This window comes from Rhinolophus sinicus, chromosome 10 (genome assembly GCF_057876585.1).
Source record: "Rhinolophus sinicus isolate RSI-liver-muscle chromosome 10, RSI-T2T, whole genome shotgun sequence".
In the NCBI taxonomy this organism is placed as follows: Eukaryota; Metazoa; Chordata; class Mammalia; order Chiroptera; family Rhinolophidae; genus Rhinolophus; species Rhinolophus sinicus.
In genome coordinates, this window is record NC_142510.1 from 17,540,108 (window position 1) to 17,607,391 (window position 67,284).

The 67,284-nt window shown below is 51.4% G+C and overlaps 5 protein-coding genes and 1 pseudogene across 15 annotated transcripts; 2 read left to right on the forward strand and 4 right to left on the reverse strand.

Annotated features, from left to right (window-relative positions):
• Window positions 1–3,627: 3,627 nt before the first annotated feature.
• Window positions 3,628–3,837, reverse strand: LOC141569485 (translation machinery-associated protein 7 pseudogene; annotated as a pseudogene).
• A 3,138-nt stretch (window positions 3,838–6,975) lies between these two features.
• SGF29 (SAGA complex associated factor 29) lies at window positions 6,976–38,656 on the forward strand. Of its 4 annotated transcripts, none has more exons than XM_088801422.1 (10): window positions 6,976–7,138; window positions 22,720–22,808; window positions 30,498–30,573; window positions 31,314–31,386; window positions 35,849–35,913; window positions 37,004–37,133; window positions 37,202–37,348; window positions 37,450–37,485; window positions 37,580–37,742; window positions 38,452–38,656. In XM_088801422.1, exons 2-10 carry the CDS (start codon window positions 22,734–22,736, stop codon window positions 38,566–38,568), a joined length of 882 nt encoding a protein of 293 aa, XP_088657548.1. In that variant the 5' UTR covers window positions 6,976–7,138; window positions 22,720–22,733; the 3' UTR covers window positions 38,569–38,656. The 4 variants fall into 4 exon arrangements, with proteins under 4 accessions (XP_088657548.1, XP_088657549.1, XP_088657547.1 ...); XM_088801421.1 differs by lacking the exon at window positions 6,976–7,138 and adding an exon at window positions 7,256–7,368; XM_088801419.1 differs by lacking the exon at window positions 6,976–7,138 and adding an exon at window positions 7,290–7,386.
• Window positions 38,657–38,836: 180 nt separating this feature from the next.
• LOC109459870 (sulfotransferase 1A1-like) lies at window positions 38,837–43,711 on the reverse strand. Of its 4 annotated transcripts, none has more exons than XM_074322910.2 (8): window positions 42,814–43,711; window positions 42,010–42,081; window positions 41,785–41,910; window positions 41,601–41,698; window positions 40,994–41,120; window positions 40,800–40,894; window positions 40,159–40,339; window positions 38,837–40,018 (listed from the first exon to the last, which is right to left on the reverse strand). In XM_074322910.2, exons 3-8 carry the CDS (start codon window positions 41,879–41,881, stop codon window positions 39,906–39,908), a joined length of 711 nt encoding a protein of 236 aa, XP_074179011.1. In that variant the 5' UTR covers window positions 41,882–41,910; window positions 42,010–42,081; window positions 42,814–43,711; the 3' UTR covers window positions 38,837–39,905. The 4 variants fall into 4 exon arrangements, with proteins under 4 accessions (XP_074179011.1, XP_074179010.2, XP_074179008.2 ...); XM_074322909.2 differs by having other exon boundaries at window positions 42,010–42,158; XM_074322907.2 differs by having other exon boundaries at window positions 42,010–42,215.
• A 133-nt stretch (window positions 43,712–43,844) lies between these two features.
• Window positions 43,845–48,517, reverse strand: SLX1A (structure-specific endonuclease subunit SLX1A). 4 transcript variants are annotated; one of them, XM_074322903.2, is made up of 7 exons: window positions 48,330–48,517; window positions 47,828–47,879; window positions 47,385–47,723; window positions 45,374–45,501; window positions 45,117–45,204; window positions 44,956–45,034; window positions 43,845–44,012 (listed from the first exon to the last, which is right to left on the reverse strand). In XM_074322903.2, the coding sequence occupies exons 1-6, from the start codon at window positions 48,515–48,517 to the stop codon at window positions 45,005–45,007; spliced, it is 825 nt and encodes a 274-aa protein (XP_074179004.2). In that variant the 3' UTR covers window positions 43,845–44,012; window positions 44,956–45,004. The 4 variants fall into 4 exon arrangements, with proteins under 4 accessions (XP_074179004.2, XP_019610240.3, XP_019610239.3 ...); XM_019754681.3 differs by having other exon boundaries at window positions 43,845–44,101; XM_019754680.3 differs by lacking the exon at window positions 43,845–44,012 and having other exon boundaries at window positions 44,903–45,034.
• Window positions 48,369–49,629, forward strand: BOLA2B (bolA family member 2B). Of its 2 annotated transcripts, none has more exons than XM_019754687.3 (3): window positions 48,369–49,043; window positions 49,132–49,229; window positions 49,487–49,629. In XM_019754687.3, the coding sequence occupies exons 1-3, from the start codon at window positions 48,981–48,983 to the stop codon at window positions 49,584–49,586; spliced, it is 261 nt and encodes an 86-aa protein (XP_019610246.1). In that variant the 5' UTR covers window positions 48,369–48,980; the 3' UTR covers window positions 49,587–49,629. The 2 variants fall into 2 exon arrangements, with proteins under 2 accessions (XP_019610246.1, XP_088657551.1); XM_088801425.1 differs by having other exon boundaries at window positions 48,895–49,043; window positions 49,170–49,229.
• A 2,122-nt stretch (window positions 49,630–51,751) lies between these two features.
• CORO1A (coronin 1A) lies at window positions 51,752–57,184 on the reverse strand. Its single transcript, XM_019754676.3, has 11 exons — window positions 57,025–57,184; window positions 55,364–55,562; window positions 54,103–54,225; window positions 53,879–54,008; window positions 53,611–53,795; window positions 53,323–53,442; window positions 52,967–53,071; window positions 52,723–52,868; window positions 52,550–52,607; window positions 52,224–52,439; window positions 51,752–51,968 (listed from the first exon to the last, which is right to left on the reverse strand). Exons 2-11 carry the CDS (start codon window positions 55,559–55,561, stop codon window positions 51,864–51,866), a joined length of 1,386 nt encoding a protein of 461 aa, XP_019610235.1. The 5' UTR covers window position 55,562; window positions 57,025–57,184; the 3' UTR covers window positions 51,752–51,863.
• Window positions 57,185–67,284: the final 10,100 nt, after the last annotated feature.

The following is a 67,284-nucleotide window of genomic DNA, read 5'->3' on the forward strand; positions in this document are numbered from 1 at the left end:
AACCAGGGGACTCAAAAAACCTAAATGAGGCGAAGCAAGTCTGTATGACCTTCTAGCCCCAGTCCAGAGCAGCCCACAAACCCCACAGCGGTGCTTGCAATTATTCTTGGCTGTGTGACATCATCACTTTGACTATAAATAGATGCAGTCTTTCAATGGGCGGTTTGGCAATATTGATCAGACTGTCCAATGCACAGAAACCCTGATCATTGTGGTTCTCCGTACAAGCATGTCCTACTGAGGGGGGTGGGGGGTGGGAGATGAGGGTAGGGGAGATCAAATATATGGTGATGGAAGGAGAACTGACTCTGGGTGGTGAACACACAATGGGATTTATAGATGATGTAATACAGAATTGTACACCTGAAATCTATGTAACTTTACTAACAATTGTCACCCCAATAAATTGAAGAAGAAAAAAAAAAGGAATGTCCTACTGAAATGCTCCCAGCCTTGTGGTAGCTGAGAAAGACAGGAAACACCCTAAGTGTCCATCAGTAGGTGACTGATCAGCCTCCTTCTGTGAAATACTCTGTAGCCATTAAAAAAAAATAATGTCTCTAGCTCTGAAGAGAAAGTTGTCCATAATACATCGTTGAATGAAAAAAGCATGTTGAAGAACGTTGCGTACACTATAATCCTAGTTTTTGCATTAAATGTATTGAAATAAGACAGATAACTGTAATACATTGTTTTCAGCATAGTAAGGGTGTCACCCATTTCTCCTGGTTACTAAGGAAGATAGATGATGGCCCGATGAAACAATGCTAGAAGAATCTAGAGTAGTACATTTTATTACTGGAAGTCTCCCCAGAGATCAGCAAATGGACCCCCATTTAACAGATGAGGAAGTAAGGACCAGAGAGGCTAGCATTCTCCACTCTACAGGTGTTCAGGGAACTCACCATAAAGCAGACACTTGCTCGGTGCTGGGTTATAAAAGTAAGCAGAACATGACACGCGTACTCGAGGGGCTCACGACAGGCCATCGGCTGGTGGTGCGTGTTCAATTGCAAGGTGCACCTAACCCAGGCTTGTGAGCAACTCCCAGAGAAGGTCATGTGTGAGCTGACCTGGGAGAGATGAGCAGAAGCCAGATAGACCAGGAGGTCATGAAACAGTGTCCCGGGAAGGCCAAGGAGAGGAAATGCATAGTGCATTTAGTTAATCAAAGGAGTTGGAGTACGGGGAATTCTACTCCTGGATTCAGGAGACCATAGTCTCTTGTCCCCTAATTCAGTGCGACTGAAGCAGGGGCCCAGCGGGGACCCTGCAATAGGAGCCGGCTGTGTCCCTGGCTTCCCTTTTCCTGAGCCTGTGGCTTGAGCTCAGGATGCCTCTGGGATGCCCTGCCCTCATCCGGGCTCGTAATTAATGCCTGTATCCTTGTTAATTGCAAACCCAATTGCTCAGCACTCTTCCCAGGCTACTCCCATCACCATTCCCAGATCGCAGATGCCACCAAAGCGTTACAATGACAGAGAGAGGCACTGCGAAGAACAGACTGTCATGCAGTCTCTGGGAGAAAGCCCTGATTTCCTTTTAAATACCCCCAAGCCGGTCTGAGAACGTTAAGGCAGTTTGGAGGCGTTAACCTGCTGCCTCCTCCGAGTACCGGCGCTCTGAAAATAAACACTTATTCCAAATAGCCCAGTTCCTGTGTCGGGCTATTGGCTGAGCAGCAGGCAGCTTGAACCCTGGACTCGGTTGCCCTCTGGTTTCACTATAATTAAAATACTAGGTACCTGTCTCTCTAGGTCGATAGACCAATATGTGATGACTCAGCACATCTAGCGATATTCTGGCATAGGCAAGAGGAAGCATACGTGGCTTGTGCTTACCCAGGTACAGACATTAAGGTTTTCCAAACCCTGCTGCTTAAAATATCTCTTTAGAGGAATAATCACTTCACAGTATAGATTGCCATTTAAGCTAAAATGTTTATATCAATTGGGTCATGCCCTAGAGGTCTTACATCTGGAAGAGACTTTAAGGGGTCATTTTGTCAGTAGCGGGAGGAGGGCAGGGGGAGCAACCCAACACTCTAACGCAGGCCCCAAAATGGGTCATTTTCTGTAAATTAGCCAAAATCATCTGCTTTTTATTATCATATCAATTCTCAACAATGTCATTAATAAAATATGCCTCCCGCCTTGGCAAACTGCTCCTACAGACCCCTCACCCCTTCGAATCCTAGGGCACTTAGTATACACTTGTACACATGTAAAGAACAGAAAGAAATGGACTTTAAAAATATCTGAAGTATCCATATTAGCCATCTATTCAGCTCATATAACCATACAATCTCCATTCAATTTCCAATGGTAAACATAGCTTCAGTAATCAAAAATACATACATACAAAAAACTCCCAACAGGGGCAGCCGGATGGCTCAGTTGGGTAGAGCACGAGCTCTGAACAACAGGGTGGCCAGTTTGATTCCCACATGGGCCAGTGAGCTGTGCCTTCCACAACCAGAATGAAGACAACAAGCTGCCGCTGAGCTTCCGGAGGGGCGGCCCCATAGCTCAGTTGGTTAGAGTGTGAGTTCTCAACAACAAGGTTGCCGGTTCAATTCCCTCCTGGGATGGTGGGCTGTGCCCCCTGCAACTAAAGATTGGAAACAATGACTGGACTTGGAGCTGAGCTGCACCCTCCTGAACTAGATTGAAGGACAATGACTTGGAGCTGATGGGCCCTGGAGAAGAAACACACTGTTCCCCAATATTCCCCAATAACATTTATATTAAGAAAATAAAAAACCTCAACATTTATCTTCCTAAGAATATAATGTTTTAGGAAGAGTCTCAATGAAGAGTCTCATCTCCTCAAGTCTCAAATCCATTTCCAGCCGGGGCCACTGGCGTCTGATGTCCGATGTTTACAGGGTCACTAGGACCAGTCCTCACTGCCCTTCTCTGCTGGGCAGTCTGGCATGTGCTTGGTGGAAAAAACACCAAGGGGTTGTAAATATCCTGCTGTATGTCAGTATCATACTAAATTTTGATGAAGGTCTCCTGGACAGGTAACAGTCCTTGACTGTATGTATAAATGCCAATCCAGGTTTCATACAATCTGGCTGACTTTCTGTGGAACACACCTGGATGGTGATGTACCTCTGGGGCCCCCTGTGCAGTACCCATCTTCAAAGGTGGCATCCTGGGGAATGACAAGAGAATGCCTGGGGTGCATCAGGGTGAGCTTTAAGCGCTGCTTGGTGCTTTATTCAATCTAAAATATTATTCCATGCTTACAGAGGAAAATCTATTCAAATAATCTCTTGCTGGGGATGGCCAGCTCCTTGCAGGTTGAGCAGGTGGTGGGAGAGTGGGGCACAGCTGGGGGTGAGGGCAATGGGATGTGTACCCAGCTCTCCATAGTGGTTATATCTGGGATGGGGATTGTGGAGAATTTTCACTTTCTCCATTATAGATTCTAGATCTCTGCAATGTTTGACTTATTCACTGTGTATACCTATTTTAGAAGGGGGAGGAACAATTGTTTTTTTCGCAAAAGTTTATTCTTTAATGTATAAAAGGCTCCAAAGCAATACTTCGTTCTAGCCATAGGTGGCAAAAGGTGTTATGGCAGGGAATCCAAATCTTGAAACAAGAGTGGAATTAAGGGTCACCATTGTTCCAGGCACAAGGAACAGCTCACTTTGGGCCAGATTTCTTAATTCCACCTGTGGTCAGAGGGACCTTCCCCAAAGCCTTCACTTCCGGCTCAATGTTCTTCTCCTCTTTTTGTTTCTGCTTGAATGCCTTCTAGTCCTTCCTAGTCCTTCCCCTTGGGCTACTTCAGGGGTTTCTTCTTGCCGCCTTCTCATCCAGACATGGCCCCTGCCACCCCTTCCCCAGACCCTGCCACCAGAAGCCAAAAAGCAATTTTCAAAAGTTAATTTATTTCATCCCATCCTCCATGGGGGTCCATGCATACTATGCCACCTTCTGATAGGGCTTCTTCTGTGTGTTGGGGACAAATACCATTAAATGTGAATGGTTACACTTTTCCCCATCTACCTGCCATGGGAGGCAGATGCTAAGGAAGAGGCTTCTCTAGAGGCTTCTCTGTTTTGCTCAAGTGGATAGTGGATGGGTATGAACAGGAACAAGCAGAGAGATGGGAAGCTGGCTTTATGTAGAGGGTGCCTGAAGCCCCCACGCAAAAAGCCAATTCTGAAGGGAGAGGAGGGAGAGACGTGAGTATTGCCCTCAGCCGTGGAGCTCCGTGAAGGGAGGGACTTGAAAAGGGAATCTTAGGAAGTTGTGCAATGTAACTCCCTCCGTGTGTCCTGGAGAGACCTTTAGTAAAGACCCCTGTGACTTCTCAATGCTCTTTGAAAAAGCATTGCAGATGTGATGATCTGAAGCGATGAGCCTTAATAGACCAGGAAGCCCCAGGTTTCTTTGACAGGCTGTGGCTCGCTCACGGGAAGGGACGCTGCTGCCCCCCCCCCCAAAGAAAGTGTCTAGTCAGCTCCTCACCTCTAACTCTCCCCATGTGACTCGGCAGAGCCCTGGTTTATACCTCAGTCTCTTGTGAGTTGCATCAGTGCAAGTCTATCCTAAGAGGTTGCTGACAGAATGGAATTTCTGGTCCTGCAGAATTGCAGACCCAGTTCTGTAGCAGTCACCCCAGCAAGATGCTGTCCCCTCAATGGCCCTCCCTGAGCAGAGATGACATCTTTATTTACTCTTTCATCTAACAAATCTTTATATTATTGGACAGGCGCTAGGCTAAGTGGTAAAGACAGTGATGAGCATAAACAGAGCTGAGCCCAGTCTTCATGGAATTTGTTACGTCCGGGAGGAGGGGTAGGACAGACACGAATCAAATTATGACACAAATGTAAAATTGTCACAATTCCAGGAGGTCTACACTTGCTTCGAGAGACTGTCACAGAAGGATTTGGTGCGTTCAGGGAGATCTGAAGATGAGGAGGAGATACGGAGGGACAGAGGGGAGGAAGAAGTGCTCCCAGCAGCCTTTGCAGAGGCTGCGGGAGGATGGACATGGCAGGTATGAGAGACCTGGACTGGAGAGGCTGAAAGGGATTGGAAGAGAAGGAGGCGTGGCAAGAGACAGGGGTGTCAGAGTATAAACACATTTGCATTTTAAGAAGATCTCTGTGGCCAGAATGGTTGAGGGGAGACTATGTAAGAGGCTATTATTCCTCCGTCCCATTATGGGGTATACACCCCAGAAAAATCCCCACACAGGCCACAAGGAGGCATGCATGAGGCGTCCACTGCGGCATTGTTTGTGGTAACCAGTAGATGGAGGCAATTTTCAGGTCCTGTGGTTCTGAACAACTAAAATGTGGTGCCCATTATGAAACGTTGCACAATTGTTCTAAGTAACAGACTATGCATACACACAGCAACAAGAACAGGTCTTAAAAGCATGGTGCTGTGTGGAAAGAGTAAGAAAGAGTGAGGTTTATAACACAGTACCATACAGGTAAATTAAAAATACGTGCACACTAAACGACACACGTTTCCAAAGACACTCACACACCACCGGGGAAGGTGGCAGGCGTGGAGAAAAGAGATAAAAGGCCACAACATATATAAAACAAGAGAGAGGCCGTGCAGACTCCAACGATGATAGTACGCTATAAAGTGAGCAATGGGTAACTCAACCTCTGCATCTGGGATTTAAAAAAATGAAAAAGCTTTTGCAGTTGTTCAGGCAAGAACAGAAGCACCTTGGTCTAGGGTGGATGTGGTGGAGATTAAAAGTGGTTGGACTATGTGATATGAATGAATTCATGTAAAACAGTTCATCAGTGCCAACATAGTTAAGTGCCCACAAATGTGAGCTGTTCTTATTTTTACATTGCAGACACTTAGCGATGGGTGAAATATAGGAGGGGAGACAAGGGGTGACGTCAAAGACAACTCCCAGGTGCTTTCGTGCCATTGTTGCACAGTGGGAAGTGAGAAAATGAAACGTGAGGACAAATCTTTTTGAGGAATTTGGATGTGAAGGGGAAGACAGAGCTATTCCTTACATATGGACGATATCTAAAACATTTTTTAAAAATGAATCGAGTAATACGTATTTATTGTAGAAACATCAGAAATTACAGATAAATTCAAACAAGAGGTTGTGACCCCCAAATCTCTCCTGTGGAGCAACTAAGGGTGATATTTGATATTCAGGAGAAATGGCTCCTGAGAGCTTTACAAATGCAAACTTTGTGAGACCCCTGCTATTATAGAATAAGCCTCATACACATAAAATGCAGGATATAGAGCCAAGACGGGGGGAATGCTTGTGCCATTCATTGAGATAGACACCACAGAAAGAAAAGCAAGCTTGATGAACGAAAATGATGTGTGAAGTTTCCGGCTGAAACGGTTTGTATTGAAATTTGAGATTCTTCTAATGAATACAAAAATATTGGGGTTCTGTTATGTGCCAGACTCTGTGCTAGGTGCTGGGAATACGTAGGTGAACAAAATAGACAATCTTAACCTGGGTTGGCCAGTGTATCACGTAATCAAGCAAATAAACATATAATCATAAATTTTGGTAGGGGTCATGTAAGAAATTATAAGATACTAGCATGTAAACCATTATAGCTAAATGCTCACATCTTAACATGTTCCTGGGGAGGTTCCCTAAGAGCGCGATTTCCGGGTCTGTAGATTTGCTTGTTTTTTACTTTCTTTTTTTTTTAAATTTTTTTAATAGACTTTAGAGCCGTTTGACGTTCACAGCAAAATTGAGGCAAGAGTTCTCATATGCCCACTGATCCCCCTCAATCAACAATCTGCTTATTTTCGTTTTTTAAAAACTTATTTTACAGAGGCTCTGGGGGAATGGGAGAGGATACTGAAAACACACAGGGACCCTGGTTTGCTAAAATAAGGTTCAGCTTTCGAGTCGGGAAGTGTGCAAAGTAAAAACTACATTTCCCAACGGGCAGCGCTGCACATCACTGAGGACAGACGGCGCACGCGTAGAGGGGGAGTCCTGGGAGCTGCGACTTAGCTCATAAAAAGGGAAAAGTGTGGTTCTGGACCTGCCGCGAATCTTCGAGCGCAAGCGCGTTACTACCCTCTGTCTTTGAAAAGCGTGGAGAGAGTCGCAGTTTCCAGCACGACGCGCTTGCTCCAGCCGTGACTCGGTAGGTGGGGATGGGTCGCGATCTGGAGCCCCAGGAGGAGAGCGGGAGCGCAGAACCGGGATCCACCGTCAGCAGGCCGGTTTCCGGGCCTCGCGGCCTGGGGCTCTGCGCACGCGCCCTGGTCCCCCGGGGGAGGTGGGGCTCCGGGAGGCGGGGTCTGCGCGTGCGCCCTTCAGTCCCGCGACCCTGGGAAGCGCAGCTGGCGGAGCTTGTCGCGGAGGCCGGCCAAGGTGGGATGCTTAGCCCAGGTGCGAGAAGGCGGGGTTTGATGATGGGCCCCGCACTCCCGCAGGTTTATTACATGCTCAAGGTGTGCCCTTCACAAAACAACCTCATGCTCCCTCCATGTGCTTCCAGGTGCCGTCCCTCATCTCGCTGCCTGTTTGCAGCCCACGCTTCCGTCTTTCCTCACTAGCACCCTTTCTCCGAGGCTCTTTTTAACCCCCTCCAGTCAGGCCTTGTCCCCACCATTTGTCAAAGCCGCCAGTGCTCTCTAAGTCGCCGCATTCAGGGTTAAGTTCATTCTCCGCCCCACAGCAGTACTTGAATCGCCGTCTTCGTTTGGCTTGGGGAGCATTCTCGTCCTTAGCCTCGGCTCCCTCTGGCCTCTGCCGGTTCCTGCCCCTCCGCCTTCACTGGTTGCACTGCCCCCACGCCTCACCCTAATCTTTGCGTTCGCTTCCTAGCAGTCACCCATTTCAAGGCTTTAAATACCAGTACCAGCTGTTGTGCCAACGCTGAAGTTTCCGTTTTCAACCCAGTGCTGTACCTTGAACTCCAGGTTCTTATATGCAGCTGTCACGTGACATCCCTTAAATGACTGACATTTTGAGTTTTCCCCATCCCCTTCCCCGGTCTTCCTGTTCTTTCAGTTGCTCAGGCCAAACACCTTGAGTTATTCTTGGTGTCTTTTGCTTCTCCTCTCCCCTACTCCATCCATAGATTAGCACATATTTTATCCCTGAAGTTTTGAAGTTTTACTACTGGGTGTTTCACTGTCGATATTTTCTTTGGCACTTGGTTAGTCCTTTCTGCCTTAAATTTGTGTTTTCGGTTCGTTGACATTCTCTGTCATTATTGAGATGGATCCATTCATCTATATTCTGTCCTATATGTCCCTTTTAGAGTGTTTCTTTCACCTGTAGGTAAGTATATGGAACTGTTTGTTTAATATCTGTGTTCCTTCCTTGGCTGGAAGTTTCCTTAGAGCAAAGCAGGAACTGGGTGTCTCTCACTGCTGGCAGAGAATAGGTGCTTAGTAAATATTATTAAGTAAATGAATTTAGAAAAGGGGAAGTACCTCTCCTCCATAGGTGGGAAGTAGACAATCCCTCTTACAGTATGTAGGTAGCAAGTCAGTGTTTTCGGGGGTCAGGGAAAAGATATTGAATAGCCCAGCTTCAGAATCGTTTATAACTTGAAAGACTGTTTTAAGAGGTTTCCAAGATTCAGTTCAGCAATGTGTTTTGAGGACCTAGTAGGTACCAGGCCCTGCGCTAGTTGCTAGGAATGTAAAATGAATAAAACTACATCTCACTCTTATAAGAGCTCATGGTTTGGCAGGAGAGACAAGTAAAACAATTAGTCTCTTGGTGTGTATGTGACAAGTGCAAGAATGAAAGTGTGTGTACGGTGCTTTGGAAGGTTTGATTGCCCTTGGCATTGGGGCAGATGCGAGGGGCCTGGGGCGGTCAGACCCTTCTGCCCTTCTTTTCTGGAGTAAGCAGCTTTGTTCTTTTACCCCAGTGTGCCGTACAAATACCACGTGCTCTGTGTGCCATGGTGTGAAAAAGGGTGGCAAGTACTGCTGTAAAAGTGTTAACATTGCTGCTATTTGATTTGGACCTGGAAAGATGAGTAAATTGGAGAGATCCAGAGGAGAAGAAAGGGAAGGATTAAAGGGCATCTCTGGCAGGCATACCAGTTTGGGCAGGCTTAACAGAAGCATGCAAGTCTGCTTGTTTGGGCTGGAGGCACTGGACTTGTACAGTAGGGTCAATAGGACAGGACTGTTTGAGAGCTGTTGCCCAGGCTCTGAAGCAAATGCCTTGAAAGTGTTTTGGAAACCAGAGTGTCCGTTTTCTAGATACCTGGCCCAACCACAAGGCACCCTGTTCTCAGTGGGTAGGTCCATTTACAGTCCGTAGGTTTAGCCACCAATTTTCTGAAGCTGGAAGTGGAGACATAAGTCACAGGCCATGTTTTCTGATTTCTTAATTTGTATACAAAGATTCTTATGAAGGTTTAAAATATGAATCTCATTTAGAGGTTTGATGAACTATCTGCATTGGAAAAAAATGTTTAATGTATGTCACTTCAGGATTTGTGGTCACTGTATCCATGAAGTGGAACGTGAACCAGGAGTTACACGTTGATATTAAAGGCTGTTTGAGTCCTGAAAGCTTAGGTGTCGTGTCAGACAAATCTGGATTTGGATCCTTCCTCTGCCACTTGTTACTTGCATGACCTTGCTAAAATCATTTATTTGTCCAAGATGCAAGTTACCACAATACTAACTCTTTTGCTGCGACATTTGGATATATTTTCCTGTGGCTTGCCCTATCAACAACAAAGATGTGTTTTGTATGCCATATTGTGTAACATTTTGTAATAAAATTTTTATGTCATCAATGCCATTAGGTTCTAATTTGTCTATACTTAAATCTATACTTAAATCTCATTGATGCCACTTAGTACGTTTTGAATATTTTTTGCTAAAATTCAATATAATGGTAAATGTATTACCATTAACAGGTTTAAAATAAAAATAATGTCATTTACGTACAAAGCAACTCAAAATGTTATTAAATGCGTAAAATAGTCAAAGTATCAACTTTTTATTTTTTGTGGATTTTTGACACATTTTGGGGAAAAAACTTGAAATCAATTAACGCAGTGAAAGAGCTAAAGAATAGGACTTGCCTCGCAGGATGGTTAGGAGGGCTAAATAGGATAGTGTACGTAAAAGTGCTTCCTTAGCACATAGTAGGTATTCAGTAAGGAATAGCTGTCATGACTACCTTCGTTTTCCTACCTTTCTTTTTCAGATGCCACATAAGTCACCATCCTATTAGCGGTAATTTTGGTGTAATCGAAAGTATGCTAACCAGCGGACTGGCAGTTTACAGTAGACAAATGCTTCAACTTCCATGATCTGTTTTGCTATTGACTGTGTGATGTGCTGACAAAACGTGCAATTGGAAGGAAGAGCATAGATTTTAGAGTTTGGGTATCGCAGTCCCAGCTCAACTGCCTGGATTTCCTGAGTTGCCCACATAACTTAACCTCTCTGAACGTCCGTTTTCCCAGCGATAAAGAGGCTGTGCGTTTAGGATGGCAAGGTTTAAATGAGAATCACCTGTGTAAGCTCTAGTACCGAAGCATGGGAGGTACTAGGGGGGGAAATTGTCATTTTCTCGTTTTTATTAAAACCAATTAGGGAATGTAGATTCTTGATGGTGGCCGGATTGAGGGTATGGGATCTGAGGGTAGGGTTTGCTTTGCTTCCCTTTGACTCAGAACAAAGCTCGTATTGTCTTAAGGCCCATAGGATTCATTTTAGAGTGGTTTAAGTATAGGGTGTTTGAATTTGTGTGAGGCCTTGGCTGCTAGTAGAGAAGCCAGAGTGCTGTTTTAGGCAGGGTGTTTGGCAGCTAATATAATAATAATATATGCTTCTACCCTGCAACCTTTGTCCCTAAGAATGACCTCTTAGTAGTTAAACTTCTCAGTTGCAGATAAGAAAAAGCTAACCCAAACACTAGCCTAAGCAGAAAAGGGATATTGATCGACTCTAATTGAGGAGTCCTGGGTATACCAGCTTCAGGAATGGCTATATTCAGAAGACTAAATTATGTCACTAGTATTTTCTGTGTCTTTCAGCTCTTCTTTCCTCCATCTCTCTCTCTCTCTCTCTCTCTCTCTCGCAGGCAAAAGCCTCTATTGCTTCCAGGCTTCCATGACACTCTCTTAAGCAACAGCTGAAAGAGGATGTCTCTTTGCAGATAGCTTCAGCACAGGATCTGAACTTGATTTTGGTTAGACAAGTCATGGTGGTCAGGGAGAATGTAATACTTGCAATGGCCCAGGCCGTGTACCCATCCTTAGAGCCAAAGTGAAGGGTAGTTTCCCAAAAGGAAATTGTAGTGCTGTTACCAAAATGGAGAAAAGGTGCCAGGCAAGACACTCAGAGGTTGGTTCGGCAGTGGTGGAGTAGTTCATACCAGGCCAGCCCTCCCACAAATAATGACTATAAACTGCACACACACAAAAAAATGAAATAAACCACTACCTAAAGGTACTAGAGAAAAATCAGAAGCAGGCAGTAACTGGATAGGAGTTGACCCCAGAAGAATTGCACTAGTGAGTTCCCTATGTGTTTGTCGTCGTTGTTTTTAATGCCTGTGGGCATATGACAAAGGCCCATCATGGAAAGAAGATAGCCACAGAGAAGGAATTGTAGATTCTTCATATAAAAGTAGGAAAGCACTTTACATACAACTTCACACAAAAACCTGTACACACATGCTAATAGCAGTATTATTCTAATAGCCAAAGAGTAGACAAACCTAAATGCCCATCAACTAATGATTGCATAAACAAAATGAGTTGTATCTATGCAATGGAATATTATTTGGCCATAAAAGGAATGAAGTACTAATACAGGCTGCCATAGGAATGAACCTTGAAAACATTATGCTGAGTGAAATAAGCCAGACACAAAAGGCTGCCTAGTATATGATTCTTTTTATATGAACTGTCTAGAATAGACAGATCCATCGAGATGGAAAGTAGAATAATGGTTGCCAATGGCAGAGGGGAGGAGAGAATGGGGAGTGATGGCTGATGGGTACAAGGTTTCTCATTGGGGTGGTCGAAATATTCTAAGATAGTGGTGATAGTTGCACAATCTTGTGAAGTTACCAAGAAAACCACTGAATTGAACACTGTAAAAGAGTGAGTTATGTGGTATGTGAATTATATCTGAATTAAGCTGTTCATTTTACAAATCAGCCAAACTTTTTTTTTTTTTAAGATTTTATTGGGGAAGGGGAACAGGACTTTACTGGGTAACAGTGTGTACTTCCAGGACTTTTTTCCAAGTCAAGTTGTTGTTCTTTCAATCTTAGTTGTGGAGGGGGCGGTTCAGCTTCAAGTTGTTGTCCTTTCAGTCTTAGTTGTGGAGGGTGCAGCTCAGCTCCAGGTCCAGTGGCCGTTGCTAGTTGCAGTAGGCGCAGCCCACCATCCCTTGCGGGAGTCGAACTGGCAACCTTGTGGTTGAGAGGATACGCTCCAACCAACTGAGCCATTCGGGAGGTAGCTCAGCTCAAGGTGCCATGTTCAATCTTAGTTGCAGGGGGCAGAGCCCACCATCCCTTGTGGGACTTGAGGAGTTGAACCAGTAACCTTGTGGTTGAGAGCCCACTGGCCCATGTGGGAATCGAACCGGTAGCCTCCAGAGTTAGGAGCATGGAGCTCTAACCTCCTGAGACACTGGACCGGCCCCACAAGAATTTTAAAGCACTTATGAAAACTATGCTCAGGTATGTACAGGAAAATATGCTTGTAACAAATGGACAGACAAGAAATCTCAGCAGAGAAAGAGAAACTATAAAAGAGAAATGGAAATTCTAGAACCAAAAAAAATCCAACACCTAAAATGAAGACTTTGCTAGATGGGTTTAAGAGCTGATTGGAACAGCTAGATATTGTATGGATAAGAAAGACCACTGACCTTGCCCTTATTATAAACTTAAAAGCTAAAACTATAACACTTCTGGAAGGAAACAGAAGAGTATCTTTGTGACCTGGGGACACAGAGAACAATAACCATAAAAGAAAATAATTACATGATCTGGAACATGCAAAACTAATCTATACTACAATGAAAACTGTCAGAACAGTGGTTCCTTCTGTGGGTAGAAACAGGTGGTGTGGCCTTCTAAGTTAGTGAAGAGTGCCAGGCGCCAAAAAGTGCAGAGTGCTGAGCCTTGCCTGGAAATTCATCTGAATACCTAGAACCCGGCAGGAATTGCCAAGCCTCTCATTGTTCAAGCATAGTGATAAGGTCACCTGGAACCTTGGACTCAGGTAACAGGTAGCTTGGGCTGCAAGCTTTCCTGCCGGCTGGGAGCTGCTTGGCTCTTTCGGTCAGGCATGGTTCTGGGGCAGGTTTGGTTTCACAATACCTGGTGCCTCCTTCCCACTTGCTTTGCACCAGCAGGCATGGCGTTCTCAGAGTAGAGAGCCTGAGAAACCTTTGCCTCTACTTAGAGTGTGTTTTCCGGGGAAATTCAAGTTCCTAACTGACTGGATCTGGAGATAGCAGTCGTTTGTTGTAAAATCGTAAAAGGAGGTGGTTCTCCTAGGCCGGGCCCAACCCAGGAGGCCAATGATCTTACAGAACCTTGCCACTCGCCTCAGCACTTCAGAATCATTTCACACTGGATAGAGACGAGGCGAGATGAAAGCAGTCCCAAGCCACTGTTTATATGCGGGAAGCCCTAAATGGGTCTACGGGCTGAGAGTCGGAGGGTTTAGGCAGATCTTTTCAAAAATGGGGCCCTCCTTTCCCACTGCTGCCTGTTGGTTGTGGGGTTAGGCCCCGCCTGGTTTGGTATTTCCTCTGCTCCTTCCCCTTCGGACCACGTGGGTCAGCTTTTCCACTTTGGTTTGCTGGAGGTTTCACCCTTAGTCACGCGTCTTTCTGTCTCTGCATCTACGATTTGCAAAAGGTTTTAAGAGATCCATACCTTTTTTTCCCTTGTACATGGGCTATCGCTGGAGAAATACCCAAGAAACAATAGTGGTTGCCTCTCGGGGTGGGAGGTATTGTACTTCTTGAATTGTTTGCATTGTTTTACTATGTGCATTATATTATCTACTCAAAATCTTTCCCTCCTGAAGCGAAACAGACTTTGTGTCCAGGTCCAATGAGACAGAGAGATGGGATGATATTGTGATACTATGATAAGAACCTAAACGAAGACAGTGGCAGGTGTGGTGGGAGAGAGGGAGCTGTAGCGGAGGTAAATTTCTGAGGCAAAACCAATAGAATTTAAATGGCGTTTGCTCACGGAGGTTGGGGGTTGGAGATGACCAGCTTGGGAAGCTGGCTGCACAGTGATGGACGCCATCAACCCATATCTGCGAGGCAGAGCAGTGCAGGAAATGTGAGGTATTTGAGGGGCCTTTTGGTAGAGCTACTCAGGTGGCCCCTGGAAAGCTGAGTTGGGAGCCCTGGAGAGAGGACAGGGCTGATGACGTTGATTCGGAAGCTTCAGAATATGGGGGCTTGAAGCCAGTGAGAACGCTCAGAGTGCTCAGAGAACGAGAAGGGGGCCCCGGGGTGCTCTTCCACTGCAGTGGCGGAGGAGGGCAGCAGAAAGACGGTGCAGGGTGGTTAGAGAAATTGGGGCCGTTGGAAGCCTGGAAACCCAGGGAGCAGAGCTTTGGGAAGCGGTGTGTGGTCAGGTGTTCAGTGCAGTGGAAAGTTCCAGGAGCAGGCAGGAGATCATTGGGACTGAGAGTGAGCCAGACTGCGAAGAGTTGAGGAGTGAACGGAAATGCAAGGACGACGGGTCCTGTGTGCCAGCTCTGTGCTAGGAATGGAGGACAGAGTGATCCCCACGCTCCCCAGGGATTGGACAGGCGAGGGGAGGAGACAAATACACACCACGAGAATTTTAATATGGTTTGATAGGCACTGTGGTAGAGAGAGGCACAGGGCATCATGGTGACACTGAGAAAGGTAAGTGAGCCCAGCCTCGGAGACTGGGGTCTCCGTCTGTGGTTGATGGAGACGGTGCCTTGGTAGTAAGCCAGGTCTTAGAGAATATGTAGTTAAATCAGGCTGAGGATTAGGGGCCATCTGGCTGTGGGAACATCCCGGATAGAGGGAACAGCATGTGCAGGGGGCATGGAGATAAGAAATTACGTGGCGTGTGGTCAGAAGCGGCACAGGTCAGGATTGCTGGCACAGAAAATGAGGAGCAGACAGTGATGAGAGGTGGGGGGGTCGGGGGAGAGACGAGACGGAAGCCTCTTCGTGGAGCTCTGTGTCCTGTGTCAAGGACTTATGCCGGAGGCAGGAGGCTGGAATGAAATGACCGCACTTGTCTTATAGATGGAAGGTTCTAGGGCTATGTAGAGGGTGGATCTGACGGAGCAAGACCGCTTAGGAGGCCGCTGTGTGAGTTCCAGGGGGACTGACCTTGCTAGGGCCTGAGACGGAGCGAAGTACAAAACGGAGTAGACAGAGTCCTGAAATACGGGGCGAAAGTCAACCCGACATGGGGACTGAGGGGGTGGGGGGAGGTGACAACTCAGTTTCCAGCATAGGTGGCTGTCAGACATGGTCTCTGGTCTTGCTCCCCGCATAAGGACGCAGGACACGGTGAGGCCAAAAAGGAACACCCACGGAGCCATAGGTAGGGGAGTCAGACCACTATAGTCTCGATGGCGGCCAGTTGAGACACAAAAGCAAACGTTTGCCAGTCCCCCAACAGGGGGTCTTCCTGCACCGCAGTCTCGCTGGCGGCCGGGCGAGACACAGGAAGCAGGAGCCACACGATCCGTAGCCTTCCCTCCGCTTCTCTGCCAACCACCCTCACTTGCTAACTGCAATCCGCGCTTGCTAGCTCAGCCACGGCAGTTACATCAGTGGCCAATGGCTAACCGGTAACAGCTGATGGCCAACTAGTCACAGCTGATGGCCATCTACTACCTGAGCCAGCACCTTTCCACGTGAGGCCGAGAGCCTGGAAACTGCTGTCTGGGACTCTGTCCCCACAGTGGCTGAGGGGTGGTGGTCACACCAGCAGAGAAGGGGCATGTTACCACATGGGTGTGAGGTGGTTAGGGAGTGATGAGCTTGCTATGGGGCATACTGGTTTTTGTCTAACAGATTAATTGAGATACAATTCACGTAGCATACAATTCACCCAATTAAAGTGTACAGTTAGTGGGGTTTTTTTTTAAGTATATTCAGAGTTGTGCAACCGTTATCATAATCTAATTTTTGAATATTTTCTGGACACATTGATTTTTTAAAAATTGTTTTTGTTACGGAAAATTTCTAGCATACAGAAATAGACTCACAGAAGGAACGTCTGAGTCAGGCATAGTGATTTAGGGTCGTCTCTGGTAGAGCGTCCGGCAACATGAGACTGGGATTCTGAATCTTAGGGAAGCCATCTGGGCGGGAGACAGATTTGGGAGTCTGCGGGGGCAGAGCCCCAGAAAGTAGTTTCCAGGCTCTCGGCCTCACATAGACAGGTGCCTGGCTCAGGTAGTAAATGGCCATCAACTGTGATTGCATGGCCATCAGCTGTGGCTAGTTGGCCGTCAGCTGTAACCAGTGAGCCACTGGCCACTAATATAACTGCTGTGGCTACGCTAGCAGTAAATGAGGGGCTAGCAAGAAGATGGTGGCTGGGCTGGGAAGTGTGGATGGCGGTTTGCAGACAGTGTGAATCCAGCCTCCAGTGAGAGTATAGTGCCGCCAGAGAGAATATAGTGGTATGACTCCCCTACCTATGGCTCCGTGGGTGTTCCTTTTTGGCCTCACCATGTCCTGCGTTCTTGTATGGGGAGCTGAGACCCCGCAGGCCATCCAGCACGACAAATGGCGCAGCGAGCAGGGTATGGTGCCGGCCAAAGCTCCCCGAAGGGCGGTGGAGCAGTTTGTGTGTATGAACACTCAGTCTCAGGAGGAGCAGCTGCCGGAGAGCTGGACCCCCGTGGAGGGGTGGGAGGATGTGGACGGTTCTCCCACCAGCACAGGAAAAGCCATGCAGCTGCTGCAGAGATGGAGCCCCGTGGAGAGGTGGAAAGATGTGGACGGTTCCCCAACCAGCACAGGCCGGAGAAAGCAAAGGTCGTTGCGGCCCTGCGGGCTGGGAAGTTCCTGCTCAGGCAGCCCGGATGCAGGACTTATAGTCCCAGGAGGTAACGCTTGCTGAGTCCTCCATGGGAGATGAGGGTGAGGTCACGGTCGTCCCTCACCCCCAGGACAGCCCTGGCGAATGACTATGGACTATGGGGAATTGCCTTCCATCCCTAATTTAATGGACAGCTTGACTGTTTGTTTGGGAACTTACCACCTTGTAGTGGAACTGGGGGATATTTGCTTTTGTGTCTTGACTGGCCGCCATTGAGAATATGTAAGCACCTTGATTGTGAGTCGCTGTTGTTCCAGCAGGGTACCCTGAGAGGCACAGAGAGAGTGGCAGTGCCCTGAGAGCCCTGGCTGAGTCCAGGAAGTCTGGCTGAGCCCTGAGGGTGCCCTGGCTGTGCCCAGGAAGTCGGACTGTTTCCAGAGAGAGTGGCAGTGCCCTGAGAACCCTGGCTGAGTCCAGGAAGTCTGGCTGAGCCCTGAAGATACCCTGGCTGTGCCCAGGAAGTCGGGCTGTTTCCAGAAAGAGTGGCAATGCCCTGAGAGACCTGGCTGAGTCCAGGAAGTCTGGCTGAGCCCTGAAGATACCCTGGCTGTGTCCGGGAAGACAGGTGGTACCCTAAGAAGTCCAGGAAGTCTGGCCGTGCCCAGAAGCACTGGTGGTGCCCTGAGAAACCCTGGCTGTGTCCGGGAAGACAGGTGGTACCCTAAGAAGTCCAGGAAGTCTGGCCGTGCCCAGAAGCACTGGTGGTGCCCTGAGAAACCCTGGCTGTGTCCGGGAAGACAGGTGGTACCCTAAGAAGTCCAGGAAGTCTGGCCGTGCCCAGAAGTACTGGTGGTGCCCTGAGAAACCCTAGCTGTGCCCAGAGAGCCTAGTTGTGTCCAGGATATTGCATTCACCTCCAGGCTCCTCGCACAGGGCCCCTCGCGGAAGACGCTTGTCGCGTAGATTGTGAGGCGAGAGCCTGTAGGGGTGGAGTGTGGGGACAGAGCCCCAGAAAGCAGTTTCCAGGCTCTCGGCCTCACATAGACAGGTGCCTGGCTCAGGTAGTAAATGGCCATCAACTGTGATTGCATGGCCATCAGCTGTGGCTAGTTGGCCGTCAGCTGTAACCAGTGAGCCATTGGCCACTAATATAACTGCTGTGGCTATGCTAGCAGAGAGAGAAAGAATGGGGGCTAGCAAGAAGATGGTGGCTGGGCTGGCAAGTGTGGATCCAGCCTCCAGTGAGAGTATAGTGCCACCAGAGAGAATATAGTGGTATGACTCCCCTACCTATGGCTCCGTGGGTGTTCCTTTTTGGCCTCACCATATCCTGCGTTATGTGGGGAGCGGGAGCAGAGACCCCGCAGGTCGTCCGGCATGACAAATGGCACAGCGAGCAGGGTCTCCCGCATGACAGGAGCGGGAGGTGAGTGTGGGCTTCGGAAGCTCTTACCTTTTCTTAACACGTTGCGTACGGCTCACGAGAATCTTCCTTTTTTCTGAGCAGATTTTTATGAGGGATTTAAACCCCGCCATACACAACGTGTTAAGGTACGCTCTCCTGCAATATGCTTGTTTGCTCCTAAAGCATTGAGAAGGTGGTCCAAGAGGAGAGGGTTTCCGAGTACAGAGGAGGGGTTGGTCCTCAGTACGTACAGGGACAGCCCTTCTCTCTAGGGGTAAGCAGACGTGCTCCTCATTGGGTTGGTGAGAAAGTCTCTGGCTTCTCTTCTGAGCAAAGTAGGAACCTCACACATCAGCTTAAGGAGGCTGAGACCCGGGTCTGAGGGCAGGAGCAAAGATATCGAGGGGAGAGGAGGTTTGGATTGTCAGATAGAGTCATCAGGGAAGGATAGCTGTATTACCTGGCTGCGTAGAGGGGTGCCCGCTGTCTGTCTGTGAGGGTGCAACATCAAGTACACCCACCTGCCCAGTGTGGGGCTTCCCAGTTTGAACATGCGCAGGTGTGGGCCTGTAGAAGGCCGTGGTTCCAACCAGGATCCTGCTTTATTCAGCAGGAGAGAACAACCTTTTTCCAGGCTAATCCATTCTTTCACAGGATCTTTCCTCTGAACTCTCCTCTTAGATGCACACCTTCACTTTTGCTGTAGTTCAGTGGGGCCCTTTCCTCCTCTTTTCTCACTCGGCAGATAATTTCCCAAGACTTTAGCAGTAACCTAATGCTGATCGTTCTCAAATTCATCCACTTCCAGTCTCTAAACTCTAGATCCTTTATTTCATGTGGTTCTAGATAATGCATCTTGACTTTTTTAAGTCTAGTTTTTCCTCTTTTTTTCTTTATGTTAAAATCATTATATAAAGCTGTGGTGGTAAAAATAGTATGGTATCTGTGACAAAAAAACAGATCAATGTCACAAGCAATCAAGGAAAAATAAATTAGACTTCATAAAAATTAAAAACGTGCTTCGAGGACATAATTCGATAATAAAAAAAGACAGCCAACCCAATAAAAATGGACAAAGGGCAGTTTTCCAAAGAAGATACACAGATGGACAGGAAGCACATGAAAAGCTGTTCAACATCATCAACCTTCTGGGAAATGCAAATCAAAACCACTACTTCCCACTTCGCACCCACTAGGATGCCTGTCATGAAAAAGACAGACATTAACAGCGTGCTGCTACAGATATAGGAGCCCTTGTTAATTGCTGATGGGAATGTAAAATGGAAACCGTCTGGCAGTTCCTCAGAAAGTAAACACAGTTGTCATATGACCCAGCAGTTCCGCTCCTACTAGGTATATTCCCAGAAAATGAAAACACGTCCACACAAAACCTTGTAAAAGAGTGGTCATAGCAGCATTATTTGTAATAGCCAAAAAGTGGACACAACCCACATGTCCATCAGTTGATGAATTGATCTACAACCTGTGGTCTATCCGAAGCGATAGACTGTTCTTCACCAGCCAAAAGAAATGAAATGCAGAATAGGCAAATCTATAGAGACAGAAAGTAAATTAGTGTTTGCCCAGGGCTGGGGGGATGGAGGTAGACATCTGTTCAAAATGTACAATTCGGTGGTTTTAGTATCTTCAGAGTTACGCAGCCATCACCACAGTTTTAGAACATTTCATCTCCTGGCCAAAAAGCCCCACACTCTAACAGTCACTCCCCATTTTCCCTCAGCCGCCCCCACCCCCAGCTTCCTATGGATCTGCCCATTCTGGAGATTTCAAAGAAATGCAGCCATACGCTGTGGTCCTTTGTGCCTGGCTTCTTTCACTCAGTGTCATGTTTTCAAGGTTCATCCACGTTGCAGCCTGTGTTAGTACTTCACTCCTTTTTATTGTCATTCCTGTCCATTGTATGGATGATACCACTCTTGCTTCATTCATTTATTCATACAAGTTCTCCATGTCCTCACCAACACTTACATCTCGTTTTGATACAGCCATCCTAGTGAGCATGACATGCTGTCTCCTTGCAGTTTTGATTTGCGTTTCCTTGATGGCTAATGATATTGAGCGTCTTTTCATGTGTTGGCCATTTGTACATCTTCAGAGAACTGGTGATTCAGATAATTTTTGTATATGATCTGAGGTAGGGGTTCAAATTCATTCTTTTACATGTGAATGTCCAATTGTCTCAGCACCGTTTCTCAAAAAGACTATATTCTTTGCCCATTAAGTTGTCTTGGCACCGTTGTTGAAAATTAGTTGACTGTGCACCTGAGTGTTTGTTTCTGGTCTCCCGGTTCTGTTCCATGGATCTTTAAGTCTGTCCTTATGCCAGCGCCACACCGTTTTGATGACTGTAGCTTCTTCGTAGTACGTTTTATACTTGGGGAAACTTTGCTTTTCATTTTCAAGATTGTGTTGGCTATTCTGGATCCCTTGACTTTCTGTATGAATTTTAGGATGAGTGTTAATTTCTGCAAAAACAGCCAGCTGGGATGTCAATAGGGATTACATTAAAACTATAGATCAACTTGGGGAGTGTTGCTACCTTAACAATATGAAGTCTTCTGATCCGTGAACGTGCACTGTCTTTCCGATTTAGGTTTCCTAATTTCTTTTAACAATGTTTTATAGTTTTCAGAGTAAAAACTGCACTTTCCTGATTAAACTTGTCCCTAAGTATGTTATTCTTTTTGATGCTATTGGAAATGAAATTGCTTCCTTAATTTGTTTTGGATTGTTCATTACAGGTGAATAGAAATGCAATTGATTTTTGTCTGTTGATCTCGTATCCTGCAACCTTACTCTTCTAACCTTTTTGTTAGTTCTAACAGTTGTTTAGTGGATGGAGTGGATTAGGATTTTCTATTCCAAGGTCGTGTCATCTGCAAATAGAGATAGTTTTACTTCTTCCCTTCCAATATGGATTCTTTTATTAATATTTCGTTTTATTGCCTATTTGCGTGCTAGCACCTCCAGGAACAATGTTAACTTCTTCCTGATGTTAGGGGGGGAAATCTTTTAGTCTTTCACCATTAAGTATGATGTTAGCTGTGGGTGTTCATAGGTGCCCTTCATCAGGTGGAGAAAGTTCCCCTTTGTTCCTAGGTTGTATATTACTTTCTTAATAACCAGAAGCAGAGATTTTAAGAAGATACGACTATTTAAAGACATGGAGTTTACAATTTATTAGTGGAGGGGCTTTGCTCTATTCACTGTGTATCTGTCCCTGTGGGTATGCAGATGTGTTCATGGAACAACCTTTCTGGAAGATAGGGTAGCATGGAAAATTTCAGCACACCCTAACAATTTTCCTCTCATTTTTTCCCAACCTTCCTTTATCTTTGGCCTTATGTCCATTTTTACCTAGTTATAACTTACTCTTTTAATTACCTTTATTGTCTTTTGTTCTTTTTCCAATTACATTTCATGTTCATCAGAATACATCATCTTTCCTTAAGTCAGATTTTTTTTTTTTAGTAGTTAATTTCTCTTCCTTCTATAATAAAAAAGTAACTGTTTTATGACTTGGAAAGTGTCTTCATATAAAATATTATTTGAATCCCCATTTTACAGATTTCAAAAAAATGGAGACCAGAATCTTAAATCATTTGTCAGGCTAGTAGCAGCAGAGGCGGGACTTGGGCCTGCTGCCTTTGGAAGTTACTCAGTAAGTGCTCTGAACGTGTTAAGTACAAATGCCATTGGATTGGGTAGAATTCCAGGGCAGTTTGCCACTGCATTTGTCTCCTAGAACTGCTGTAGTAAATTACCACAAACTGGGTGGCTTAAAACAACAGAAATGTGTTCTCTCACAGTTCTGAAGGCCAAAGTTCCAAAATCAAGGGGTCAGCTTAGTTCCAAACTCCAGTGTGTGTTCCTTCTTGGGTGCTCAGAAGGAGACTACGTTCCATGCCTCTCTCCCAGCTTCTAGTGTAGCTGGCAGTCCTTGCATTCCTTGGCTTACAGCTGCCTTCTCCAGTCTCTGCCTCTGTCACATGCCGGTCTCCCCTCCATGTGTGTGTCTCCACCTGGCATTCTCCTCTGCGTGTGTGTGTCTGTCTGTGTCTCCTCATCTAAGAACACGACTCATGTGAGAGTAAAGGCCCACCCCCCGCTAGTAGGACCTGATCTTACTGTACGTCTTCATTACATCTGCAGAGACCCTGCTGCCAAGGTCACATTCACAGGTTCCAGGGGTTAGGACTTCAACATGTCCTTTTGGAGGACACAGTTTGACCCACAACAGTGACCGAGGTTCTTTTGTGTTCCCTCTACCCCAGGTGACCCGTATACCATGGCCCTCGTGTCTGCTGATTCCCGCATCGCAGAGCTTCTCACAGAGCTCCATCAGCTGATCAAACAGACGCAGGTAAAAGGGCTCAGCCCTCCACTCCTCGGGGGACATGGCCTGTGACACTGAGCTCTAGAGGGGTCGGAGCAGGTTTTGTTCAGTGAGATGGGACATGTGGGAACCGAGACGATGTGATGAAGGTGAGAGGAGGAAGGGAACGTGGGGCATGGCTGCCATTCCTGTTGGATTGTCTGCCATGTGCAGGATCTTATGATTCTTTTTGTTTAATAACAGTGTATCGAGATGTAATTCATATGCCTTACAGTTCACCCATTTAAAGTGTACAATTCAGTCTCCGGCTGCCCCAAGCCTGAGGCTGATGCGGCTGGTCCAGGGGGCTGCGGGAGGGGGTAGAGGGCTCGGCTGTCCTCATCCTTCAATAAAGCTGTTGGTCTAACTCAAAATAACACACACACACCCAGCCAATTCAGTGGTTTTCAGTATATTCCGAGCGTTGTGCAACCATCACCATGATCAATTTCAGACCATCTCATTGCTTAACAGAACCGCCCTGCACCCAATAGCTGTCACTCCTTTTTCCTCCACCCTTTCACCCCAAGTAAACAAAGATGCTCTTATCAGGCAAGATAGTCCAAGGGGCTTAGTTAGAGGTCATCTCTCAGAAGCTGGTCAGGGGCCAAGCCTTCTGTGGAAGGGGTAGCGTTTGAAAACCCAGGCCTGCTTAGTTCATCTTCGACTACAAGCCACGCCGCTGGCGCCTGGCCTCGCCTCTCGTACAGCAGAATGAGCATATTTGAGCGTCTCCTTTCAGCATGGCGTTTATATTACAGATACAGTGATAGTGTCCGTATGAATACGCCTAATGTTTGAAGGAGCCAGTGTGTGGGGGGGTGTGGACTTGAAGAACTGACAGATCTGTCCTAGAGAGCCATTGTACGTTTCCTGTGGTCGTGCTAACTTGGCTCATTTCCCCCCTTCATCTACCGCTATTTGGACCTTATGATAAATTTGGGTAGAACTGTTTAGCATAGAAATTAGCTGGTGGTTAGCTAAACCCAGTTCTTCTTCAGGCCACTCATTTTCCGTGAGTATTACATTCTGATAAGGCTTTGACTCGGTCTCCCGGTGCATTTGATCGGCGGTCTCAGTATGACCACATGACTTATTTGCATAAGGTAGTTAGGTCTTACCAACAAGGCCAGTGTGACACCTTATTGAAGTACGGCCATGGTAAAATTCACTTTCCTCATAGAACAAGTAAGAAAGAGTTACAGAGCTATTTCTTACATATTCCCAACTGAATTGGTCCTGTCCATTTACCAGCTATTCTTGTGGACAGACTTGATTACAGTTGGCCATAATTCAATTTCCGAGTTCCAGGTCCATTGGGGATAAAGCCGGTCACCCTGACTCAGCTGAAAGGCCTGTACCGAGACTGGTTGCCACTGTGTATGTCATGCAAGGTCTCTGGTCCCGCTCCCCGCACCAGAATGCAGGACATGGTGAGGCCAAAAAGGAACACCCAGGGAGCCATAGATACGGGAGTCATACCAGTATATTCTTGCTGGTGGCTGGTCGAGACACAAAAGCAAACATCCGCCAGCACCCCAACAAGGGGTCTTCCTGCACCCCAATCTCGCTGGCAGCCAGGTGAGACACAGGAAGTAGGATCAACACGATTCGTGATCTACAATCCGCTTCCTAACCCCACTTGCTAGTCGCACTCCGCCGTCCGCTTCCCTACTAACCAACCTACCGCCCAGCGTAGCCACGGCTGTTACATCAGTGGCCAATGGCTCACTGGTTACAGCTGACGGCCAACTAGTCACAGCTGATGTCCGTCTACTACCCGAGCCAGCACCTTTCCATGTGAGGCCGAGAGCCTGGAACCTGCTCTCTGGGACTCTGTCCCCACAGCTTCTTTGGTTGGGACTGGTGATCTTGCTGGGGTATCCTCTGTATCCCCAAAGCCCCTGAATGAGGAAAAATGGATTTTAATTAATAAATCCATTAGCTCTATAGAGCCTGTGACCATTCAACCAATCATTTGGGTGTCGTTAATTGTCTAGGAGTTAGGCCCGGAAAGGATAGGAGAGAACATTAGGCTTCAATGATTACAATCAACAAGTATGAATCACAAGTTTTAGGGTAATTATCTAAAGCAGGAGGTAGGAGATTTCTATGATTCAGGTTAAAAACAATCTATTATTTATGATTAAGACACTAATGGAGTTAAAACACTAAAGAAAGAAAACTTAAGAGTTTTCTGTAGCAAGAAAGAGTCCTTTCGTTTGGCCTGTATCAAGGGGGTTCCCATATCAAGGGTGCAGCCCTTTCCCAACAACAGATCGGTCCTCGAATCACCCGGCACCGCTTGTTGGCTTGGCCTGGACCACTCACTAAAGCATCATCATCTTTCCGGCTGACTCATCCCTTTCCTTCCTCCTGTAAGAGAGCTCACTTCAGCCTGTTTCTTCTCACGAACGAATCTTTTCCCCTCGATTCCTGCTTCTCATGAAAAGTGAATTCAGCGTGTCCCACAGCCCACACCCTCTTCTGTCTCGAGTCCAACGTTGCTCACTGTGCCATGCATTATGTTGCTGTTGTGTCCTAACGGCCCAGGTGCAGTTAAAATACATATTTTGTACCCAGAAATGTTGGGTGCCCCATACTAGGGTTAGGTGAGTGGTCGTCATATCTAAGTTACTGGATGTAACTTAGCCTGACTACTGTATCCTACGGCCTTTCTAAACCCTCCTCATCTCAGGGGGGGGCCTTTGGACCCACCCTGTGGGACCTACTGCTTTAATCCTATCAGAAACCCATTGTCGTGCGGGAGACCCTGCTCGCTGTGCCATTTGTCGTGCGGGGCGTCTGGCGGGGTCTCTGCTCCCGCTCCCCACATAACGCAGGATATGGTGAGGCCAAAAAGGAACACCCATGGAGCCATAGGTAGGGGAGTCATACCACTATGGTCTCACTGGAGGCTGGGCCCACCGGACGCCGACCTGCCGTCCGCTTTTCCGCCAACCGACCGACCGACGACTCTCCTCCACTCTCTCCTCTGTTCCTCTCTCTCGGCCCTCCTCTTCCGCTCTCTTCGGCTCTGCTCGGCTCTGCTCGGCTCCTCGGCAATCCTTCGTAGCCACAGCAGTTATATTGGCGGCTAATTGGCTAACTGGCCACAGCCGACGGCCAATCACCACCCAAGCCAGCACCCCTCCACGTGAGGCCGAGAGCCTGTAAACTACTTTCTGGGGCTCTGTCCCCACAGGAGTCATACCACTATATTCTCTCTGGCGGCACTATACTCTCACTGGAGGCTGGATCCACACTGTCCGCAAACCGCCATCCGCACTTGCCAGCCCAGCCGCCATCTTCTTGCTAGCACCCATTCTTTCTCTCTTCTCTCTCCTAGCCTAGCCACAGCAGTTATATTAGTGGCCAATGGCTCACTGTTACAGCTGACGGCCAACTAGCCACAGCTGATGGCCATACAATCACAGTTGATGGCCATTTACTACCTGAACCAGCACCTGTCTATGTGAGGCCGAGAGCCTGGAAACTGCTTTCTGGGGCTCTGTCCCCACACTCCACCCCTACAGGCTCTCGCCTCACAATCTACGCGACAAGCGTCTTCCGCGAGGGGCCCTGTGCGAGGAACCTGGAGGTGAATGCAATATCCTGGACATAGCCAGGCTCTCTGGGCACAGCCAGGGTTTCTCAGGGCACCACCAGTGCTTCTGGGCACGGCCAGACTTCCTGGACTTCTTAGGGTACCACCTGTCTTCCCAGACACAGCCAGGGTTTCTCAGGGCACTGCCACTCTCTCTGGGAACAGCCCGACTTCCTGGGCACCGCCAGGGTATCTCAGGGCTCAGCCAGACTTCCTGGACACAGCCAGGGCTCTCAGGGCACTGCCACTCTCTCTGTGCCTCTCAGGGTACCCTGCTGGAACAACAGCGACTCACAATCAAGGTGCTTACATATTCTCGATGGCGGCCAGTCAAGACACAAAAGCAAATATCCCCCAGTTCCACTACATGGTGGTACGTTCCCAAACAAACAGTCAAGCTGTCCATTAAATTAGGGATGGAAGGCACTTCCCCATAGTCCATAGTCATTCGCCAGGGCTGTCCTGGGGGTGAGGGATGACCTTGACCTCACCCTCATCTCCCATGGAGGACTCAGCAAGCCTTTCCTCCTGGGACAAGTCCTGCATCTGGGCTGCCTGAGCAGGAACTTCCCGGCCCACAAGGCTGCAACGACCTTTGCTTTCTCCGGCCTGTGCTGGTTGGGGAACCGTCCACATCTTTCCACCTCTCCACGGGGCTCCATCTCTCTAGCAGCTGCATGGCTTTTCCTGTGCTGGTGGGAGAACCATCCACGTCCTCCCACCCCTCCACGGGGGTCCAGCTCTCTGGGAGCTGCTCCTCCTGGTCTTCCAGAGACTGAGTGTTCATACACACAAACTGCTCCACCGTCCTTTGGAGAGCTTTGGCCGGCACCATACCCTGCTCGCTGCGCCATTTGTCGTGCAGGGCGTCCGGTGGGGTCTCTGCTCCCGCTCCCCACATAAGAACGCAGGATATGGTGAGGCCAAAAAGGAACACCCACGGAGCTATAGGTTGGGGAGTCATACCACTATATTCTCTCTGGCGGCACTATACTCTCACTGGAGGCTGGATCCACACTGTCCGCAAACCACCATCCTCACTTGCCAGCCCAGCCACCATCTTCTTGCTAGCCCCCATTCTTTCTCTCTCTGCTAGCGTAGCCACAGCAGTTATATTAGTGGCCAATGGCTCACTGTTACAGCTGACGGCCAACTAGCCACAGCTGATGGCCATACAATCACAGTTGATGGCCATTTACTACCTGAGCCAGCACCTGTCTATGTGAGGCTGAGCCTGGAAACTACTTTCTGGGGCTCTGCCCCCACACCCATTTTCTCCCTGTTCTTTGTAATAGCTTTCCATTCCCCCAAATCAAGGGTGATACATGTTTGTGCATAGCAGGCTGCAGTATGTTGTGGGGCAGATGTTAGGAAAATTTGCCTTCATTGGCTGATGTGATTTATTGTTTCTTTTTGTCTGTTTTTCCCTCATCTAATCCCCAGTAGAGGAGATATGAGGTGAAGAATGACGTGACAGGCACGTTGCCAAGCCCTAAATGGCCTTGAGCCGATGGTCCCAGCCCGGAACAGCAGATTGTTTGTCTGGATGAACTGACCCTTCAGCCAGATAAACAATATCTTTATCATATTAGCTGCAGAACCCTCACAGAACTGGCCATTCCCTGAGGGGGAGACAGGAACAAGAAAATTGGCTCTGACGTGCCTCTGAAGAGATACATAAGACAGACCTCAATTGGCAGTAAATTGGAACTTAGAACTTGGAAATTGGAACTTGCATGCAGCTTGCAGCATTGGGGGACGTCCCAGTCTCTAGCCACGAACCTGATGAGGTCTTTTTGGGTTCCCGACCTCTCCCGTGTTGTCTCCCCCCGGTTTGTGAGCTTCTTTGGCGCAACATTGTTATTAATGTGTATAGTTTAGTCTTACCTGCCTTTACCTTCTGTCATTGCACATTTTCTGATTGCCTTTGACTTTTGCTATTGTATGTTTCCAAATAAATTGATTGGGTCCTCGTTAGCGGGTCTCCCCTTCTTTTCCCCGCTCATGATTACACATGTCAAGCCTGGGCTGCTATATTTTGTCCAGGGACCTTTCTCATCAGGCCATCATCCAGGTTCATAGTTCCACAACAGTCTGTCCGCTCAGAGCCGTGCAGCACTCAGTCCAGTGGCCCAGGATTGAGAGGATCCCAGGAATTCCTTCCAGGGACACGCTTTGTAGTGGGATGTAACCTGAAAACTGAGTCAGAAGAAGCTGGCGCACATGTTGCTAAGTGAAAGAACCCAGTCTGGAAGGTTACATACTGTGGGATGCTGACTATGTTACATTCTGGGAAAGGCAAAATGAGAGAGTGAAAAGCTAAGTGATTGCAGCGGCCCGGAGGGCGGAAGGGAAGGAGGAATGACTAGGGAAGCGGGATTTTCAGGGAGGTGAGACTATTCTGTATGATACTGGAATGGTGGGTACAATATGTTACGCTTCTGTCAAAACCCGTAGAATGTACAACACAAAAAGTGAACCTTAATGTAACCTATGGACTTTAGTTAATTATCAATATTGATTTATTAACTGTAACAAATATGCTCATGCAAGATGTTACTCAAACTGCAGGCAAAGCAACTACATAGGAACTCTCTACTGTCTGCTCAATTTTTCTGGAACCCTAAAACTGCTCGAAAACTATTAATACAATTTTAAAGCTAAAGAAGGCCCTAGTACTTGCTAGAATTCCACTCCCTCGTCAGCTGTTAGCCCAGTGTGTCATCATGCCACGTGACCAGAATGTCTCTCTCAGAGGGCTGCTGCCCAGGTGTGCGTGCTTCCATGTGCTTTTGTTAGGTTCTAAACGCAGGGCTGGGCTTGGCAGATGGATGGCTGCACCCTTTGGGGCATCTGGCATAGCTGAGGGAAGACCAGTATCATTCTCCTGCTCTGAGCCTCTCCAGGCGTTAATGCAATCCTGAAGTTAGCACGTTGCATGACCCATTCATTCTTTTACCCATCGGCTATTTCTCCCTGTTCTCCATTCGTCACTGATTTTTACTCAGACTTTTCTGTGTTGGAAGGACGTTAGGTTCAGCCCCTGTGCTGGTCCAGACTGCTAAGTTGTTAGCAGCACTAGTCTAGCAAGTGTCCCGTCCTGCGCCCTCCCCCGACCCCATCATTCCCACTCACGTAGGGTTATGGTAGGTACAGAGCTAGTGGGCTGTTTTGACCACAGGGCAGTATAGCTGCGTTCACCTCTAACCCCATTTTGCCTGATGGGGTGAAGATACAACCCACCCCCTCAGGCACTTAGAAATTCTGACTTCAAGGTTAAAAGGTACAGTTACAGTGTCTTACTGTGTTTCCCTGAAAATAAGACCTAACCGGAAAATAAGCCCTAGCATGGTTTTTCAGAATGACATCCCTTGAACATAAGCCCTAATGCATCTTTTGGAGCAAAAATTAATGTAAGACCCGGTCTATTTTCGGGGAAACATGGTAGGTAGGAATCATCCCTGCTTCCGGCATCTTCAGTTGCCCCGGTCCCAGGACCACTGATATGGGGGAGAGTGGCACCAGCATCCTTCCCCATCCCCTCTTCCCCAGGTAAACTGATCACAGGTGTCCCTGTTCATTTCTGGACTCAACTCTATTTCTGTGCCCTATGTACCAGTCACACCATGTGACTACAATAGCTTTGTAGGAAATGTGGAAATCAGGGAATGTTGAGTCCTCCAATGTTGTTTTTGTTGTTCTTTTTCAAGGTGGTTTTGGCTATTCTGGGTCACTTGAATTTCCATGTGAATTTTAGAATAAGCGTGTCAATTTCTATAAAGACGTCCGCTGGAATTTTGATGGGGATTGCATTGAATCTGCAGATCAGTTTGTCTTTTTTGATGAAGGAAAGTCATTAAATGTATAATTTATAATTTAACTTTGATGCCTTTTGTAATGCGTTTGCATTAGTCAGGGAAAAAGTCCTTTTGAACTGATCCTGAGTTTGGATGTAGAAAGTGCTGGCCATGTGTGTGGAGCGCCTGGCCTAGGACGCAGGGTGCCGCCCCCCACCCCCGCCCCGCAGGACGAAGGGCTTCCCTCATGTTCTGTCGACCTCCTCCTTGCAGGAAGAGCGTTCGCGGAGCGAACACAACTTAGTGAATATTCAGAAGACCCACGAGCGCATGCAGACCGAGAACAAGAGTGAGTCTCCAGGGCTCGGGAGAGAGCAGGGATGGGGGGGGCGGGGGAGACTGTGGGCGGGGCCAAGATTGGGGGCGGGGCTGCTCTCTTTTCCAAAAGGGACTTTTCCTGTATCTGCAAACTGTATCGTCCAAAGTGAGCTGCTCCTCAGGCCAGAGGGACAGTTTTCCCTTAGGCTGGGTGACCTAAGGTGACCCAGGAGACAGGTGACAGACGGCTGCCTGGCACTGAGGAACCTTAAAATCCCCCAGCTCTAGGGACTAGAAAGTCAGGTAAATGAGGCTGCCCTGGGAATGAGGCTTCTCAGGAAAGTGAGAAAATCTAGGGAAATGCCTTAGAGCACACACAGCTCAGTTCTCGGGGTTTCCCTGGAGAGAGAGCTGCCCCCCCCCCCCGGGGGGCCCCGAAGAGGCCCTCAGAGGGTCAGGCTCCTGGGCTGTGCTCTCCACCTCTGAGCAGCTTTGAGAACATTTTCTGCTTTCCCGCGAGCTGAGACATCTTTTCTGCGGGTGTCGTGCTGTGGCGAAGATAAGAGGTCCTCTGTTAGATGTGGTGAAGGCATTTGTACCCCATGGCAATGTGAGCTCCTTGTACCTGGGGTCCCAGTGCCCCCGGGAGCACTTCTGAGCTAGGAGAGCTGGTACCTCACCCAGGGTCTGAGCCCACTGTCCTGGAAGCAGAGCCACGTGACTGTCAACTGCCCCTCGCCCACACCTCCTCCTCCTGTGCTTCTTCTGCAGTCTCTCCCTATTACCGGACAAAGCTGCGTGGCCTCTACACAACCGCCAAAGCCGATGCAGAGGCCGAGTGCAAGTGAGTGTGACCCCCTCGCCCTGCCCCCGGCTCTCCTCCCTCGCCCGTGCTGCTGCGGATGAGCAGATTCCAACACCCCAGCCTCTCCCGGGAACCCTCCTTCCCTAGAATCACATCTAGGCCCCCCTCTGCCCGAGCCCTGCTGTGTCACAGCTGGCAGCATGGCAGGGGGCAAATCCCAGCTGCTGCCCTGTACTAGTCACGTGGCCTTGGGAGGTCGCTTCCCCTGAGACTCAGTTGCTCTGTCATTAAAAAGGGATAATAGCTACCTATAGAGTTGTCAACATAAAATGAGATCAGGCATATAAAATGTCTAAGACCAGTTTCTTCAACTCTTTTGACCATAACAGGTATTAGGAGATACATTCTCTGTTGTGGCCTAATAATAACAACAACAACAACAAAAACGCAGTGTGCCTCACTGTGTGCTGGGTACTATGCTAAGTACTTTGTATATTTACCTCACTGAATCCTCAGAGCAATTCTAAAATGGATGTTACCCCCATACAACAGATGAGGAAATTGAAATTCCAAGGGGTTGTGTAATCTTCCACGGTCAAAGTCACACGGCTAGTAAGTGGGGGAGGCCAATTTCAAACCCAAAGTCAATATTCTTTAATCCCATGCTAGAATGATACAATGAAGCCTTTTCACAGCACACACACACACACACACACACACACACATTGGTTTTATGTGTGTGTATTATCACAGAATTGGAACAAGAATTACAGTTTTTACTGTTACAATGTGTAGTCTGTTGTTTAAATGTTGTTACCCAAGAAATTAATTTCATGACTCAATAATGAGTCAGCCTACATTTTACAAAACACTGCCTTGCATGTGTGCGCGGCAGGTGACAGCCATGCGCCCGAGGCAGCACCCCAAGCATTACTGGTGGCTCCAGGGCACTTCCTGTCCTCCCGTCTGGCTCTCCTCAGGCTCTTTCCGGCGCTCGGAATCCCATATTCTCTTTGCCTGCTGTCAGTCATTCTGCAAACCTTTGCTGGTGCCATCCCTGCGTTCAGCCTGGGCAGTCCTTATCTAGACACACAGGGTAGTGAGGCTCCCGCGTTTGAGCTCAAGCAGCCCAAAAAGGAGAGACACCCTAAAAAAAAAGAAAAAACGTGTATAGGACAGTATGGTTGGCGAGCCAGCAGAGATGGACGGCGTCAGAGAGGGGGAGAGTCTTGAGTGGGGATCGGCAGGTAGGCAGACAGGACACGGTCCAGGGCTCAGGCATTTGGGGAGTGAGAACTAGTCCTGTATGGCTGGGGGAGGGGAAGGCAGGAATGTGGGGGACCCCCAGTACTGGAATTTGTCCTGGAGGCCACGGAACCCACGAAGCTGTAGAAGAGGAGAGAAACCTTTGGCTGCCACGTGGAGAGCAGCCTGGGGGAGACTGAAGGCTAGTGAGACCCCAGGCAAGAGACACTGAAGTTGAGCTGAGACAGTGGCAGAGGGAATGGAGAAGCAAAGGTGGGTGCAGGGGCCATTTCTGAGATCAAATTGGGGACGAGTTGGAAGCAGAGAAGTTGAAGATTGCAAGGTTTTTACTTGGACAGCGGGACCCAATGGGGATCCCTGTGCCACACGTTAGGGAGCAGAACAGAAGGGTGGGGCTGACTTGGGGGGGAGACATAGTGAACTTAGATTGGAGGTGTTGCCTTCTTGCCCCCCACCACCCTTCCCCACCCCCGTCTTCTCCCTCCCTGACTGGCAGATTTCTCACCTGCCCTGCTCAGGCCCTCTCCCAGTCACCCGGGCTGCAGCTTGACTTCCGTAAGTCAGAGTAACCCGCCCTCATTTGCGTGTAAAAGACAAACTGTGCCTTCCCAGCTTAACTGCTGGCAAAGTGAGGCGACAGCTTCTAAGACCAGTGTGGTGTGGGCTCTTCTCTGGCATTGACTCACCCAGAGTTAAGCTTGTGTCATAACTACAGGTCCCGACTTCTTGCAGTTCTTCTGCTATCTCACTTTTTCAAACGGTCGCACGTGCATGCGTTCATTTGCTCAACCCTGAGTGAAGCCACCTCAGCACCAAAATGCCCTGCTGGGCGTGGGACCGCGGGTGGCGTAGAGATGCCGGCACGGAGCTCCGAGGCTGGGAGGGGACGCAATGCTGTGTGTCCCTGTAGCACTCATCCAGGTGCTGCTCACATCGGCTCACCTGCTGAGTAGGTGCACTGGGACCCTCTGGAAACTGAGGAGGTGCCAAGAGCCTGTTCAGGAACTAGCCTGGCTCCCGGGAGGCGCTGCTGGTCTTTGTGCTGTGTACGCCCCCACTGCACCCCGGCTGCTTTTAAACCTCCACCTGCTTTGCAGAAAATGGAAAGGAACGCCTGTGTCTTCATTTAACAATCACCTCTTTTTAAAAAAGGCCTGGCAGCAGGAGTCACAGGGAAACAAGCTCATAGATCTAATTTTCCATATTCCAGGGGAGGACGAGTCCATTCCCAGGTGGGAACCAGTTCTTTTGTAATGTTAGTTCTAAAGGCATTTCTCAAGATGCGGGTTTGGAAGGGCACAGCAAGCAGTATCAGGAACTGTGTCCTCAGTGACACTTTGGCCACAGACAGTGGACAGCCTCAGTCACTGTCATGCGGGAGACCCTGCTCGCCGCGCCATTTGTCGTGCGGGGTGCCAGGCGGGGTCTCTGCTCCCGCTCCCCGCACAAGAACGCAGGATATGGTGAGGCCAAAAAGGAACACCCACAGAGCCATAGGTAGGGGAGTCATACTAGTATATTCTCGCTGGCGGCACTATACTCTCACTGGAGGCTGGATCCACACTGTCCGCAAACCGCCATCCACGCTTGCCAGCCCAGCTGCCATCTTCTTGCTAGCCCCCATTCTTCTCTTCTCTTCTCTTTCTTCTGCTAGCGTAGCCACAGCAGTTGTATTAGTGGCTAATGGCTCACTGGTTACAGCTGACGGCCAACTAGCCACAGCTGATGGCCATGCAATCACAGTTGATGGCCATTTACTATCTGAGCTAGCACTTGTCTATGTGAGGCCGAGAGCCTGGAAACTACTTTCTGGGGCTCTGCCCCCACAGTCACTCCCAAGTTGCCACTACAGGAGGTTGTTTAAGGAGTGCAGACACAGGTATGGTTTAGCTTTCCAAGCGGGGAGTGAGTCACGGGCTCCAATGTCAGGAGCCTGCCAGGAAGAGAGAAGGATTGGCTGCCTGGGTGCCTGGACCATCTTTCACTGGGACCTGGACGGCGGTCTACTTGCTGGTGGGCACCTGCTGACCGGAGGTGACGCTGTGGTTAATCCTCATACACCACAGGATGTGTCAGCTCTCCCTCCTCACCCCGAAACAGACCATTTAGAGCTGTGCAAAGAAGCCATGTGCATGAGACGCTGACATCTGTTACCTTCGCCCTCCTGTTGCAGTCCCCCCCCCCCCCCCGCACCCCACACACACACAGGGCAGCCAGGCCCTGAGGGCTCCTGCAGGTTCCTTCTTGATGGGTGGAGGAGAGGGGGCTTTGCGTGGGCTGCCCCACCAGTCCCACCTGTACAGCGCCCCCTGGCTTAGCTGCTTTGCGCCTAGTTCAAATAATTACGCTGTGAATTTGTATGCAGCAATACTGGATATTTTAAAGGGTGCTGTACTATTTTAGCCCCTTGCTAATGGTCTGCGGGGAGGTGCTGAGGTTGGGGGGAGGATGGTGCGGGCTCAGGGCTCTTAGCTACATTCAACAGAATGCCAACCAGAAAGAGCCCTTCCTCAGCTGGCACACGTGCAGTGGGCCTCTTGGCACCATCCATGAGGCGGGCTACCTGCCTGTCAGAACGTAGGGAACCATGCTTTGCCTGGGAGGTCATACTAGATGACCTGAAGCTTTTATGGTTCTGAGGTGAGAAGTGTCAGATCCAGAAAAAACTGCTTTTTATATAGTAAATGACCTCAAAACATTGTTTCCTCAAACCTCTGCGGTAGAACGACAGTAACTTTAGGAGATGATATTACATTCCTCTCCTAGAGATTCACAATGCATATTAATGTATGTATGAATAACAGCTCTGCTGAGTTCTGCAGTAAGTTCTTTAACTCCGCCCTGCTCTGAGCTGACAACTCCCCAGAGTCCTGGAGTCTCCTGCCCGTATCCCACCTTGGGCAGACCCTGAGTTTTCCTTCTGGCTTCTGAATCTCAAGCAGTTGTTAGAGGTTGCCCGCACTCAGCAGCTTGTCTTCGGGATTTTCAAAAGCAGTCAGGCAAAGGCAGCTCTCTCTGCTTTGCTTACTTACTCTCCGGGATCCTCTTAGGTTTTTGGACCTGCTACGGCCTACTGTCTCATCAGATTTTTATGCTTTAAAGATGAAAAACCACCTACGTGGGGCTTAGAGTTTTCGGCAGAAGGGTTGGTCTGAATTACTAGCCAGCCTGCCTGCCGTAACCAGAAAAGGAAATCTGTGCTTTGGTCTTCATGTGGACCTCTTCTCTCCCTCAGCATCCTCCGAAAAGCCCTAGATAAGATTGCGGAAATCAAGTCACTGTTGGAAGAGAGGCGGATCGGTGAGTTAGAGATGACACGTCAGCTCTGCATTCCTTGCCCAGGCGGAGTGGGGCTTCCTGAGAGCAGCAGCCGTGTCTTCCCGTGGGGGGACCTGTAACCTCAGCCTGGTGTCACCGGACCATGGGCCTCTGACAGAAGCACCAGGGCAGCCTGGGACTGGGAAGGGGGTGGCGGTCATTCCCAGGGTTCAGGCAGGGTCTCCCCGGTGCAGCACCGTGATGGTTTGCTCTGCTCCCTCTCTACTGCCTGGGGCAGTCGCCGGCCTCCTCCCCACCACCCCCCTCCCATTTCTTCCTGTGGTGACAGCCTGGCTGTTTTTTGAGAGCCACACCCTGGATGACTTGAAGCCAATGTGTCAGAGGGTGTTTGCACAGGATGCGGGCGCGCAGATGCCTTCAGACCACCTTGGCTTTCCCACGTCTCTGTCGCCCCTCAGTGAACCCACAGTGGGCAGACCCCTTGCCCATCAGGACAAATGTTGTCACTCGGACAGCTGGGTTTGAGGTTGACTGGGGATGTTCAGCCATGTCTGAGGAAGTCATGGGTTTGTTCACATTTGATAGTTGTTTAACTTTATTGAATTGCAATATACTGTTAGAAAAGTACACATAAGTGTACTTCCAGCTCTATAAAATTTTCGCTAATGAAAGAAAAGGCTGCAATCAGCACCTAGATCAAGAAACAGGATGTGACCAGCACCTCAGAACCCCCCTTTTGCCCTTTCTAGTTCCTTTCCCCAAGGGTGCCCCCTAACCTGCTGTCTCACCCATCTGTTAGTACAGCCTAGCAGTGTCACCACGGGCACCTAGTGGAAGGGTCATATGGGGGCCCTTGGGGCTGAGCTCCTCTGACACTCAGTGCAGGCGTGCTGGCTAGGTCTGGGGGCAGACACCTGTCCCCGGCACCTCAGGGGGCACACACCTGTCCCCGGTGCCAGGGTGGGGGAAGTGGCGGGGGGCTCAGACACCTGTCCCGGCGCCTGGGGGGCTCAGATACCTGTCCCCGGTGCCTGGGAGGGGCTCAGACACCTGTCCCTGGGGGGGGCACACACCTGCCCCCGGTGTCTCAGGGCTCACTTCCTTCCCACAGCTGCCAAGATTGCAGGCCTGTACAACGACTCTGAGCCCCCTCGGAAGACCATGCGAAGGGGGGTGCTGATGACCCTGCTGCAGCAGTCAGCCATGACCCTGCCCCTGTGGATCGGGAAGCCCGGTGACAAGTGAGGGCAGGCACACGGGGGGAGCTGGTGACAGAGGGGCCGAGACTCACACTCTCTTCCAATCTCAGGCCACCCCCGCTCTGTGGGGCCATTCCGGCGTCTGGGGACTACGTGGCCAAACCTGGGGACAAGGTGGCGGCCCGGGTGAAGGCCGTGGACGGGGATGAGCAGTGGATCCTGGCCGAGGTGGTCAGTTACAGCCATGCCACCAACAAGTGAGTGATGCCCTGGCCTGGGGGGCGGGCTCCTGGGGCCGCTCCCCTGCCCACCTTCCTCCTCAATCCCTCTGCATCCCGTTCTCCTTATTCCCCTGCAGGTATGAGGTAGACGACATTGATGAAGAAGGCAAAGAGTAAGTATGCTGGCTGGGGAGGCGTGGGGCCGGGGACAGTCAGGCGGCGGGAGGGACCCCCACCCGCTGTGGGTGACCTGAGCATCCCCCCCAGGAGACACACCCTGAGCCGGCGGCGTATCATCCCACTGCCCCAGTGGAAGGCCAACCCTGAGACGGACCCCGAAGCCTTATTCCAGAAGGAACAGCTCGTGCTGGCCCTGTATCCCCAGACCACGTGCTTCTACCGTGCCCTGATCCACACGCCCCCACAACGGGTAAGGCAGCCCCCCTGGGAGAGGCCATCCCCAGCGCCAGCGGCAGGCTGACTGACAGGGCATGGGCTGTCTTCCCACTTCTTTCCCCTCTGTGTCCTCACTTGACGGCCTCTGAGCTGCCCCCTCTCTTCTGCTTACGGTCTGCCGTGTCAACCCTCTCCAGCTCTGTCCTCTGGGCAGTGCCAGCCGACCTCTTCTCTCTGACGGCAGAGACTTAGCAGCTGAGTGGAGTGGCCCTGATGCGTGTCCTCTAGCCTGACCCCGCTTTTGCCTTGAGATGGGAAGCACCAAACCCAGGACCTGTCTTCCAGCCCACTCCTGGGCCACTGCCCTTTCCTTGCCCAAGGCTGCTTTTCCTCGTGCTTGTGATGTAGCTGGTACCCTGCTTACCCAGCACCCATGGCAGTTTAAAGGCTGTCTCCCCTCTTCCTCCAGGACCCCTGCATGCTGCCCTTAAGATACGGTCCCCGAAAGGCACCAGCCCCTTCGGTATGAGCCGCCTGTGTCGGCAGTGAGGCCCCTTTCCCTGCTCTTCGTACCCTGCCCCTGGCCCTTGGTTGTGAAGAGCTCTGCAGTTAGTAGCAGGCACGGGGCTCAAACATCCAGACTTCTTGGGTGAAGACGAGGACAGGAGAGGCTAGCGGCACCCACACCAGAGGGTGCCACCGGTCTGACCTGGGGGGCCCCTCCTGTCTGCCCCCTGCTGCAGCCCCAGGATGACTACTCGGTCCTGTTTGAAGACACCTCCTATGCAGACGGCTACTCCCCTCCTCTCAACGTGGCCCAGAGGTACGTGGTGGCTTGTAAGGAGCCCAAGAAAAAGTGACGCAAGTTGGCAGACAGGTACCTACCCCCTGCCACCCTCCAGCTGGAACACAACGAAAGACTGTGACAAATAAATATTCCTCCCCTTTGCCCGTGTCTCCTGGGTGGTCCTTTTCCAGACCCTTCTTCCCCCTCCTCATATAGGGCACGTTGGGGGCCCGGAGGCCTCAGGGGCAGGTGGCCTCATTTTGTCCCTGTGGACATTTGCTTTCTTGGCTCAGATGTGCTCTGTGCTTCCGATAGAGTCTCTCCATGCAACACACGCTGTATTTTTTTAAATGTTTGCATTCTTGATCTTTATTTTTAATCGAATCAAATAATTTTTTTGGGGGGGGAAGGGCAACAGGACTTTATTGGGGAACAGTGTGTCCTTCCAGGCCTTTTTTCCAAGTCAAGTTGTTGTCCTCTCAATCTTAGTTGTGGAGGGCGCAGCTCAGCTCCAGGTCCAGTTGCCGTGTCTAGTTGCAGGGGGCGCAGCCCACTGTCCCTTGCAGGAGTTGAACTGGCAACCTTGTGGTTGTGAGGACGCGCTCCAACCAACTGAGCCATTTGGGAGGCAGCTCAGCTCAAGGTGCCGTGTTCAATCTTAGTTGCAGGGGGCACTACCCACCATCCCTTGCGGGACTCGAGGAGTTGAACTGGCAACCTTGTGGCTGAGAGCCCACTGGCCCATGTGGGAATCAAACCGGCAGCCTTCGGAGTTAGGAGCATGGAGCTCCAACCGCCTGAGCCACCGGGCCGGCCTGAGTCAAATAATATTTTTATGGATGACTGATTTTATTATTTTATACACCTATCATGACACAGACATTGCTTATTAAGAAAAATCTAAATAGTCTTGTTTTCAAGCATTAAGCATATAGAGCTTAGATGTCTTGGTGTGAATGCATGAGTGACAATCAAATGACTTCAGTTCATTAGGTATATTTAGAACACAGTAATTAAATGTACTAAAAGGCATTCTACGTGCCTACCTGAAAATGATCATTTTCAGAGTATATAACTCCTCGTAGTAGGTTTGTCTTTTTTTTTTAGTTTCAGGTGTACAAAACAACATAGTAGACAATTACACCCCTCACAGAGTGAGACCCCTCAAGCCTGCTGCCCCTCTGACACCGGACATAACTATTGCAATACCCTTGGCTCCATTCCCTCTGCTGTACTTGACATCCCGTGACTATGTATTTTCTTAGTTATACTTGACGTTCTGTATGATTTATACCAGTTGCAGGTGTGTGGCGCAGGGGGTGGGCCACACCAGTCGTAGTTTATTGTTGAGGCCACGACCCAGGCCGGTTTAACGCCCCTCCCTCTGGAGCGATTCCGAGAGAGCGGCGCTCACAGCTCGTAGCGGAAGTGGAGGCTGCAGCCTGCCATCTTCTCTGAGTAGTCGGCGTCAAAGCGCTCGTTCTGGGCCACAGTGAAGGTGTTTTTCCAGTCACCCACGGTGCCTGGGGCGGTGGGGAGGGAAAGAAGGAGGCCCGAGGTCCTGGCTGCAGGGCTGGGCTCCGGGACCCCGGGCCCAGCCCTGCCGCTCCCCCGCCCGCCCTCCCCAGCGGCCGTCCCCAGCGCCCGTCCGGCGGGCACCCACCTTTCCTCATGAAGGAGGAAGTGCTGTAGTCCAGGAAGGTTTCAGGTAGGTTGCTGTAATTCGTCATGGGGTTCTTCTTCATCTTCCGGAACGACGTGTGCCGCACGATGCTATCCAAGGTCTCCTCCGGCAGGGGGCGCCCCACAAACTCCACAATCTTCCGAATCTCCCGTTTGGGGTTCTGCAGCAGCAGAGGGGCTCTTCAGGGGAGGCCCCCTAACCGGTGGCCACTTCCGACCCTGCTTCTTCACCCTGGTACTCTGTCCCTGGGGCAAAATTAACTGCCCCCTGCGCTGTGACCTGTGAATAAGCTGTGTCTGCTTCCTGGGTGGGTGGCGGCAGGGACAGTCCTCTCTGGTGACAGACAGTGGCCCCGGGGAGAAGCAATGGCAGTCATCGATCGGATGATTGGTAACTACACCTGATGCTGGCTGAGGAGATGCTCAGCGATCAGAGCTGTCCAGAGCACCGCTGCCCAGGGGTATTGTGGCTCTGAGTCCTGGGCAGGGAAGGTGGGGTGGGGGACCCAGGGCTGCTGTGGGGTTGCCACAGGGGAGGGCGCTTAGAAGGCCGTGACAGGTCCCCATGACGTTCCTGCCTCCCCACATACAACACGGAGGGAGGTGGCACGGGGGGCTCACCTCCAGCATGTCCTCGTAGAAGAGGTAGAGAACAGGGTGGGTGCAACTCAGCTCCCACCACTCCTGCACGTGCTTGTGCCAGAACCCATAGGACACTGGGGACATGGGCAGGGACACGGACACAGAGGTTGGTATTCGTTTTAGCTGGCTGCCCCTTGACCCCACCCCCTTCCTTCCGCCAAAGTCAGGCCCACCTTCCCCAGCCATGAACTTGTCCAGGAAGCTGTCCCAGGTGCCAGGGTCAGGGTGCACCTTCAGCATGCGGTAGAAGTGGTAAGCGGACACGGCCACATCCTTTGCATTGCGGGCGACATAAACCACCTGGCGAGGCAGAAGACCGCCCCAGTCTTGGCATCATCAGCACACAGCGTGCCAGGCACTAGACATGTCCCCAAGCACTAGACAGTCCGCCCTTCACAGCATCCCCGCAAGGCAGATTCTCGCGATTTGGCCGAGAAGGAAACAGGCTTAGAAGCCAACTTACTTGGAGTTCCCATGATATGTGCGTCTGGGCTGGGATTAGAGCCCTGCTCTTGGCTGAAGTCTTGACTGGTCCCAGGAACTGTGTTTTATACCAACCCAAGCCACGCAATGCAGAGTCCCCGCCAGCCCCCTCCTCCATGGGCCTGTGAAGAGTCTCACTTTCACTGGCTGTCTGACCCCACCAGACAAGAGCATGAGGTCAATGACCTCTGCCCCTTTAAGATGAGAGCAGGATGGAGGAAGGAAGACCTTCCCAGAAGATACAGCCAACGCTGGGATGGCCAGGGTTCTCTTTCCCTGGCTTCCTTCGCCACTCACCTTGACCTTCTGATCCAGCAGGGCCTGGGGGAGCAGGGCCAGGGGCAGGTGTGTCTTGAGGAGCCGTGGGGCTGGTATGTCTTTCAGAACCTCCATACCTAAGCCGTGGGTAGGGAAAGGGCTGGAGCTGGAGCCCAGGTCCTATCTCCCTGCGCCCCACTGCCCCCAGCACCCTGTCACACACCTGTGGGACACCCTGGGCTCTTGAACTCAAGGAAGGGCACCCGGTCCATGATGGTAGCCCTGTGACACTTCTTCAGGTCCCCTCCTTGGTAGATCATGTCCAGGACCTCGCTCACCCAGGTGGTGCCTGGAGAGGGAAACGGTGAGGAGGGCTAAGGGCTGCATGCGTCTGATGGCCCCAGGGGGGTCTGCAGCCAGAGAGGGGTGGGTGGCCCTCACCACCTACCGGATTTGGGGTAGGTGCTGATGAGCAGGTCATCGGACCTGGGTTGCAGGTTCTGCAGTGGTCCCAGTGCCTCTGCAAAGTACTTGATGAGAGGGACCCCCTTCACGTACTCCAGTGGCGGGCGGGAGGTGTCCTGGAGCAGCTCCATGCTGTTGCGTCAGGGGGCAGGGTTGGGCTCACTTCCCTTAACATCGCAGCACTGCCATCTGTTGAATTCTTGTTTTGTTTTAAGGAAACAGGCTGGGAGGCTGAGCGAACTGCCCACACTCAGAGCTAGTGAATTCTGGGGCTGGATTCACAGTCAGGTCTAACGCTACCGCAGTGGGCCATGATTTACCTACAGAGCTTTTAAAACTCCCAGTATGCAGGCCACCCCAAGCCAATTAAATCACACTCTCTGGTGCTAGGACCCAGGTATCTGTTTTTTGGAAGCTTTCTCCAGGAGATTGCAGCACGCACTTGAGAAAACTACTCTTGGGCTCTGCCAGTGTTTTCCTGCTGCGGCTCCTGGTTCCCTCCCAACCCTCCCCTCCTTGCACTCCCAAGGACCCTCACAGGTGGAAACCCCCAAAAGCCAGTTGGGCCTGTGAGCCACTTGCCCAGCCACACTCCGTCTTTGCTCGGGGATAAACTGAGCAGCTGAGAAGGGGATTCCGGCCAGGTGGGGTTGGCAGTTTGAGCTGGGATTTCCAAGGGTCAGGCAGAGGTAGGCACAGAGATCAAGCAAGCGATAGGACAGGAGCTGATTGGTGCAGGGGAAGGGAGGTCTGGCCCAGCCCACCCCCATCCTAGCCCTCACCTCACCTCTGACCGTGGCCTTGTGACTACTTCCTAGTGCTGTGGCTCAGTGTGAGTCACAGAACTGCCCAGAGCTGGAAGTTTTATGGATCCAAAGTGGGAGGGATCTGGAGGCTGTCCTCCAAGAAGGAAAGGGTGGAGTTTAGATTGGGATGGGGCCTTCTGTGCTCCCTTCCTTAACACCCCAGCTAACTGGGTTTAGTGTGTAGAAAATAAGACTGAAACTGTTACCGAGTGCAGGCCCTTCTCGGCACGATGTCCGGGCTTGGTTTCCACACTGGCGACCGAACCCAAGCCTCTAGGAAAACGGAATTCTAGCCGCTCCGGCTTGGTCCGTAACAAAACTAGACAAAAGGGCCCAATAGTTTTCTTGGTTGTTGTGGGGACAGAGCCAGGAGTGCAGTTTCCAGGCTCTTGCCCTCACGTGGAAAGGTGCTCACTCGGGTAGTAAATGGGCATCAGCTGTGATTGGATGGCCATCAGCTGTGGCTAATTGGCCGTCAGCTGTAACCAGTGAGCCATTGGCCACTAATGTAACTGCCGTGGCTACACTAACAAGTGTGGATTGTGGATTGCAGAGAGGCGGATTAGTTAGCAAGTGAGGTTGGTTGGCAGAGAAGCAGACGGTGCATTGCACATCGTGTGGCTCCTGCTTTCTGTGTCTCCAACCCAGCTGCCAGTGAGACTATAGTGGTATGACTCCCCTATCTATGGCTCTGTGGGTGTTCCTTTTTGGCCTCACCATGTCCTGTGTTCTTATGTGGGGAGCGGGACCAGAGACCCCGCATGACACCCTGCATGACAGTTGTGTTTTGGGTTTTTTTTTTTGGTTTGGTTTGTTTTGAGCTGATCCTGATTCCCGAGTGCGGGCTGGGCCACCAGACAGCTTTTTCTAGTGAACGCGGTGTAGAGAGGACAGAGGACTGCAGGGGAAGCTGACACATTCACCTTCCTGCTGACCTCAGTCCAGTCGGAATGGTACCACACTAAGGTCTGGCTGCCTACAGTTTGAAAAAGTTAAAAATCGAGAGACATGGTTGATGGAAAGAAAAGTAGGTTTATTCCAAATGCCGGGGATGGCGTCTCCTGTCCAAAGGCCACCTCCCCATTCCTAGACCGGGCAGGTTTTATGGGTGCACAAGAACAAAGGAAAGGGGGAGTCGGTCAGGCAGGTCCAAGGGCTGACATCCTTCCTGCGGTGGGGTCTGTTAAAAGATAATGTTGTCTCCGGACTCCAGACTCGGACTGGACCACTGAGACCTGGGGCTTTATGTATATTCCAGTGTCTGGGCGCCTGAGGGTGAAGAAATTGCCCTTTTCTGGTTAGGATTCCATTGATTAAATGGATTAATGAGGTTTGGGTAGCAGTTCTTCAGTTAATCAGTGAGGGGAGGAACAAAGGAAATAGCTAAATATCAGAGTGGATCAAATTGCAAACTAAGTCTAACTCCAAGTGGCTAGATAGCAAGCTCTGCAGTGAGTCAAACTGCAAACGAGCTAAGTCTGATTACGTTATTGATTTACCGAATTTCACCCTTACATGAAGACACCAAGGGTTCAGGTCAGGGGCAGCCAACCATTTCAGGAACTTCTGGCTCTGACCACAAGGTCGGTCCAGAGCAATGTGGGCAGGAAGCAGCGTGACAGGATTTGGGGCAGGGCAGGGCAGGGCAGGGCAGGCTCTTTTGGAAGCTGCATAGGATAGGAAAGAGCAAGAATGCTCGTCTAATAACCCTGCGATTGAGCCCAGCTGGACGGCTCCTGTGGGGGCCTCATTCACAAAAGAACAACGACCCCCAGAAGGCGCTTTTCTTTCCCTGGGTTTAAAGGGGGCTTGGCCTTTGTCCTTGCTATTTGGATTGAATCCAGAGTCAAGCTGGGCACTGGAGGTGTGTCTCCCAAGCCGTCCAGAATGGAGATTCAGAGGCAGGCTGGGGAAAGCTGAGGCAGAGGGGTTGCCAGGCCGAGGACAGGCTGCTCCATGCTGGAGTCAGCAGCCCCTCCCTCCTCTCCTGTTCTCCTGAGGCCCCAGTGACTGGTAGGGCTTCTGCCTCCGACACACACACACACACACACCCCAGCAAACACCAGAAGATACCCTTAAGTCAGACTTTTTACTGTACTCAAGTAAAAACAGCCCACACCTACAGGGTGGCGCACAGAAAAGGAGTGAGTAGAGGGTTGGGGATACTGGGGGTCAGGTCTCCAGCATGTCTGTCCAGTGTTCCTGTGGAGACAAGAAGGGTGGTGGTCAAAGGTCAAAGGCAACCCAGGGGATGGGTGGGGGAGGGGCTAAAGCCACCTCTCACCTCTTCTAATTCCAGGTCCTCCTCTTCCTCCTCGGTGCCCATCTGGCACAGCCAGATCAGATCTCCCCACAGCAGCGAGTTCTTACAGCTACCAAGGGGGTGCAGTTGGTGGGAGATACAGAGTCAGGATCACACGCCTCCTGCAGGTGAGGCCCTGGGAGCCAAGGCGAGGACCCAGCTGCCCTGGGCCTGGACTTGGACAACTAGGCACCGTCTGCCCAGAGGTAAACCAGGCGGGGTAGGAGTGCTGAACTCACCCAGGGCACTGGCCCTCTAGGGGCAGAAGCTGCCCTGGCTCCTCCTGTAGAAACTCCTCTGCCAGGCAGATCACGTGGGCCCTCAGGGGGCAGCCAGGGTGGGGGCAGCACAAGGGGCCCTCTTCATCCTGTCGGAGGTGGCAGGCCAGGAAGAGAAAAATGGGGAGTAAGGACGTAGCTAAGACTCAAAGAATTTCTGTGGCCCAGACGTTGTTCCAAGGGCTTGACATAAAACCACCATATGAGGCACATACTACCCTTATTTGCATGTTATAGACGAGATAACTGAGGTAGAGGGGTTAAAATATTTGCCCACAGGGACTAAGCTGGCCAGTTTGCTCTATTAGCAGTGATTCTATAACAGCATGGCCACGGCAGCTAGACCCAGAGTTCCTTACAAGTGATCTCTCATGTGGGTCGCTTCATCCTGCAAGGCAAGTGCAGTCACGTGCCACATAACATTTCAGTCAAAGACCAACCACGTGTACGACAGAGGTGTATGCACCACGAAATTGCTAAGGATGCGTTTCTCAGAATGTATTTCGTCATTAAGCAGCACATGACTGTATTCAATTTACTTACATTTACTGTTATCTCAATTCATGTATTAAATATTTATTGGCCATCTGCCCTGTACAAGACTGTCGTAAACAAGACTGCCCTTGTGGAGTTTAGTATAGGGGGGTGGGAGAGACTGATAATACCCGAAAATAAGACCTAACCAGAAAATAAGCCCTAGCGTGATTTTTCAGGATAACATCCCCTGAACATAAGCCCTAATGCGTCTTTTGGAGCAAAACTTAATGTAAAACTAATGTAAGACCCTTAACCAGGGAACCATGGTTAAGACAAATAAAATACAGTTGCCCCTTGAAGAAGGTGGTTTTTAACTGCACAGACCTACTCATGCGTGAGGGTTTTTTTCCCCAATAAACATACAGTCAGCCCTCCAAATCCCCAGGTTTTGCATCCCTGGATTCAACCAACCTCAGACTGAAAACAGTTATTTTTGATCCAGGGCTGGAAATCCCCAGAAGTAGAGGGCCGACTGTATGCATTGTTCGACACCATTTTATAGAAGGGACTTGCACGTGTGAGGGGGTGGGGGTCCCAAGCCCCTGCAGATATGGAGGGAGGGTTGTAGTTAACTTTGGGGGGAGTTATATGTAGATTTTCAATTGCATGGGGTCAGCGCCCCTAACCCCCATGTTGTTCAAGGGTCAACTGTATATGGTATGTCAGACAGTAAGTGCTAAGACAAGAAAAAAAGGCCGGCCCGGCCAGGTGGCTCAGGTGGTTGGAGCACCATGTTCCTAACACCGAGGTCACCAGTTTGATTCCCACATGAGCCAGTGAGCTGCGCCCTCTATAGCTAAGATTGTGAACAACAGCTCTCCCTGGAGCTGGGCAGCCATGGGCTGCCCTGTGCAGCCGGCTGACCAATGACTGGCAACTGACTGCCCCACCCAGGGGGAGGGCAAGGCTCATAACACCAGCATGGGCCAGGGAGCTGTGTCCTACACAACTAGACTGAGAAACAACTGGCTTGAACCAGAGTTGGGAGGGAGGCGGAGGGAGGCATGTAGCCGATTAGCACAGTTGATTTAGCGAGAGGTGCTAATAACACCAAGGTTGCCGGTTCAATCCCCGCATGGGCCACTGTGATCTGCACCCTCCTTTAAAAAAAAAAAAACAAAACAAAAAAAACATAGCAGGCAGGGAAGTAGGCAAGAACGTTGCACTTTTAGATATGGAGCCAAGGAAGACCTCCCCGAAAAGAAATGACATTTTATCAGGACTGTAGGTCTAGGAAAGAACTTAGAAAGTGGAAGAGCAAAGGGCCTGCGCAGGAGAGTACTAGAAGCGCTACGGTATTATCTTCATTTTAGAGGTGGGAGCAGAGTGGCCAAAGGTTGTCGGTGGGCTGCCCTGCCCCTCAATAAACAGCTTGGTCCTAAGTCGTCTGAACTCTAGACCCGCCCAGACCCGGAGACCAGGTGGAGCATCGCACCTGGAGCGCGCGCTCGCACAGGGAGCAGGGGGTCACGGCGTCCTGGTCCGGCTGGGACTCAGTGTCAGCAAAGGGATTGGCGCGGCGCCTGGGGTCCGACGCCCGGGGAGGCGGAGGCCCGAAGGCCAGCGGTATGTGCGGCGGCGGCGGCGGGCAGAGCTCACGGCAGAAATCGGCGCGCAGCCAGCGCAGGGTGAGCGGGAGGCGAACCCAGGGCGCCGCGCGCAGCATGTGCGCCAGCACGCGCAGGTGGAAAGCGAAAGCTGCCTCGCCGCGCAGGCGCGGAGCCACGTGCGCCAAGCGGCGTGAGGCTCGCGGGTGCTGCCAGGCCCACTCGAACTGCGGGCAGGGGTGAGAGCTTCAGGGCCGCGCGGGGAAGGGGGCCACCCGGGAAGCGCCCCAAGTCCCAGCCCGTCTTCCCGCCGCCCCGTCTCCTTCCTTACCCGAAGGGCGGCCACCGCGGAAGGGAAGCCGTGCACTATAAGCACCATCTCCCTGGAGAAGAGAATGCCGGCGTGGCCTGTGACGTCCCACCCCGTGTCAACCCGAATCCCCTCCTCACGGTTCGCCTCCAGTCCTGCCCAAGCGTGGAGCGCCCCTAGCCGGCCTCAAACTTCGCCCACGAGGCCCTGCCCCCTTCGTGGAGGTCCGTCCCCTCGCACCTGCCAACCTCGGGCACAGGGTCTTAATGGCCCTCCTCACTTCCTCTCCCGTCCAGGCTTTCCATCTTCCATCCCACCCCGTTCACCAACCCACTGTCGGCGGACCAAGCCTAAATCGGCAGGCCCCTTCCTACCCAGCCCCATCTGAGTCCCGCAGCTGATTCTCACAGGGCTCCACCTCCCCCTCAGGCTCCTCCCCTGGTGGGCCCGCCCCCGCCCATTGTTACCGGTCACTCCCACGCCGGGCCCCGCCTCCTTCTAACCGTGACCCGCCCCCTCTTACCAGGGCCCTCGCCCGCTGGTCCGCCAAGCCCCGCCCTTTTTGCGGCCCCGGTTGTGCTGCAGGACCCGACGGGCAGGGTTGACGGTGAACCCCACGTAGACGCGGCCCTGGTACCGAGGGTTCAGGCAATAAAGCAGGTACACGCCGAAGAAGCGCCCGAGCCTCGCCGAGTCCCCCGTGGGGCCCATCGGAACTGGCGGGTTGATTGCTGTGGCCTCTGACCTCGAGGAGGGTTGGTTTGCCAGGGCCGCAAGATGCTCGTCTAGGAAAAAGCGCTTGGGGGCGATCCGAGGTACTCTAGGGTCTACGGCAACGCGGGTTCCTGCACCCTGCTGGCTGGAGCTAGGGTTTCCAAACCGGCCCCAGAACCCTGGCTGTTGTGCGGCTGGCGAGCACCGATTAGCCTCGGCTCGGGCCGAGTCCGTCCTTATGCAGATTCTGATTGGCTGACTGACGGTAAGCGCGGAAACCCTGGACAGCTGGAAAGCGGGGCTTGTGTGAGGGCGGAAGTGCTGGGTTTACGGAGGCCTTAGTAAGGGCGGAAGTTGAGGCCTCCCCGGAAGTGGTACCAATAAGGGTGGAAGTAGTGTTCGCCGAGTCCGAGCTGGGGTTCTGTCCCCGCTGGGCTGTCGCCCCCGCTGGGCTGCCGCCATGGAACTCAGCGCCGAGTACCTCCGAGAGAAGCTGCAGCGGGGCATGGAGGCACAGCACGTGGTGAGTTGAGCGGCCTGGATTCGCCCAGCGAGGGGAAAAGGGGTCTTGGCGGGCCGTTTGGTACCATGCACACCATTCTGCTCCGTAGGAAGTGGAGGACACGACTCCCAACCGTTGCGCGTCCAGCTTCCGAGTCCTGGTGGTGTCGTCCAAGTTCGAGGGGAAGCCGCTGCTCCAGAGACATCGGTGAGGCCCGGAGAACACCTCGCTCAGCGCGGTCCCAGCGCCGGCGTCGCAAGCCTGGCCACTACCCGCAACCTGACTTCCTTACCCCCACCCATGCAGCCCGTATTAACACTTAGGCCCTCCGCCTCTCTTGTTCCCCGGTCCAGGGGACTGCAACCTGGGGGACACTTTCCGCCTCCTGGGCTGGGCCACCCTAGCTTCAGGGACTGGGACTCAGGCACAGGCCTGCCCTTTCCTAAACTCCATCTCTTCCCCAGGCTGGTGAACACGTGCCTAGCAGAAGAGCTCCCGCACATCCATGCCTTTGAGCAGAAAACCCTGACTCCAGAGCAGTGGGCCCGTGAGCGGCAGAAATAAGGGACCGGGATCTGCACAGCCATTAAATTATGAATCAGGGCCATCTTCTGTGTCGGTGTGTTGTGTGTGGGAGAGTGGGAGGGGCGCTGAGGCTGGGAGAGCCTAGCTGCTCCCTGCCCTACCCCCTTGGTTGTTTTACTCGGGGGCAAGTCTGTCTTCACACAGGCTTCTGTGTTCCCCCGATTATAAAATGAAAATTCAATCCTTAAAGTCCCTTTCAGCGTGGGCCTCACAGGCCTTTTCTCTAATTCTTGGTAAACCCCTAGGGGTACTTCCACGTCCCAATCAACCCACCCTTGTATTGGCCATTGCTGGGGATTCCTGCCCTCTGCCAGCCTTCAAGATGCACAGATGAGAAAGTGCTCAGGGTTTCGGGGTCCTGGCCAATTTAACAAACCTTTCCCTCTCCCAGCATCACCCCAATGTCAGAAGCATAATAAAGCTGCACACTGCCCCTGCAGGTTCCCCAGCCTTTCCCAGCCTCAGGGACATGGTACCCCTACAGGGGCCCCCAGACAGCTGGACTGCTGATGGTTTTGGGCCACTGGAGAAGCCCCAGTGACCTTTCAGCCCTGGGCTTGATGTGGCCACGGATGCCCCTGGGGAGACCAGGAGGTTTTCAGGAATGGAGAAGCGGGTGGGGGTAGGGATAAAGGAGGGAAACAAGGCCGACCTGAATCACAAAATCAGAATAGGTGATGCGTCTAGTATCAGCTTCACAGGTTCCAGGATTGCTAAGCCTTGCGCAGTTGAGGTCCTGAGACCCACGTGTGGCAAGGGCTCTTAGGGAGCATGGAATTTCACTTTTCTACCATCCCACCTCCCCCCCATCCCCGTCTCCCTCTTGTTCCTATCAGGGAGAATGGGTTAGTAAAGCTGGAAGTCACGGTGGTGAGAGGTTAACCCTTCTGGGTTCCAGGGAGCGTTTCCTGAACCTTCAATTCTGGGCCAGGAGAGCTAGTGACAGCCTATTCAGAAGGGCCCCAGAGGGCCCATCCCCCTCATGCAGGAGAGGTTCATAGAAGGAACCCCACCTGTCACAGGCCGGCTCCTGATTTTCTGATTCTCTTTACCAAGGCCCTGATTGGATCGACCCACTGCATCACAGCTGTGATGGCATCCCTCAGTTTGTAGATGAGCAAGTGAGGCCTGGAAAAAAATGACCTGCCCACCGTCACATGACTTGCATAGAGAGTGAGACCCAAATGGACAGCCCCACAGCTCTCCAACCAGGTGGGTTTTTTTCTCTGGCGTGCTGAAGAGGGAGCAGACAGCAAATGGGGCATTTGGTCCTTGCTGTGGTCTCTGTGTGGGGTGAACCAAGCCCTGCTGAGGCCAGGACACCCATCCCTAATAGCCCTGTGTCCCAGCTCGGGGTAACTCACCAAGCTGGACATGAGAAACCCACTTCCAAGCCCCCTACTTGATGGGGCCCAACAGATTAGTCAGGTCCCTCTCAGAGGCCAGGCCCAGGTGGGACCCACAGTACAAGCCCAGGACTGCAGGAAAAGCTCTCAAATCGAAGGGAAGACTTAGGTCAACTCAAGATGTGCCCTTTACCTGTAAACTCGGGTTGGTCTCTTGCAAAAGGACCCCTTATTTTGTTTTTTTATTTTTGTTTTTTTTAAACATTTATTTTAAGTGTGTTTTTTCCAGGACCCGTCAGCTCCAAGTCAAGTAGTTGTTTCAATCTAGTGGAGGGCTCAGCTCACACTGGCCCTTGTGGGGATCGAACCGGCAACCTTGTTGTTAAGAGCACCGCATTCTAACCAGCTGAGCTAACCGGCCGCCCTCAGGACCCCTTATTTTGATCCCTGGGGCCTACAATTTAAAAAACGTTAAGTGCCAGTTGTTTCATTTCCCCATAAGCAACAGTGCCAGCCGCTAATACAACCTGATGCGGTTGACGTAGGCAGATTTGGGAAACATGGGAATGACTGAGGCCCCAGGCCAGGGCCTTGAGTCGCTCAGACCTGCCAGCTGGAAAACAGCAGGCCCCCAACCCACAGCATGGGTGGCTCCCACCCTTCTGTGGCCTAGGGCACGCGAAGGCAGCCCCAGCCCCTGCAGTGGGTCAGTCCTGTCAGGGCTACTGAGGGGGAAGCTGAAGGGTAGGGGAGGTCCGCCGATCCGGCGTTCACGTAACCAGTCATCAGTCTGAGAGGTACCAGAAAATAAAGCCATTTTATTAGTTTATCCACCACTGTGGCCTGAAGGGTGGGAGTGTGGAAGGGAGGAAGATGATGCCATGGGCCCCAGCTGAAGGCCCGGGCTCCTCTACTTGGCCTGGACGGTGTCCTCCAGGCTTTGCAGGCGCTTCTGTAGCTCCTGCACCGTGGCCTGGAGCTTCTTCATCTCCTCCTCCAGCCGGGATACGGCATCCTGTGGGGCCCAGTGCTGCGTTAGGCCCAGCTCCACCCTGGGCTCCCCTTACCCTGGCACCCCTCCCAGGAGCCCCAGGCCTTGGCCCCTTCTGTCTCAGCCAGCTGCAGGCCTGTCAGCCTGGAGACTGTTTGCTGAGGCCTCAGGGTCCCCCACTCCCAGCCCCCTCGTGGGTGTGGGCAGCCTCTTCCCCGGGTCACCGACCACATCAGTGGTATTCCCAGCCTGACACCCAGGCTCCTGTCCGCCTCTCACCGAGCTGGGAGCGCCACTGGCCTCTGGCATTGTCCTCCTACGGCTGGTGTCCAGGCCCCGGCTGACCCTCAGCTCCCGGCTCTTTGGGGGCACGTAGCCGTCCTTGAGGGAAATGAGGAGGGGGCCAGCATCCCGACCCCCCAGCCACTCCTCAGCCGTGAGGGCAGCATCGGGCCCTGCAGTGGGCGGGTACAGGTCCTCCTGGAACAGGTCCGACTGTGGGCAAGGGCAAGGCTGGTTAAGAGAGCACTGAGGCCACACCACCACCCTTCGGCTCTGAGCCGAGGGCCCTGCCCAGAGCCCCAGGACAGGCGTGGGAGCCTCACCTTTCTAGGCACCGTCATGGCAATGGGCTCACATTTCCGCTCATGCAGCTTGTAGAATCTGTGGGAACAGAAAGGTGAGCAGTGCCCCCAGCACAGGCAGGCTGGTACTGAAAGTCAGCAGAAGATCAGTGCTGGCGAGGGGCATGCGAGGGGCAGGGGCAGGGGTCAGTCACCTGGCAATCTCACACTTGTTCACCTCCAGGCCACGTTTGGGCATGTAACCCATGCCACGCTGGGACTCCTTGGAGCTGAACATGGAGAGATAGTGCAGGAAGGGGGCCTCGGAAGTGATCTCGAAGTACCGGATAGAACTGTCCCCCTGCAGGTGGCGGGCGCAAGGGGTGGTCACGCCGACGGGCGCCTCTCGCCGTGGTCCTTTCCCAGCCCCCTCCCCGGACCCCCTGCCCACTGGGCCACCTTGCCACAGAGGTAGACAATGTTGGTGTCAGGGTCAAAGAAGGGCAGCAGGACGCCGCTGCTCGTGTCCAGCTCCTGCAGGGACAGCGGCTCCTCCAGGTGCTTCTGTAGGGACCGGTGGGAGGTAGTGATGAGCTGGGCTACGTCAGGCCCAGCGGGGGGCGGGATGGGGGGGTGTCAGAGGGGGGAGCTCTTCACTGGGCAGTGTCCCAGGGTGGGGGACACCCTCACAAACCAACCAGTGGGCCCCCCATCTCATGGTGGGTAAACAGGCCCGCGGGCATTCGGCCAGCCAGGTGGCAGGCAGGGCAGGGGCTAAGCCTCCAGGGTGATTCTCGGCTCCCTGCCGCACTCACTGTGTCCCACAGCGCCACCTGCCGCTCGCTCATGCGGCTGAAGCCCGTGGTCAGGATTTTTCCATCCGATACAAACACCGCACGCACAGGCCGGGTCCCCTCGTGAGGGCGGTCCTTCTCCTGGAAAGAAAGGAAAGCGGTGGGTCAGGCGCCCCACACACACCCTGAGGCCAGACCCCAGCGGGGGGAGCGGGGCAGCAAGAGAGGGCAGCATCTAGGGGCCTGGTAGGTGGTGGGGACCAGGGGTGAGGGTCCCAGGGTCAAGGTCATGGTTCACTGGCTACTCACAGCTACAACAGTGCCTTTGCGGGGTTCAATGATGCGCACGCGCTTGTCACGGCAGGAGGTGCAGATGAGGGCGCCGTCTCGGCTCCAGTCCACGCTGTAGATGGTGTCCGGGTGCACGTCTGTGCCCAGAGTCAGCACGGCAGCCCCGGTGCCCACGTCCCACACCAGGATCACGTTGTCACAACCTGGGTGATGACCCCAGTGTCAGAAGCCATGAGCCTGCCCCCTCGCCGTCAGGTGACCAGCCCCCCACGTCCTCCCCAGGCACCTGCACTGAGCAGCACATTCTGGGCCGTGGGGTGCCAGGCCACGATGCCCACGCGCTTGGTGTGGCCCTCCAGGGTGACAACGGGCTCCCGCAGAGGCAGCGTCAGGCCCCCATCAGGGATCTCCCACACCTGCAGAGAAGGGGCAAGTGGGCCTGGGGGTCTCCCAATGGTGTCACATCCCGTCCTGGAGCCCCTCCTTGCCCGTGTCCCCACCACCACTCACCATGACTGTGCAGTCCTCGGAGCCACTGGCGATGACGTTGTCATTGTGCGGGCACCAGGCGATGTCCAGCACGGGGGCGGTGTGACCACAGACCGTGGGTACATTCTTGTCCACACGTCCAGTCTGGCGGGCACAGAAGGGCCCTTGAGGAAGGTGTTTGTGCCCCTCCAAAGCCAATCCAACCCCCTCCTCCACATCCCTTCAGCCACAGAGGAAGGCTGCAGCATCCCCGGGGCGGAGCAGGGCGCCGGGTGGGCAGCTTTGGTCCTGTGTGCCAGAGGCCAGAGCTGTCAGGCAAACGCGGGAGGGCCGGCTGCAACAGGCGGGGGCGCTCCACCTCCTGCTTCCCGGTCAGACCCTGGCCTCGGTCCTGCCATCTCTATCTCAGTTTCTCATTCGTGCCCTGAGGGCCCACATCCCCACCCCACCTTCCCTGAGTGAGGCTTCCATGGCACATAGACTGAAGCCCTTCCCAGGCACAGGCAGGGGTAGGGGGTTTGTTGTATTGGGGTTAGGATTCTCCAGGGAAGTGTGTGTGAATGCGGGGTGGGAGGCTGTGGGCATGGGTCCTTCAAAAAGGAGAGGGATCGGGGAAGTCCATCAGTACTGGCCCCCAGGCAGGAGCAGAGGTTTGGAAATGGCCACTTCCGGGGAGAGCTGCCGCAGAAGGGCTTCCCGCGTGAAGAACGAGCCCAGCTCTGAGCTCAGCTCTCACCCCGACAACCACTTCCTCTTCTCTTTGCTTCCATCAGCCCTTTTAAGGTAACAACTTAGGGCCCATCTCCCCTTCCTGTCTCACCCCCCAAGAGAACAGGAGTGTGCTGGGGGGTGGTCAGCAGACAGCAAGGGGCACGGGGGCAGCGGAGAGGGCCTCCTACCTCATCCTTGCCTGTGAGCTAGGGGCCAGAGCTTGCTGGGTCCCCAAGGCTCTGACAAGGCCCTCCCAATCCTGAGAGCACTGCTGGGCCTGCCCAGATGCCCAGCCCAGCCCCCTGTGCTCCCGAGGGGAGAAAGCCCCAGGCTGAAACTGGGGAGACCCTGGGTCTCAGGACTCACTGTGTGATCTTTCTCCTGTCATGTCCACTCTGAGCTTCAGTTTCCATATAACTGAAGAAAGCTGAAGGCTCAGTCTTACAGATGACAGCCCTGTGCGCCCAGGAAGGCTTGGTGACAGTCACCTAATGAGGACCCCGAGGGGGCCACTGGATGGCTAGAGGTCACCTTAGGCAGAGGGCCACTCGCCAAGGCTCCAGAGGCTCACCTTGCCCAGGGGCAGTACCAGGAAGGCCCCTCCCCCGCTGGCCTCGCAGATCAAGGCCACGAACTTGGGGTTGACAGCACAGAAGCCACTGTCCCAGGTGGTTTGTGAGACTCGTACATCCTCATAGCACTGGTCAGCCTTGGCCGGTTGTCCAAACACATGGCGGAACTTGCTGGAGCGGACCACCTGCCGGCTCATTCTGGGGGTGGGGGTGGGGACACACGGGTTGAGAGCTTCTCTCCCTTCAGTTCCCCCGTCTCCCCCAGGACACCCCCTCAGCCTGGCGTTTAAGGTCTCAGCTGACTTTGCCAGCACTGACAACCTGCTACCCTCACTGTCTTCTCACCTTCCCCCAGCCCTCACTGCAGCTCATCTGCAGGGCCCACCTTCTCCACGGCCCCTCAGGCCTCGCTTCTGTACCCGGGGCCTCTACAGCAGGCCTGCTGTTGGCAGTACAACCCTGCTCCCCAGTGGGCCACACTCGGGGGTTCCAGCGCAGACAGCGTGGAGGGGGTTCCGCTCATCTCAGGGTCCTAACTTCATGACCCTCACACCTACATGGGGAACTGCCTAAAGCAGGGGCCGGGATGGACACCTCGAGGGAAGTGGCGCTTGGGCTTGCCCAGGGGCTCGATCCCAGCAGCTCTCCCAGTTGGACTCTGGGCACCGCAAACAGGCAGATGGCTCGTGCGGATGGCTCCAGTCTGGTTTCTCCTCCCCACTCTGCCTCTTGCCTCCATGTAAGCAGGTGCCCTAAGTGCCATCTCCACCCCCACTGGAACTCTACACAGGAAGGGAGAGGCGGGTGCTGACTTCTCTGAGGTCCAGCTAGGACGGTTTCCCCCAAATGGCTGGGCAGAGAGCAAGCGAAGACCAGGGGACTGCCTCTGGCTCCCAGGCACCAGGACTGAGGTGCCTGGGGAGTGCTGCCTGCTGGGAGGGCACCCTGCCCAGGGCCTCTACTCCACCTCCTGGCTTCACCCATTACCCTGCTTATGGCCTGGCCCTTCTCACTGGGGCCTCTAGCCCTGCTGGTTCACCCCGGGAATCCCCAGGCGGCTCCAGTGAGGAGCGTGGGAATATGTGAGGAGAAGCAGTCTGGGGGCAGGGGGTCAGTCCCAGGTGAGAAGCCTGGGTCTGGGGAGCAGGGAGCCCCAAACTGGAGGTTGGGGGACAGGAAGCCATCGCCCCACCCTGCCTCCTCCCCCACCGCAGGTACCAGGCCCGGAAACCACGGAAAGGGGAACTTGATCTTTTCTTGTTTTGCTCTCAACCCCTTCCTGTCTCCCAGCTCAGGGCAGCTGCTCGGCTCACCCCACCCTGCCCCCACCCCCACCCCAAAGACTCCCGTTCTGGGGCTAGTCAGGGCCGGCATGGGTCCTGATCCCAGACTAGCCCATCTCCATCTTGGCTGCCGTGGCCCCTTACCTTCGCCTCTTCTCCGCGCTCCTGGACGCACAGATGGACCCTCCCACGTGCACCCACACCCTCATGCGAGTCCCCTCCACGCAGGGCGTGCACGGGCTCTGTCCTCATCTCAGCGCCAGCCCGCTCTGACAGTCTGTCCTTCCCCAAAAGCCAGCTTCTGCCAAGCTCACGCCTGCCCCACAGGTGGCCCGGGGCAGCGATGCCTTGTCCCTTCCCCGGGGACCCCTGCTTACCTGCTGCTGAGACCTCCAAATGGAGGAGGGAAAGGCGGAGGAGGAAGGCGCTGGAGGAACCAGAGACTGCCCGCTGAGGATGCTCTTGTCAAGACAATGAATGAGAAGCAGCGGCCGCCCACCTCCTTGGGGGTGGCAGCGCCCCTTTGGGCGGAGCTCTTAAAGGGGAGAGCCCTTCCCTCCGAGGAGGCACCGCCTCGCCCCATCAGCCCGCAGCGTCCTTCCCCTCCCTCCGCCCAGAAGCTCAGCGCCCGACGCTGCCAATTCCGAACCCAAACAGATGCTGCTGGCCAGTCGCTGACAATCGAATCTGCACTTTTTAATGTCAAAATGCAAAAATACCCGGTTCCTTCTTCCCTCCTGCCGTCCACTCCCAGCCTACACGCCATCCTTTCCCTGGTATCGGGCCTTTGTACAGCCCCCCACGACCAGCTGAGCTAAGGCTGCCTTCTCTACCCACTACAGACAGGGAGCAGAGCGGAGGACTGGAGGACCGGGAGAGGAGCAGGAAGAGCCCTGCGCCCATGTGCACCCCGAGACCCGGGGGTCTTGTGCAGGCTCCTGCCTTTACAAATGCATGGCCTGGGGAGAGTCACTTAGCGTCTGGGGTCTCATGTCTTCATCTAGGAGCACCTCTGCCCGGTCTGCCTCATGCCCAATGAAGGAAATAATTGGCATAGGGTTTGTGCAGGGGCTCCGAAGGGGAAGGAGTCGGAAGGAGTCGAGCCCCTTCCCCCGGGGAGCTCTCAGCCTGCTGGAAGGAGAGGAGCAAACACCAGCTTTAAGGGAGCGAGGCAGGGGCTCCAGACTCAGAAGGAGGGACTCGTGCCTCCTCTTGGATTTAGAGAAGGGCCCCTGGAGGAAGCAAGGCAGAGGGTGAGAATCAGAGGGCCTTATGAGTTTGACTCCTGGCTCACACTTACTGCGTGACCTTGGGCAGGTTATTTAACCTCTTGCAGCCTCAGTTTCTCCCTCTGTGACAGTCATACCTACCTCGTAGGCTATGGGGAAAGGAAAGCCTGCTGCACTATATCTGGAGTGTAGCAAGTGCTTAATAAATGTTAGCTCTTAATACTATTTCCAGAATTGGGCTAGACCTGGAAGGATGAGAAAAAGCCAACAGGCCTGGCTAGAGAAGGTCTTGCGGGCTGCGGGGACAGCCTGAGCTGTAACGTGATTTTTCAAGGGACTTATTCGAATCCTGCCTCCACCACGGACCAGCTGAGTGATCTTGGGCAAGAAGAGGTCTAACCTCTCTGAACCTCAGTTTCTTCATCTGTACATGGGGGATAAGTATGATTTGTCCTGCCCACCTCCCAAAGCTGTGAGGCTCAAATGAGGCAATGTATGTGGAAGTGCTCTATAGATTGTTCTGTTGTAAAAACCAATGGGTTGTGTTGTACCTGAGAGCCTGCAACTGGACTGGCCTGGACAGAGCTGGGCAGGGATGTGATGTGCAATCTCTAGCTGCATGATAAGAATAACAGCTGGCGTTTACCGAGTGCCTACTATGTGCCGGGCAGTGTTCTAAACACTGAAACCACGCTACATTTGTTTAATCCTCACGACAGTGTCGTTTAATCCTCATGACACTGCTACCAGCTCCATTTTACAGAGAGGAAACTGAGGCACTCACCGCCTCCAGCCCTGAAGCACCTCATTTCCAAGCCAAACGCAAGCACATTGGTGAGGGACCTGAAAACCAGGCCCACAAAAGCAATGAGCCTGACAGGCCTGGAAAGGGAAAGGGTTGAGGAGCATGGGGTTGGGAGCAGACAGGGAGGGGGACGGCTGCAGGGGACAGATGCAAGGCAGGCGGTGGAAGTGATGGGGAAGCCATGTCCCATGAATAGGAGAGTGAGAGTTAGTTCAGTGACGGGTGGGGATGGCCCTGCCGTGGGGCTCATGCCTTCCAGTGAGGGGTGTTGGAGGGTGGTCCTGCAGCGTGCTGCTGGCCCGGTATCTTACCATCCCCTCTTTCCTGGCAGCTGCCTCTGGATTTTCCTCTGGGAAACCAAACTTTCCTCACTGACAATCCCTGAGGTTCAAGAGGAGGTCGAGGGTAGGCCCATGCTTCCTCAGCCAGAGCAACCTTTCTTGACTGGTTCATGGATGGGCATTTGACTTGAGTCTACAAAATGAGAAGCAGATTTATTGGAGCTGCTGGGAAAAAAGAAGCCCCACTTTTCACTGGGGGTGAGTAAGTTGACAGGCTGTAAGCCCAGCAGTAGTAGCGATGACTTTGTCGCCACGTAGGAAAACGTGGCTGGAACGAACTCACACAGAGGACAGCAGAGGAGAGATATGAAGACACACATGTCCACGACGTCATTTGAGTATCTGGATGGAGCTGTCTAAACCCTTAACCTTTTGGTGACATAAGGCGTAAGTTCCTTTTTCTACATAAGACAGTAAGTTTGAAATGGCTTTCTGGTGCTTGCAACTGAAAGAATTCGGACTGGTACCCTGCCATGCAGGGAGGCTGGACCGGCGGCCCCTCCCAGGTGCCAGATTCATACAGTAAAGAGGGACTGAATGCTGAACACGGGATAAAACCCCATCTCCTTAGCAAGGCTGCCAAGACCTTCTCTGGTCTGTCCCACCCTAAAGAGGCTGTAGAGAATGGTGGAGTCAGACAGATCTGGAGCCCCGTAGTTTCTCCATCTCCTGTCACCTGGCCTAGTGCTGTTTCCACACCTTACAAGGTGCCCAGCTCTGCTCCCTTTCTGGAGTGTGTACCCATCACTGGGCTTCCACAGTTACCAACACACAGCCAGTATTGATTCATTTCTTCTTCCACGGTATTTTCTTGGAATCTATTAAACAAATCCCAGACAGCATAGCCTTCCAACTTAAATACTTCAATATTTACCTCTAACAGATAAAGACTTTTTAAAAACCCTTTAGAATTTTAAAGGTGTTGTATAATATTAGATTGTTTTCCCCGTACGTATAATTTTGTGACTATTTTGAATGGGTTCTTTTTATTCTAGTTTTGTTTCCTTTTAAAATCAACTTTATTTCCATACAATAAAACACGCTCAGTTTAAGCCCATGGTTCAATTAGTTTTGACAAATGTATATATATATCCATGTAATTACCACCATACTCAAAATATGAAATATTTCTAAAAAGTTCTCTCATGCTCTTCCACAATCAGTCCTCACCCTCAGTCCCAGGCAATTACTGATCTGCTTTCTGTCAGTATAGATTAGTTTTTCCTGTTCTAGAATGTTCCATACAAATGAAATCCTATATAATAGGTCTGGCTCTTTTCACTCAGCATGTTTTTTTTTGTTTTTTTTTTAAAGATTTTATCGGGGAAGGGGAACAGGACTTTATTGGGGAACATTGTGCACTTCCATTTTCTCCAAGTCAAGTTGTTGTCCTTTCAATCTTAGTTGTGGAGGGTTCTGTTCAGCTTCAAGTTGTTGTTCTTTCAGTCTTAGTTGTGGAGGGCGCAGCTCAGCTCCAGGTCCAGTTGCCGTTGCAGGGGGCACAGCCCACCATCCCTTGCGGGAGTCGAACCGGCAACCTTGTGGTTGAGAGGACGCGCTCCAACCAACTGAGCCATCCGGGAGGCAGCTCAGCTCAAGGTGCCGTGTTCAATCTTAGTTGCAGGGGGCAGAGCCCACCATCCCTTGCGGGACTCGAGGAATTGAACTGGCAAACTTGTGGTTGAGAGCCCACTGGCCCCGTGGGAATCGAACCGGCAGCCTTCGGAGTTAGGAGCACGGAGCTCTAACCGCCTGAGGCCCTTCACTCAGCATGTGTTGAGATTCGTCCATGTTATTGCATGTCAACTAAGGATTTTTATTTTACCTAAACCCAATACCATTATGTAATACATAACTACACCTAAAAAATTAAGCAAGAATTTCTTAACATCATCTAATACCCAAGTTATATTCAATTTCCATGATTGCCTACAAAAAAAAAACAAAACCCAGAGGTCATTCTTAATATCCCAAAAATTAGGACCTTATGAGCCTCCGATAAAATGATGCAGCACCTTTGTAGTATTCTTGCCAAAATCAGTATCACCATCATCATCTTGAATCTGATCAAGCCTCTAGATCTAACTACTAGTTTATAATAAATATGGGAGACAGAAGAAAAGGCTGACTAACACCCCAAGGAAGCAATTATGTAAATCTAGAATGTGGAAAATTTTATAGGACAAATGATCTAGCTTCAACAAATAAATAGCATTAAAAGAAAAGGAAGGATACATATTAAGAGTCTTCAGAAACATATCAACCCACAACAATATGTGGACTTTCTTTGAAATCTGATTCAAACAATAACTGTAAGAGGAGATTTTAGAAATTAGATTCTGTCACTTGTCAACAGGAGTCCTAACTCCGAAGGCTGCCGGTTCGATTCCCACATGGGCCAGTAGGCTCTCAACCACAAGGTTGCTGGTTCAACTCCTCGAGTCCCGCAAGGGATGGTGGGCTGCGCCCCCTGCAACTGAGATTGAACACAGCACCTTGAGCTGAGCTGCCTCCCAGATGGCTCAGTTGGTTGGAGCGCGTCCTCTCAACCACAAGGTTGCTGGTTTGACTCCCGCAAGGGATGGTGGGCTGTGCCCACTGCAACTAGAAACGGCAACTGGACGTGGAGCTGAGCTGCGCCCTCCACAACTAAGACTGAAAGGACAACAACTTGAAGCTGAACGGCACCCTCCACAACTAAGATTGAAAGGACAACAACTGGACTTGGAAAAAAGGCGTGGAAGTACACACTGTTCCCCAATAAAGTCCTGTTCCCCTTCCCCAATAAAATCTTGAAAGAAAGAAAGAAAGAAAGAAAGAAAGAAAGAAAGAAAGAAAGAAAGAAAGAAAGAAAGAAAGAAAGAAAGAAAGAAAGAAGGAAGACATTTTAGGGAATGGTGTGCCCTTCACCATGGACCCTCAGGTACTTGGGATGAAGGAGAAAGGCGTAACGCTGGGAAATCAGCAGGAGACAGATCATGATGGACCCCACCCTGTGTCTTCTCAAGGAGTTTACAAGGAAAAGCCCACACAAGGTTCTAAGTAAAGAGGTGACAGGGTCGCATTGCAAGAGGCTAAGGGCCTTCTCACACCTGCGGGCTTCCACCCACCTGCAGGCTCAGCCCTGACTCACGCCAGGAACCAATCACAGCCGTAAGCAGGAGGCACGTAAGGACGCCATGGCCACTGGCCCAGGCCTAAGTCCACCCGGCCAGGCCATCAGTAGCCATCTGCTCAGGCCGCCTTCCTCACCTGCACGAGATGATCCCTGCTCCTATTTTATGCAGAAAAGAGGTGAGAACTTGTCATGCAAGGTGTTATGTGGGGTCTCAGCTCCCACCCCCCCACATAAGAACGCAGGACACGGTGAGGCCAAACAGGAACACCCACGGAGCCATAGGTAGGGGAGTCATACCACTATATTCTCGCTGGTGGCTGGGTTGGAGACACAGGGAGCAAACATCCACCAGTACCCCAACAAGGCGTCCCCCACACCCCAGTCTCACTGGCAGCTGCATGAGATGCACACAGGAAGTAGGATCCACACAATCCACAATCCACCGTCGACTTTTCTGCCTGACAACCAACCCACCAACCAACGCAGTCATGGCAGTTATATCAGTGGCCAATGGCTAACCAGTCACAGCTGATGGCCATGTACTACCTGAGCCAGCACCTTTCCACGTGAGGTCAAGAGCCCGGAAACTGCTCTCAGGGACTCTGTCCCCACACCATGTTACCTGCCTTTACCCCTGAGATAATGAGAGAGAAGGGAGTGGTTGTCCTTTTAAGACACGAAGTTTTGGAGTGGTTTATTCCATGACAGGTAACAAGAACACCAGCCTCCACTCTTCCCCTGTGGACCAGAGGAATGAGGGAGCATGTTGAGTTTGGATACTGAGTTGCAGCAAGGCCAGAAAGGTGGGTGGAGACAGGTCAGGAAGGGCCTTGTGTGCCAAGGCAGCTGCAGCTTTTTCCTAGAGGAATTGAGCTGGTAACGTTTTGTAAGGTGGCCATATTATGACCAGGAAGGGGGCTCTAGCAATGCAATAAAAGATGAATCGGAAAGAAGGTGATTAGTTAGAGAGTTAGCACAATGGACCAAGCAACACAACTCAGGCAGGGGTGGTAGGCATGGAAAGAGTCAAGGTCAAGACTTCCTCCTCTGTGAGGCCCTCCCAGAGGTGGAGGTGTTGAAGGGTCATGTAATTGGAGCCATGTAGTTGGCAGTGAGAACGAGGGAGCCATGGCAGCAGGTTTGGGCCACAGAGACAAGCTGAGGTTGTCAGAATGTGTAGCTGAAGCTGTGATGTGGGGGAGAGAATGTGGGGAATTTGGGCGCAATTAGACGAGGTGGAGTCCTGGGGATCACCCTGCACCTATTGTGTCAGGCAAAGGGAGAGACACTGCATGGGGAGGGGGGGGGAGAGAGACAGAGACAGAGAGACAGAGAGACAGAGAGACAGAGAGCGAGCTGCAGGGCGAGGGGAACCAGGAGAGAGAGGGGCCAGGTGCCAAAGAAAGGAAAGATTCCAGAGGGAGGGAGCAGGCAGTCGCAGCCGATGATGACCAAAATGTGCTCCTATGATCGATCAAGCTTATTGGCGGCCTCGCCAGGGACAAGTCTGCATGGAAAGGTGGGAGCTGAAGCCAGACTCATGTCAGTGGAAAAGTAAGTAGGAAATGAGGAAGCGGAGACAGTGAGCGTAAACAGCTCTTTCAAGAAACGACTGTGAACGGTAAGAGTGCGATAGGGAAGTGGTTTGAGGTTGCCAAGTTGAGAGAAATTATCCCAGAGACGCAGGGGATGTAAGTTCGTTTTTATATATGGAAGAGAGAGGGTCTGTGAAAAGGAGAACTTGGCAGTACAGCAGAAAGGGCTTAAGTGATACAGTGAGCTCACCAAGGACAAGGGAAGGAATGTGTCCCGAGAAGGAGGAATCAGCCTCAGGCCCAAGGAAGACACTTCCTCGGTGATCAAAGTCCGTGGCTGTTGAGAGGAGATGGAGGTGCTCCTGCTGGTGGGGGCGGAGGGTTGAAAGAGTTCTGTGGGGATGGAGTCCCAGAGAGCAGGTTCCAGGCTCTCGGCCTCACGTGGAAAGGTGCTGACTTGGGTAGTAGATGGCCATCAGCTGTGACTAGTTGGCCATCAGCTATAACCAGTTAGCCATTGGCCACTAATATAACTGCCATGACTGCGTTGGTTGGTGGGTTGGTTGGCAGGCAGAAAAGTGGACGGCGGATTGTGGATCAAGTGGATCCTACTTCCTGTGTGCGTCTCACCCAGCCGCCAGCGAGACTATAGCGGTATTAACCCCCCATCCATGGCTCCGTGGGTGTTCCTTTTTGGCCTTACCATGTCCTGCGTCCTTATGTGGGGAGCGGGACCAGAGTCCCCCCATGACACATGGGCAGTCAATGTGGGCCAGGTGAACTACAACACGGAGTATAAGGACTGTGGCTGAACTAGCCTCTGGTCGCCATGCGGGACTGTGGGCCTTGTTGGAGCTGAACCTGGTTTTTCAAGACCAGCTAGAAATATGGATTTTTATATGAACGTTCAGATCTTCCAATGTTGGCAACTAATTAAAAACTTTCCAAAAATGTTCTAGGAGCAAAACTAAATATGTCTTTGGTTTGGATGTGCTTTTTCTGGCCCACCGTTTTTTGGAACTCTGTTCTTTGCCCTTGGCACAGGCCTAAAATCTCAGATTCCTTTTTGCTACCAAACTCTTACATACTCTACTTGTCCTTTAAGATTCAGGAAAAAATGTCTTCCTCTGTGAAGTCTTCCCTGAACCCCCCCAACACACACACACACACAGCCACTCCTCAAATCATTTTTTTCTCCCCTGTGCTAGTGGACTCAGTGCATCCCTCTAGCATGGTAATTAGGATACTGGATAGCAATTGTTTACAGGTCCAGCTCCTCTATCGGACTGAGTTTTAGTTCCCCTGTTGCACAGGGCCCAGCACATGGGTGGAATTCAATAAACATAAGTGCTTCTTTCCCAACACTGCTAAGCAAGCACCAACACTTACAGTCTTCCTTCACCATTTTCGTTCCTGGCCACCCCATCCTTTGTTCCCACTGCCATTAGCCTCATTCAACGTCTCCTCATTTCTGCCCAGAATGATTCCAAGAGCTGTTAACCAATTTCCTCAACTCCAGTCTCCTTCACTGCCCCCCAACCCCTGATCCTCAGCCAGACTCCGTCTCCCTGATGCACAGACCTGACCATGTCAATCCTATTTCAAGATTCCTCCTTTATTCCTTAGAATAAAAAACAAAAAAACAAAAAAACCTCCATGGACTGGGTTAATGAATCTAATGTGTCTGTCCAGCATAGCTGGTCCAGGGGTGGAAGCAGCACCAATCAATGTCTTTTTCTGGAGCCATTTCTGTCATTATGTGGGAAAAACCTTCCTGCAAATGAAGCCAACAGATCAAAACCAAGTGGGAGTGAGGAATGGGGAAAGAGAGAGACGGAGATTGAGTTGATGACTTTGTTGAGCCCTTGATCTAGTTGTGCATGAAGCCAGGTACATCCCAGGCTTTCCCAGTCACGGTGAGATGAACGTCAAGTATAATGTTAGCTGTGGGTTTTTCATAGATGCCATTCATGAGGTAGAGGAGGTCCGCTTCTACTTCTAGTTTATTGCATGTTTTTATCATGAAAGGGTGTTGGATTTTGTCAAAGGCTTTTTCTGCATATGTTAAGATGATTATGCGTTTTTTCCTTTATTCTAATAATATGAATATAAATTCATTTATTTTCAGATGTTAAACCAACCTTGCATTCCTGAGATAAATCTCACTTGGTCATAGTCTATTACCCTTTTTACAGTGGCTGTTTGTCAGTATTTGTTGGGAGTTTTGCCTCTAAATTCATAAGATATATTGATCTATAGTTTTTTTAGGTGTTTTTTTTTCTTGTCTGGTCTTTGTCTAATTTTGGTATCAGGGTAATACTGGCCTCATAGAAAGAGTTGGCAAGTGTTCCCTCCTCTTCTATTTCTTGGAAAAGTTTATGAAGAATTGGTATTAATTCTTCTTTAAATGTTTGGTCAAATTCACCAGTGAAGCTATCTGGGCCTGGGCTTTTCTTTGTGGAAAGTTTTCTTTCTTTCTTTCTTTCTTTCTTTCTTTCTTTCTTTCTTTCTTTCTTTCTTTCTTTCTTTCTTTCTCTTTTCTCTTTCTTTCTTTCTTTCTTTCTTTCTTTCTTTCTTTCTTTCTTTCTTTCTTTTTTTTTTACAAATTCAATTTCTTAACTCTTTATAGCTCTATTCAGATTTCCTATTTCTGCTTGAAATTTGGATAGTTTTTGTCTTCCTGAGATTTTTTTCTCCCATTCCATCTAATTTATCTAGTTTAGTGGCATACAATTGTCCTAACAGTATTCCTTCATAATCCTTTTTATTTCTGTAAGGTTAGTAGCAATGTCCCCAAGGTGTCTAAAAAGAAATTGGCTTTAATGAAATGGAAGCTAAAATAAATCACTTCAACCTAAAAGACCTAAAATAACTTTTTTGGTGTCAGTTACTGTGTTTTATTTTTTTATTTTTTTCATTTTGCTAACAGGAAAAGCTATGTGTAAAATAGAATCCAGAATTTAATGAGATTAAACAAAAACTTTACATGTAGCCTGTCCAGGATAGGCAACTCTATAGACAGAAATTATATTAGGGCAGCTGGTTGGCTCAGTTGGTTAGAGCACAGTGCTCATAACACCAAGGTCGCCAGTTTGAGTCCCACATGGGCCAGTGAGCTGCGCCCCCCACAACTAGATTGAAAAACAACAACTTGACTTGGAGCTGATGGGGTCCTGGAAAAACACACTGTTCCCCAATATTTCCCAACAAAAAAATTTTAAACAAAATACCCTGATCACTTTAAAAAAAAAAAAAAAAATTATATTAGTGGTTTCCAGGAACGTGGGGTGGGGAATGACTGCTTTTGAGTATGGAGTTTTTTCCTGGGGTGATAAAAAGATTCTGGAGGATGGCTGTTTAGCTCAGTTGGTTAGAGCATGGTGCTGAAAGTACCAAGGTTGCAGTTTTGATCCCCACGTGGGCCACTGTGAGCTGTGCCCTCCTGATTAAAAAAATAAATAAATAAAACAAGACATGAAGTCACAGCAGATGCAAGGAGCTCTCAAGGAGACAGCTATGAGCATGCGGCAGGTCTGGAGAAGAACCACTCCAGGTGGAGGCAGGTCAGAAGGCTACAGAGAGAAGTCCTTAAGAAAATTAAGCCATTGG

What these genes read in the sequence shown, in the direction of transcription:
- SGF29 (XM_088801419.1), top strand. An exon ending in AGCTGATCAAACAGACGCAG is followed by an intron (nt 22,809 to 30,497) that starts GTAAAAGGGCTC and finishes TCCTCCTTGCAG; the next exon opens with GAAGAGCGTTCGCGGAGCGA. An exon ending in GATGCAGAGGCCGAGTGCAA is followed by an intron (nt 31,387 to 35,848) that starts GTGAGTGTGACC and finishes TCTCTCCCTCAG; the next exon opens with CATCCTCCGAAAAGCCCTAG.
- LOC109459870 (XM_074322909.2), bottom strand. Translation starts at nt 42,157, where the DNA reads ATGGAGCTGCTCCAGGACACCTCCCGCCCGCCACTGGAGTACGTGAAG. An exon ending in CAAGTTCATGGCTGGGGAAG is followed by an intron (nt 40,895 to 40,993) that starts GTGGGCCTGACT and finishes CCATGTCCCCAG; the next exon opens with TGTCCTATGGGTTCTGGCAC. An exon ending in TTCCTCCTTCATGAGGAAAG is followed by an intron (nt 40,019 to 40,158) that starts GTGGGTGCCCGC and finishes CCACCGCCCCAG; the next exon opens with GCACCGTGGGTGACTGGAAA.
- SLX1A (XM_074322903.2), bottom strand. Translation starts at nt 48,517, where the DNA reads ATGGGCCCCACGGGGGACTCGGCGAGGCTCGGGCGCTTCTTCGGCGTG. An exon ending in ACCAGCGGGCGAGGGCCCTG is followed by an intron (nt 47,880 to 48,329) that starts GTAAGAGGGGGC and finishes TCTCTTCTCCAG; the next exon opens with GGAGATGGTGCTTATAGTGC. An exon ending in CCGCGGTGGCCGCCCTTCGG is followed by an intron (nt 47,724 to 47,827) that starts GTAAGGAAGGAG and finishes CCCTGCCCGCAG; the next exon opens with TTCGAGTGGGCCTGGCAGCA.
- BOLA2B (XM_019754687.3), top strand. Translation starts at nt 48,981, where the DNA reads ATGGAACTCAGCGCCGAGTACCTCCGAGAGAAGCTGCAGCGGGGCATG. An exon ending in GCATGGAGGCACAGCACGTG is followed by an intron (nt 49,044 to 49,131) that starts GTGAGTTGAGCG and finishes TCTGCTCCGTAG; the next exon opens with GAAGTGGAGGACACGACTCC. An exon ending in CCGCTGCTCCAGAGACATCG is followed by an intron (nt 49,230 to 49,486) that starts GTGAGGCCCGGA and finishes TCTCTTCCCCAG; the next exon opens with GCTGGTGAACACGTGCCTAG.
- CORO1A (XM_019754676.3), bottom strand. Translation starts at nt 55,561, where the DNA reads ATGAGCCGGCAGGTGGTCCGCTCCAGCAAGTTCCGCCATGTGTTTGGA. An exon ending in GAATGTGCTGCTCAGTGCAG is followed by an intron (nt 53,796 to 53,878) that starts GTGCCTGGGGAG and finishes GTCATCACCCAG; the next exon opens with GTTGTGACAACGTGATCCTG. An exon ending in AGGTGGCGCTGTGGGACACA is followed by an intron (nt 53,072 to 53,322) that starts GTGAGTGCGGCA and finishes CGGTCCCTACAG; the next exon opens with AAGCACCTGGAGGAGCCGCT.